Source organism: Vigna unguiculata, chromosome 9, assembly GCF_037176805.1.
Source record: "Vigna unguiculata cultivar grain cowpea cultivar isolate G323 ecotype 2 chromosome 9, ASM3717680v1, whole genome shotgun sequence".
Lineage (NCBI taxonomy): Eukaryota > Viridiplantae > Streptophyta > Magnoliopsida > Fabales > Fabaceae > Vigna > Vigna unguiculata.
This window is the reverse complement of record NC_140800.1, coordinates 25,227,251-25,299,339: the sequence shown is the minus strand read 5'-3', so window position 1 is coordinate 25,299,339 and position 72,089 is coordinate 25,227,251. Positions and strand designations below refer to the sequence as shown.

General features: G+C 38.5%; 2 long non-coding RNA genes across 2 annotated transcripts; one reads left to right on the top strand and one right to left on the bottom strand.

Moving 5' to 3' along the window:
• Nucleotides 1–53,346: 53,346 nt before the first annotated feature.
• LOC146883810 (uncharacterized) lies at nucleotides 53,347–61,340 on the top strand. Its single transcript, XR_014984372.1, has 3 exons — nucleotides 53,347–53,743; nucleotides 60,362–60,806; nucleotides 60,917–61,340. It is a non-coding gene; the product is annotated as an uncharacterized LOC146883810 (long non-coding RNA).
• On the bottom strand, nucleotides 53,525–55,015 carry LOC114162288 (uncharacterized). Its single transcript, XR_003599181.2, has 3 exons — nucleotides 54,520–55,015; nucleotides 54,291–54,368; nucleotides 53,525–54,200 (listed from the first exon to the last, which is right to left on the bottom strand). It is a non-coding gene; the product is annotated as an uncharacterized LOC114162288 (long non-coding RNA).
• Nucleotides 61,341–72,089: the final 10,749 nt, after the last annotated feature.

The following is a 72,089-nucleotide window of genomic DNA, read 5'->3' as shown; positions in this document are numbered from 1 at the left end:
TGAGGATGCTGCTTGGAATAACTTTATGTTCCACCATAGTCAGGGAGGTTGATCAGAATAGCTTTATGTTCCACCATAGCCAATCAGGCTACTCGGAAGAGCATTCGGGGAGGTTGCTCATAAGGTCGTTATGTTCTACCATAGTCGTGGAGAATGCTTGAAAGAGAGTTATGTTCCACCATAGCTAAGGAGGTTGCTTTGAAGAGTGTTCTATTCCACCATAGTTGGGGAGACTGCTTGGAAGAGCGAGATTTTGTGCAATATTTATTCTATGTATTTGATTTACTATCTTTGTTTTTATAAGTTCTAATAGTTTGGATTTTTTTTTTAAGAATCGTTGTGAGTTTTTGAAACAAGTTTCATTTTCTTAGTTAAAAATAAGATGTGTGAAAGTGATATGGGAAAAGCTCTTCCTAGGAAAGACAAGGTTTTTAAGTCTATCTATTGTTCGAACCTCTCTTTCCTAGGAGTCTGCTTGGTGAACTCTCATATGTTTTATCTTTAACAAGGAGAAGGATTCTTGGAAAAAAGGCTATATTTGCAATTGTTTTGAGATTTTAAACAACTTGTGAATTTATTTTCAAGATTGAGGTTTATCATTGTTTTGTTAGCTTACCCTTACATTGGTGGTTTCCCCCTGTTATAATCATATTTTACACGGGATCATATGATCATATAGGCTTTGATGAAGGTGTACAACAATAAAGAGCAAGAATTGGGCAAGACTAGTTTATGGTTGGGGCAGACTTAGAGTTTTATTCCATTGTTATTTTATTTTCTTCAATTTTGTCAAGTGAATAAAAGTACATTGATGTAAGACATGGATTGCTTTCCATTTTATTTGAGATTTAAATAAAGTGTTAACAATTTTATTTTGATAATGATTTGATATAGGATAATTTTTTAGTTATGAAACTTAGGCACATAAAATATTTGGGTGTTACAACTCCTCTTTGGTGCTTTAGCCTTGAATCTTTCTCCATATCCTACTATTTACCTTAACCATGTTACAAGGTTGATTGAAGTCCTATTGATATTGAGTTATATTAATGATGAGTAGTGGATGTTAAAGGCTCTTCAACACTATGCTAGAGGTAGTTTCTTGATGTGATTTGTTGAGAGAAAAACACTAACTTGATACACATGAGAGGATGAGTGATACACTAACTTGAGAGGCTATTTTTTGCTAATTTATGAACTAATGTTTGAATGAATATTGCTTTTCTCAATTTGTTTGGCTTGTTTTTAGTTTGACTGGAGTTTTGAAGCTTTGTTTAGTACTTTCTTTTGTGCATAACAATAGCAAATGAGTTGTGAGATGAGGATTCAATCCAAATCTGTAAATTGCTTTTTAGCTTTTGTTTTCTTTTATGTTTGCCCAAGAGTGCAAAGGTTTGTGGGGCTTTGTTATGCCCCTATTTTGTTATGTTTTCATTATTAAAATAACTTATTTTAGGTGTTCCTTGGTTTTAATTCCTCGATTTGAATTCAGTCTTTCTTGTAAAAATTTTATTTTTTCAAAAATGTGCTAACGTTGTTTTTTAAGTAGTTTTCGTTTAGTTTAGCCTTTCGATTGTAATTTTCTAAGTTGCATAGTTAAATCTTGGCTTAAATACTAATCTGGAACCTATTTTCATTGAGTTTGTTAAGTTTAGTCCTAATATTTTTTTATTCAATTTAGTCACAATTTTTGTCAATTTTATCTAATTTAGTCCTTTTTGCTAACATCATTTAAATAATTACCGGACAATGAATAGTGTATGCCACTTATTAGTTTGATGTTTTTTTGTTGTTGTTTTTTTAATTTTTTTAATTTATTTTTTAATTTTTCTTAATTTAAAAAAAATGTCCACGTCTCAAGCTAGGATCGTGTCATGTGGTAGTAGTAGTAGTATCATGTATTAATGTAACTTTGATTTTATTTCTCTATGTGTAGTGTGGATTTTGCAACTTTAGTTTTGGTGCTGTAATTTGATTTTTACTTTGGTACATTTAACTTGAGATCCTTGCTTTAGGTGTTATGAAGGAAAAGTGAAGACAAGTGAAGGCAACATAGTGACCACTTGTGGCAGTCAAGAGAAGTCAATTAACAAGTTGAAAAGGCTGATTGTAAGCGGTGAAACCAAGCTACTGACTACTATAAGAGGTTGCTCTTGAAGGATTGAAACTCTAGTTAGAAAGATTTGAACTTGACAATGGAAGTTGAAAAATTGGACAAGAAATGTCTAATGTGTGGGACATTAAGGCAACCTATGACACTTAGTTGGAAGTTCACTAGACATATACTACACAACATGTTGACGTATATTGGCCAGTACATTTGTAAAGAGGCTGAAATAGTTTACCTACTACTTAGTTTCCTAGAACTAGAGTTAGGTAGTTAATTAATTCTTTACCTGTTGTGACAGTTAAGTTACCTGCATTTGGAAAATTTTCCAGTTTCTAAGATTAAGCTATAGAAATGCCTATATAAGGCTACATGTGAACTTCATTGGACAAAGAAGATAGACAACACTTTAGATTTTACTTTTCTCAAAATACTCTAATTTTCTGGGTAGGTCAACCGCCATTCTCTTACTTAGCAATTTGCATTTTTGGTGTTTTTCAATTCTCCCTTAGTTGGGCAGTGTTGTACTTTCTGTAATTTAGGTTTCCTTAATTGTTTTTTACATTCAAGTCTTGTTTAATTTTGATTCTTCTACTCTAGTTTTATTCTTCTTTCGTGATTTTCGTTTACAATGCATTGCTCTTAATCTTTTAGTTCATTTCCTATGAATTCATTTCACTTTGCAATTGGTTTGAAAAACTTTGATCTACATTCTTGAATCAATACTAATGATGATATCATGTCTTAAGCCTCTTATTCTGCCATTCCAATGCATGTCCGTAGTATTTTCTTGTTGATTTTTACATTACTTAGCTTTAATTTTCATTGATCTCGTGTTTTTGTCTTAGGTTCATGATAGTTGCTTTGAATGTCGTGATTTCCATAGACGTTGTGCCTAATTTGTGTTTTGTTCAATGTTGAAGCATCTACTTCAGTTGTTGTTTTGTTTTTCAATGTTTAGTTTCTATAATTGTATATGATTTTGAGTGCTATTAGTTCATTAGCATTCCTCTTCAGTGTCAATTTTCATTGTTCCTATTTTATTCGTGCCTAAATTTTTTTTACTGCCCGTGTTTCAATTCTGTTGGGTTTTTGTGTTTGTCTTTCAATTTATGTGCATCTATTTTCTGGTTGCATTTTTTGTTGTCTGCATTGTCTATTTGTTGGCCAAGGATTGCTCCCGATCTCAACACATAATGAGTATTTCATCCACTGAGTTCTGATTTGTATCAAAATATATGTGTGGACACTTATGCTTTGGTTTGTGAATGCATAGGCTGTTTCAGCACCTTGCTCTTGTGCAATCTGTTTTGTTGAATCATTTCTGGCCATATTTGCCTCCTAACTCAACATTAGTGTCTGGTGATGTGCTAATTTTTTTTGCCATATCTGTGTTCTAGTTCAGCCTCTGTGTAATTACATCAATACTTGTTTTCAAGTTCTTCTTCAGCATTGGTTCTCTGTCGCTATTTTGGCCATAACAATTTCCTTAAAACAACATTTTTTCTTTTTTATTTGCTCCTAATGCTTGTTGTTTTCACTATTTTGGCTTAGTGTGTCTGTGAGATTATAATCACATATGTTTGCATTGTATCCATCGATTTCTGATAATGCAGAGCTCTTATGTTGTCTATGTGCATATGTGCTTGTTGGAGGCAATCTATTGTTGAAAGTGGATTCATTCTTGTGTCGATTTGAATCATTCTTTCTATGACATTTGATGTAGATTTCTGTTATTTTGTTGCACTAGTTGATGTCTCTACTGCATCACATTTTGTTGACTTGTGATTAGCCTAGATCGTGCATGTTGTCATATATCTGGAACTTCATTCTTGCCTTGATTGTGTTGGCAAATTTCTTGGTTTGGTTCACATATGTGTACACTACCGTGGGCTTACTTGTGAGTTTTGCAGATTGATTTTCTTTTCTGCAGTAGCCACTCTGTTGTGAACTGATTCTTGTGGTTTATGACTAATTTGGCTAGCATCAATGTTTCAAAATCTTATGCATCTTTTTGTGTTATTACATTGTTGAATTTTTAGTGTAGTTGTGTCATCTATTTGAATCACCAATTTAGTTTTGATTGTGTGAATCTATTTTGTTGTTTGATTCCTGCACTGTCACAATCTGTTTCTTTATATACCTTCTGAATTGTTTTTTTGAGTTGAATCATTTGTCCTCTATCATATGCGTTTGATTATTGAATTGGAAGTAGCACATTAAAACTCTTGTGAGTTGTTCTTCAAGTCTGAGAGCTGAAAAGAAAAAGAGAAAGAAATCAATGAAAAAAAAGATTATGATGAGAAAGATAAACAAATTTGGCAAACGAGAATGCAAAAGTATTGTTTGAATCATTAGAGTAAAAAGAAAAAAGAGTAGAACAGTTTACAATTTTACTACTTTCCTCTTCAATTTCAATTTGCATAAACTTGTTTTTGAGTCTTGCTTGATTTTGGTTTTGTTTGATCATATTCTAGACCTATTCCTTAGGTTGAATCATTTTTCCTCTGTCATATGTGTTTGATTAATGAATTGGAAGTAGCACATTGAAACTGTTGTGCGTTGTTCTTCAAGTCTGAGACCTGAAAAGAAAAAGAGAAAGAAATTAATGAAAAAAAAAGACTATGATGAGAAAGATAAACAAATCTGGCAAACGAGAATGCAAAAGTATTGTTTGAATCATTGGAGTAAAAAGAAAAGAGAGTAGCACAATTTACAGTTTTACTACTTTCCTCTTCAATTTCAATTTGCATATGCTCATGATTCAACTTGTTTTTTAGTCTTGTTTGATTTTGGTTTTGTTTGATCATATTCTAGACCTATTCCTTAGGTTCCTTTTGTGTGCCAACTTTATTTCTTAGCTTATTTCTTGCTTGTCTTCTTTGATTACTCTTTGAGTTTGTCATTTTAATCCATCATTTGATGTAGTCTTGTTTTTAATTTGTACTTTTCTTGCGTTTCTGATTTTTACTCTTAAGTGGAAACTTACTTGTTTTCTCTGGTTTCAATTGTCTTTGCATCTCACTGTTTTGGCAGCCCTTGTAGGTGGACCCTCCTCTTGAAGGTGGAGTGTGGAGTTGTGAGTGAATACTTGAGAAGACTTGTGGAGTGAGCTGGGCTACAATTTAAACACTGGAACAAGAGGGAAACAGAGAGACCATGTGGCTAGACAGAGAGGGCTGATACAACAATGAGACATCTAGCCAGTCACTTTCTTTTATTTTCCTTTTTGTGTTGTTCTGTTTTGTATCACGGATTTTGTGTTTTATTTTTTCAGTTTTTCTCTTTCATTTGGCTTAGGTGGGAAAATGCTTTAGAGCAGTCCCATCCTTAGCTTGGTTTATAATAGTTTTTAACGTCTAGTGTGGAGAATTGAGGGGTTCCAACGGCCACTTAATCTTTCCACTTAGGATCAGTTTTCTGTCTTTATGTTTTTCATGTCCAGGTTTTACTTGTGCTTGTGATATGCATGTTGAATTTATGTTTTAAATCTCCGTGATATATAGGTGTAAAATTTTTCAACACTTCATTTTACCTTTCTTTGGTCATAGGAGTCTACACACTTTGAAAAATTGTTTTTCACATTTAAGCTCATTTTTTTTTAGAATTTTCAAATAGAAATTTTGTTAAAGTTGTTTAAAGATCTCTGGCTAGGAAAGGTTTGGTTTCTAAGCCTATCCAAGAGACTCACATCCCTTTCCTGGGAGTATTTCTAGATCACTTTCACTCCATTTTCTCTTTAGAAATTCTTTAAATTTCTTTTGTGAAAAAATTGTTTTGATAAAAGTGTTTCCCAAAACATTTGAAAATGAGTTGTTCTTTGTATGTTAGTTCTTCTAGGTTGCATTTAGGTAGGCATAGTAGTAATGAGTTGCATCCTACCATTCAAAGTGACATTCCATTCTTTACGGAAGATATAGGACCAATATCATTTAGAGATTGGATGTGGGATACAGAGAAATAGGTGCAACCATTATTTCGTACATATAGTCAATTTGACATTCTTAAGCATGTTACTTCTAGGTTTATAGGGCGTGCATATGAATGGTGTTAAAGGAGACAATCTAGATTGAAAAAGGGGGGAGAATCATGCATTAACACATTTTATGAATTGAAAGCATGCATGTGGATACATTTCATTCCCCATCATTTAGGATAACTCGAGAGCAACAATCTAGGATAGAAAACTTTATTGACATTGGTGATGCATTCATTCAAAATCTTGCCAAGTTTTCTATACAAGAAAAATATTTTAAAAACAATCTTGACTTGCTCTTGAGTAAGCAAAGAGAGAGAGCACAACATAAGAGAGCACAACATAAGAGGGAGAAAGAAAGGCTTGAAAAGATTAGAGCTTTTGAAAAAGATATAAGGAGAGTAAGAGAAAAGCTTGAGAAGCTTCATGCTGAGGAAAAGAAAAGAGCACAAGAGGAATATGAGAAAAATGAAAAGAAGAAAAGAGATGAAGAAGAAAAGGCAAAAGAAGAGAGTCTTAGAAAAACCAAAGAAGAGAATGAGAGAAAAGAATTAGAAAAAAGAGAGAAAATAAGACAAGAGAGGGAGCTTGAAATAAAATCACAAGTGATGTTCAAATCCTTCACCAAGGGAACTCATTGTTAGGGATTTGGTGTTCAATCCTTCACCAATTCCTTCCATGAATACCCAATTTCCAAAGGGAGTTCTTCCATCTTTACACTCTTCTCACTTTTTCATTAAATCTTTTGTGTTGTTTCCCTCTCAAACTTTTTATTCTCCATCTCATTCACTTATTGAATCCTCCTCAACATATTGTGCCACAACACACTTTGACTTTAAAACTCTTTTAAAAAATCATCTAAGTCAAAGTGCAAGACACTTTGAAGTGGGCTGGATATCACCTTTTTAAATCTTTAAAAGCTCATTTTCACACATTGCCCAATCAATTATATTGCATGGTCATTATGATTTTAATGCCATTTTGTTTAATGACTATTGTAGATTTATTTTTAATCTTGGTGGAACTTACAATTTGGTTGTTGTGAGCCTTTAACAACCCTCTTGATCTGAGGACAACTCCTCTTCAAGGGTGAGGGGATGATGTGATCCCACTAAGGCTCATAGCTTGGGCCATTGACTAGGCCTATTTCTTTTAATTCTTTTATTAAATAAATTTTTGTCTAAATTAGGTTATTTTTAATGCAGCCCATTTTTCAACTCTCTTCCATGAGCATACATATGGATCATTAAATCCTACGTATCTTGGACCTTGTTGCAGCCCAATCTCAACAGCACATGCATTTCATTGTCACGTGTGGAGGCTTCATTTTGGGTTTCAGAATCTACAAGGGAGGGCCTAGTTCTTCTCGTGCACATGTGCATCATCAGCATACATGAGTGGCACGAGAATACGCGTCTCTTTTGGGTTTGCAATCAGTGAAGACAAACGCAGTCCATCACGTGTGAATCACTCTGATCAGCATCCACCAAGTCCAACTCTTCAAACACTCTGCTAGGGTTTCCTCCCTTTGTCACGCATACTACACGCCAATGTTAGTGTGTCGTTGTTAGGGTTTCAGCAACAACCCTCCCTTTTTACCTCACGCATTTCTGATTCATGCCTAGTTTCCAATCCACGGCCTCCTTCCATAGTCGTTAGGGTTCTCTATTTAGGCATCTAAACCATTCAAGTCGTTAGTTTATTGTTAGACAACGTCCCTTTCTTCTTTTTTAATTTTCGACTACCTTCACCTATATAAAGGCATGCCAACCTCATGTGACTCAGCTTAGATGAATAATATTGAGGTTTAATCCCTTTATTCGTCAACTCTCATTCCTAGTAGAGGTTCTACTTCCAAGGGTTTCCAAAACCATGAGAAACGAGAGTTCCCCACTGGAACGAGAGAAATCTGAACCCAATCGAGTCTTCCGCTGCATATTCGGTCGATTTCACCGAACAAATCGACAATAGGAAGCCTTTTCGATGGATCCCCATCTAATGGAGCAAGTTCTCGCCAATTAACGGCACCACCAGCCTCATCATCTTTCATCTTAAACTCCTCAGATATTCATACATCATAGTTTCATTCATCCCCATCTTCACCTCCAAATACCTTCTTCATAATTTTTTTTTCATCCTCCATTTTTCAATCTCAGAGATTTTCCACCAACTTTTATAAGCTCCATCATCATCTTCATTATTCTCTCCTTCATACACATCTTCAAACTAAACAACAACAAACACTCGAGTAAGGGGACCAACCATCAACAACCTTCACAAAAATTCATCTCCACCTTCGTATTTCCTCTACTCTCCTTTGTCAACTTTACACCTTCACCTTCCATTCGATACCAAAATTCATCATCAAACCTTCTATACACCTCATCTTCTTCCTCTCCATTAACAACAATATCAACCTTCATCTCCATCATCCTTTGCCAACACTGGCTTCTGTGAGAAAAGAAGTCCACATCGATGGAAACTTACTTAGGGACTTACTTTTAATGTTATAAAAGGAGTCCAGTGTTTCCTTAGGAAATCATCCCAAAGTCTCTCCCTTTCTATTCCTTTTGCTTTATTGGCTTGAGAGAAGAATTAAAAGAGAATATTAGTTTCTCCTCTAAGAGAGAAGGTTAGTTTCTCCTTTAAAGTTCTCCTTGTATTAGTTTTTTCCTATCTTCAAGAGAGGGGTTGTCATTGTTTTCTTCTTAAAATTAGAAAGAATAGTATGTAATTTTGCTTTTCCTTGAATAAATTATATTCATTATCTATTATCTATTTTTGTTCTTTTATTTTCATATTTTATTTTAGTTGTGAGTGCTTATGGTGGTACTCTGATACCCAACAACTTCATCTACTACGGCATCTTTTTCAGGACCCATTTTCATCTCCATCTTTCAGCACAACCAACACCCACCACCCCGCATGCACAAGACTCACATTCCACACCCCTTCACTTTCCCATACTCCATCCACCAACATTTCTTTTCCTTGAATAAATTATATTCATTATCTATTATCTATTTTTGTTCTTTTATTTTCATATTTTATTTTAGTTGTGAGTGCTTATGGTGGTACTCTGATACCCAACAACTTCATCTACTACGGCATCTTTTTCAGGACCCATTTTCATCTCCATCTTTCAGCACAACCAACACCCACCACCCCGCATGCACAAGACTCACATTCCACACCCCTTCACTTTCCCATACTCCATCCACCAACATTTCTTTTCCTTGAATAAATTATATTCATTATCTATTATCTATTTTTGTTCTTTTATTTTCATATTTTATTTTAGTTGTGAGTGCTTATGGTGGTACTCTGATACCCAACAACTTCATCTACTACGACATCTTTTTCAGGACCCATTTTCATCTCCATCTTTCAGCACAACCAACACCCACCATCCCGCATGCACAAGACTCACATTCCACACCCCTTCACTTTCCCATACTCCATCCACCAACATTGAAAGCCATTCTCATAAAAAAAGAAAAAAAAAATCACACAGAACAAATCAAAATCAGAGACACATTTCCCAAGGAGCAAGAAGAGAATCAGAGAATGAAGTGGCGAAGATGAATGGGAAAGATTAGGAGGATTAAAAGGCAGTGAAGGGGAAGCCAATGCCAAAACACGTGACTGAATGGTGATGTGGGAGCGAGAGCCTCCTATCTCTGAATGGTGTTTGGAAGCTGGGGCGACAGCGTTTCCGGTGGCGCTCCCTATCAGAAGAAGCGGCGACACGATGCACCACTGATGAGGTGGACTCCAATTTGGATTAGTGATGCGATTTGTAGATTTGAGGAAAAAGTGAAAACAAACACGAGGTTTGAAAGGATGGGAAGCGACGCCGGCGTCAATGTCGGTGGCCCTGACTGAACAAGGAAGAGCTGCGCGGTAGCTAGCTCTGTTGGTGCTTTTGTGGTAAGCTACTTTGAAGAATGAAAGTAAGAATGGAAATGTTGCCGGCAGGGGGAGCGTCGCAGGCAGCGATACAGGCGGCGACAAAAAGTGATGGTGGTGCTCGGAGATTCACCGGAGATGCCTGAACTGTTGAATTTTGATCTCACACACGAAGAAGAGGAAAAATTAGGCTGGACTGGTGTTTCTTCTTGCACCTGCCATTTCTATTTGTTGCACCTCCCTATTTTTTGTTGTTGTCTGGGCCTGTCCACTTACTTCGCGCAGCCCATAGTTACTAACTCTCACCCCTATGCTGTTTTGTTTTATTGTTGGACTTTTTAATTTTCGCTGCCTACACCTACGCATACATATTACACACACCGCCTTCTTTTATTCAATATTGGGCTGGATGGTTTACTATTTCTTTTTGTGCTTCATATTTTATATTTGCTACCATATTTTTCTTGTTTTTAGGTTTGAGCTTATATTTGCTTTTTACAAACTATACATACTTCCACACTTTTAATTAGTTAGCATCCATATATTCAAATATACAACATGATACATTTTTCACTTTTTTTTCTCTATGCTCATATGGCTTCCCGCATCATCTGATATCCCAAAATTAAAGTATAAATACTTGTGTGACGGTACGCGTTGTCCTAGTATTAGTTACTTTTTTTTCAAAGAAATTCAAATATCTGTTATTCACTTCTCTCTTTTGGATGCTTGTATGCATGTCCACGTGATTTGGTATCCCCAGAATAAAGATTTGACTACTTGTGTAATCGTCTGCAATATCCTAGTATTAGGTACCTTTTGCAAAAATACCAAAAAATATAAATTCAGAATTAAAAGTATCATTATTTTTGTAACATTCCATTTAATTTATAATCATGATTAAAGGAAGTGTCACACAGGATAATACAGAAATACAGTCTTGGAGTTTAAACATTACTCCATACAATAATCAACTCCAACTCCAGATATAATGTTTATCAGTAATCAAAATAAGAAATTAAAAGACAGACTAGTACATGGGTCATAGCTCCAAAAAGAAAGTCCAAAGTAGTAGAATCCAACTCAGATGGCTAAGAAGCGGAATCGTCACCTCCCTGTTGACCATGGGTGTTTCTCGCATCTACTCACATCAATAAATTGATGATCATCGCAAAAGAAGAAAAACCACATACAAGACAATCAAACAAGCAAACAGGGTAAGCTAGAGTAGAAACAGTTTATCAAGCAGTCACATGCTATTACACAATTCAAAACAGTATTCATCAACCAATCATGTTATGACTTCTCAAGCAATACACTAGACTCAGACTCGACTCATCCGGATTACATATAATCAGGTCGGATTCAGTGGATGTTTGCACTTGTGGTGGATTACCTTGCTCACCCCGAGCTGCTCATCCCCGAGCTAAGTGTTACAAGTGTTACAATGTTTCAATCCCCCACACACAAGGTTAGCCCTTAATGAGTTTCAGGCCTCCTGCTACTCTCACCACAAGAGTCAGTCCGCTCTAAGTGAGACTAACTGACTCCTTAGAGTGTTAGGATGCAACCTTACCTTGAATCCTTACCAAATTATATAGATGGGGCACCACCATGGACTCCCACTAATAGGGGCCATAGAATTACGTCCCGACCACTGAAGCACCACCAGGAAGTCTCGCCTAGAGACTCGTGGATTTACGTATTGACAATATACTAATCACATTCCAAACAAAAAAATAATATTGATCATGCATTTAACACCTCACGCCATCCTTTGTAACTCATCCTCATTCATATTTCATGTTGATTTCATACCATCCCATTCTTCCCAATTCGGGGATATAGAACTTCACCTCATACCAATACCATGTCATCAATGTAACATTATTGCTCATACCGAATTCATGACCACATATATAACCAACCATTTCATTGAAATCGCATGCCAAGATTTATCCAAGTTCATCATTCACAATCCATGAATCACATCACTCATGCAAATTCATTCATCTCATACTTTATAAATGAATACCAAGACATACATATATCACAAAATAGTATTCATCCCAAATAAATGAGTGCCAACATTTAAGTACCTGCAATTCAATAAAATCAAGCACAACACACAACCATAATTCTTACACCAAAATTTCTAAGAAAATTTATTATCACAAAACCAAAATCACTACAGTAATGCGTGACACATTTCTCGAGCTACAGACATCTAATCGACGATCCAACCGATCAAACCACAAAATAGCATGTTGTGAACCAAATGTCCAAATTTGAGCTCAATCCAACGGTTAATGAGTTGGGAAAGTCAATTTTACTAAAACTGCGCATATCCGAAAAATACACAGTCGCCCAACGACCATGTTAACTCGCCCAGCGACTGCGCAACACATCCAGAATAGGAGAAATAACGTCAAATATCACAGTTTCATGAATATTTGAACCCCTAACTCAGAAATATACCAAAAACTAACATTTTTCCCAAACTTTTCTCATATTTCACAAAACATTAATCGCATAAAATAGAAATAACGTGAAACCCTAGCTTCCCTTACATGGTAAAAGCTAGCAAAATATCCTGACACTCAAGCAAGTGAGTACTACCGACCACGGAGCATATTCACGATATGGTTTGAAGAATGGGGTTGAGTTAACGCAAAGAATGGTAATACCCAAACCCTAACAGAGCTTCTGTGGAGAGAAAAAGGAAGAGCGAGAGCACTAATTTTGGCAAGTGAGTGCAGAATGAGGGACCTTGGCTGCTATAGGGCCTTTGTCACCCTATGGGCCAGCCTTTAGGCCCAACTGATTAGGGGCAACCCTTAAAAATAAGAGCAGAAAATAATTGAGTCTTACAATTTTTACTTAAACAATTGTATAAGAATTATGTAATCCCTAATTTTCGATTGTAAATGTGAATACAAAAAAGTGAGGTCAGCTTTTAGCGAGTTTTGATGAATGATTGAGTTGGTTCATTTTATATTTTTGAATATGGTGATGAGTTGTTTAAGAAAACCTAGTGAAGATTCTCATTCGACATTAAGATAACAAGTTATCTAGATAATGAAGGTGCATTTCAAAAAGCTTAAAGAGAAGGAGAGTAATGGACTGATTCAAGAAACAAAACAAAATGGACAAGATATCATTAAAGCCGAATTGAAATAAGAGAAATAAGCTAGAGAATGGATAGGACAAGAGATGAAGGTGTGAGTGAAGCATGCCACTTCAAGGAAGGCCAAAGGCCAAAAATCCTTGGAGATAAGTGGTGTTGTGCCGCCACTTGTGTCAAACTCAAGATAAGGCTTAGAAGTTTCACTCCCAAGGGAGTATACTCTTATAAGGTTGAACAAAATATGTATAATAAATTTCAATTGATCAACCCCTTTACAAGTCTAAGAGCACCCCTTATATAGAAGAGTTTAAAGGTCTCTAAGCAATAACCAAAATTGTATAAGGGTATGTCTACAAATACCTAATCCCTAAACCCTAAAACAAGAGGATGGATGTACCAAAGGATTGGAAGGCTCTAGATACCAATTGATGGACGTCCTTGGTGGAGAAGTGGAAGGAAATCCATGGAGAATGCTTAGGTTGAGTGAAAATGCAGCGAAAATGGAGAAGGAGTTGAAGCTTGCTCTCAGAAATGGAGGATTTGTGAACATGAAGAGTAGAATTGGTGTTATGGTATGGAAGGTGGCTAGAGGAGATGAAGGAGAAGGATAGCCAAGTGTGCTATGAAATTAAAGTAGAAGAAGTGGAGTGCTCTCAACAACTATGCCTCTACTTTGCAATTCAAGAGTAACCCTTACATGTGCATAGGAAGCTATCATTTATAGTAGATTAGCTTCCTTAATGCAATTCAAATTAAGCACAAATGTAATAGAGATGTAGCTTGAATAACAAGCTTGATTGGAGGTCGTGTAATGTAGAAGATTAGGTATGATGGTGCCAAGTGGCATGCTTTGGTCATGCCATTGTCACACTCTTCTTGCTTTGGCCATGCTTTGCTTGCTTATCTCCACATTTAGCACATTGCCAAGGATTCTTGGCCAAGAAGGAAATTGGGCTCGGCCCAATTTTATACACCATGTAATCACAAATGTTCTAGCTTATTTATTGAAAGAAAAGCCTAAATAGTGGCCCAATTTAAATCTAAACTACGACCTTCCATGCATCAAATCATATTTTGTAGATTTCTTTGGCCCATGTGAATAAAGTGAAAGGCCCATGATTAACTTGATCATCTTATGCGAGGCCCATTTGTATCTTCTTCATCATGCTTCTAGTGATTGGGCCTCGAGGTGGGTTTGGGCTTGTTGATGCATTTGGGCTTAGGCTTGTTGGATCACATCAATACGTCTTCATGCCTTGTTGCCAGATTTAACATTTTGGAGGTTACTCGCAGTAAGGACTCCGATGATTAACTCAGCGAGAGCTCTCAAAAGTCAAACCACAGTTTTAGGAATAAATGAATTGCGTACCTTTATGATGAAGGCGTGACCAACCATACCACCTCCTTAGAAGCTCCTTCAAGAAGTATCACTAGAAGCACGTCTAGAGGGGAGTCTTCTATTCCATCACCTTTATCTTTGTTTTGCGTCACTTTAGTTTGAATTCTCTAAGTTGGTTTCTAGTTGACTTATTTTGGTTGACTTGTTTACTTTGACCCAAAGTTGACCTTTGACCAAGATTAGATTAACTTAAATCAACATGTTAATCCTTGTTTGTCTTGTTATGTAGGTAATTAAGAGAAAGTAGAGCATGGCTAGGTGGCACATGGTGATTGGAGCACATGGATGATGTGGAAGAGAGAGGAAAGCAAAAAGCATAAAGTAAACGCAAAAGTAGACATGTACCTTGTCTCCTTTTGCCTTTTTGCTTTATTCCTTAGAAGGCTACTTGGTCTCCTTCCTCTTTTGGCCTAGAATCCTCATGGGAATGCATCCACCAATCACCTCCCTTCACTTGGCCAAGAATCACTCTAGCATTAGGATTTTAGGGTTTGCTTGTTAGTCCTTTTCATGTTTTTGTATTTGCTAAAGGACCCTTATGAACCCCTATTTAAAGGGTGCTCCTTGTCTTGTAAAAAGGTTGACCATTTTGTTATAAACTTTGTGCTTTCAACCACCAATTTCTATGAGCTCTCCTTCCTAGAAGTGAACTCACCTTTTCCTTATCTTACTTGCAAGTGGCGACACCATCATTCATCTCTAGGGTTTGGTTGGCTTAGATCCCCCCTATGAGTGGCGTGCTTCTTTTATTGTTCATCTTCTATGCTTTCCATTTTTATTGTTTCTTCTTTCATTTTGCTCTTTAAGTGTTGCTATTGTCGTGTGTGTTTTAAGCTTGAACCCAACTCTCTTCTTCCCTTCATGAGCTTGAGAAATGAACCTTCACATATAGATAGCTTGCTATCTTAATGTCCAGTGGTAATTTACAAAAAGTCTTTTAAACAACTTCACCATATTCATAACTCTAATAGAAAACAAGATAATCCTTCATCATTTGGTATCTAGAGCCTAGGTTATCTTGAATATGGTGTTTTTCTTATGCTAACATTTGTTTTGGTGGCTTGTTTGGCTTGGAGACCTCTCGGCCTTGTGGTGTTCAAGATGGTGTGCACATAATTTTTCCACTTCACTTGAGGTTAAAGTATCCAAAAACTCGATCTCTTGATATATGTTGCTTGGTGAAGTGAAAACATGAAATTTTGGTGCTTATTTTTCCTTTGGCCGAGAGCTTACTAAGTTGTTACCATGCCAAAATTTTTCTTCACATGTTGAAAGTTTCCTTAAAATGTTCCTAGCTACTTTTGAGTCTCTTTTCATATGCTTCTTTGAGTTTTCTTGTTCTTTTTTTCTAAGTATTTGAGCTATTGCATGAGATCTATGCCTTGTGTTGTTGTATGCTCCTTGAAATTGATTTTGACCTAATTTTTAAGGAACTAAGTGATCAAGACACCCTAAAATATCTTTCTCATCATCTTAAGTACCTAGTTTTGAAAAGAAAAATTATTTTCATGACAAAAAATAGTTTGGCCGAGAGCTAAAGTGTTGCTTGGTGAATCCATTTGGCCATTTTTAATAAATGTTATGCTACCAAATTTTATACTTGGATTTTAGGTGATATTGGCAAATTAGTTCCATGCTTTAACTTGGTTATGATCTTTCTCGGTGTATGCATAATTTGAGGTATAATCTTGGCTTGTTCAAATGCTTTCTATAGAGTCTTTAAAAGTGTTTTTCATTGCTTTAGTCTTGTTCAAGTTTTGTCTTTAAAACAAATTTCCTTAGAAGTTAAACTTTCTTGTTTTTTAGCTTTGTTTGCTTGTCTTTAGGTAATCTTTGTTTTATCTTAGTTGTTTTCATTTCCTTGTTTTCCTAGAGTGTTGTGGCCGAGCCACTTGTTTTGCTTTTGAAAGGTTTTCATCACTTTTAAGGTGTTTTCACTTGTTTGGAAGGATTTTGAGTGCTAGCCTTGCTTGTGTGCTTTGGGAGTGTGATAAAAAATACTTGGGTGCTTGTGAAGACCACACTTGGTCTTGGGTTTGGCTTGTTTTATTGTCAACATCTTTCTTGTCTTAGTTTTTGGTGAGTTTTGGTGTAGGAACATGAATATGGATCCAATCTTGGAGGTAGAAGAGGAGGAGGAATCGACTTCACCTTATTCCCCTCCCATGGTGACTCCTATGGCCCAAGAAAGTGAACAAATCAACCTTACCAACATCTTACGTGGGATGGAAGTGAGTAGAAGGGAAAATTTTGATCAATTGAGGGCGGATAGGAGACAAAGTGAGATCTTCCTACAAGAGCACATCCAAAGACTTGAGCTTAGGGAAGATGAGAGGAGAAGGAGGAGGTCTTCTTTCGAGGACTCTAGCCATGGTAGAAGAAGAAGAAGGCACGACCATGATGGTGGTGCAAGGTGAAATCAACTCTCATAAAGACAACCTCCATCAATCAAGATTCCAAAGTTCAAGGGGGAGAATGATCCAAACCTCTACATTGAATGGGAGCAAAAAGTGGACCAAATCTTTAATATTAATTTAGTTAGTGACCAAGAACAAGTAGACTTAGTAGTTTAAGAATTTGAGGATTATGCCATGACATGGTAGCATCAATTGTGTATGGGCAATATTAACCAAGAGCCACCCGCGACCTCTTGGATGGACATTAAAACTTTGATGCGCGCTAGATTTGTTCCTTCCTACTATAGGAGGGAGACTCTTTTGAAGCTCCAAAGGCTTCAACAAGGGTCCATGTATGTGAATGAGTATTTTAAAATGATGAAGTCCATGCTTCTCAAAGTAGGACTCCAATTTGAAAGTGAAGAAGAAAAGGTAGCTAGATTTGTGAGTGGTCTTAGAAGAGAAGTTCAAGATGTAGTTGAGTTGTATGAGTACTCTACTCTTGACAAAATTTTACACTTGGCCTTAAAAGTTGAAAGTCAATTGAAAAAGAAACAAGAGGCCAAGAGGAGTACTCCTTACAATGACTACTACTCTAGGACTTGGAAAAGAAAAGAAAGAAAAGATGAGAAACCTCCTTCCAAGGACCACCCACCTAGGACCAATTCGTCTAGAAACTCCCATGAAAGTGCAAACTCTTCCCAAGGTTCAAGAACTAGTTCCATAAAATGTTTTAAGTGTTTGCCTAACAAAAAAGGAACATGATCTTGAACCCTAAAGAAAAGGTTGAAAGTGAACATTCTTCTCCCCCCTCCCCAAAAAGTTCTTCCTCCCAAACTTCTTCCCAATCTTCAAGTGAGGATGAAATCAAACCTAATGAAGGAGGTTTGTTGGTGGTTAGGTGCATGCTAGGCCAAATGCCTAAAGAATTTGAAAACTAAAGAGAGAATATTTTTCACTCAAGGTGCCAAATCAACAACAAAACTTGCTCCCTCATAATTGATAGTGGAAGTTGTGTCAATATGGCTAGCACAAGGGTTGTGGACAAGCTTGGCTTGAAAACCATCCATCATGCCAAGCCCTATAAGCTTTCTTGGCTTAGTGAGGAAGGTGAGATCAAAGTGGACAAACAAGTCCTTATTAACTTTTCCATTAAACTACAATGATGAGGTGTTATGTGACTTAGTGCATATGGAAGCAACATACATTTTACTAGAAAGGCCATGGCAATTTGATAGAAAAGCTTTTCATGATGGCCATGCCAACAAGTTTTCCTTTAGCTGCCAAGGCAAAAAGATTACATTACTACCTCTTTCACCAAGAGAAGTCAATGAGGACCAAATTCAAATGTTAAAGAAAAGAAAAGAAGAGAAGGCGCAAGGGCATAGCAATGAGTCCAAGAAGAGCATGATCACCCTCAAAGGGGTGAAAAAGGTAATGCTTGCCCAAAAACCTATCTTCTTAGCTTATCCTAGTGAATCTTCCCCCTCCTTCCAAAACCCTCACTTTAGATGTCTCCTAGACTTGTCATTAGTCTTAGATGAGTTCAAAGATGTTTTTCAAGAACCTCCAAAGGGTCTTCCACTCCTAAGAGGTATAGAACACCAAATTGATTTCATACAAGGCTTATCTTTGCCTAATAGGCCAGGCTATAGGACTAGTCCCTAGGAGGCTAAGGAAATCCAAAAACAAGTGAATGAGTTGTTAGAAAAGGGGTGGGTGCAACATAGCATGAGTCCTTGTGCAATGCCCGGGATTCTTGTCCCCTAAAAGGATGGAATATGAAGAATGTGCATAGATTGTAGGGCTATCAACAACATAACCATCAAGTATAGGCATCCCATTCCTAGGTTAGATGATTTGATTGATGAGTTACATGGTGCAACCATATTTTTCAAAATAGACTTGAAGAGTGGGTACAATCAAATTAGAATCAAAGAAGGTGATGAATGGAAAACTTCTTTCAAGACTAAGTTTGGATTATATGAGTGGTTAGTCATGCCTTTTGGCTTGACCAATGCACCTAGTACATTCATGAGACTCATACACCATGTTCTTAGAGAGTTCTTAGGGAAGTTTGTTGTGGTGTACTTTGATGACATTCTCATTTATAGTGTGTCTCAAGATGACCACTTGCATCATTTAAGGAGTGTGTTAGAGACCTTAAGGAAGGCATCCTTGTATGCTAACATGGAGAAATGTGTGTTTAGGATGGATCATGTGATCTTCCTAGGTTTCAAAATAAATCAACATGGGGTCCATGTGGACCAAGAAAAGGTGATGGCCATAAAGGATTGGCCTCCCCTAAAGAATGTGAGTGAGCTTAGGTCCTTCCATGGGTTGGCTAGTTTTTATAGAAGATTTGTGCCAAAATTTAGCACCATAGCCGCCCCTCTCAATGAATTGGTCAAGAAAGGTGTGGTCTATAAGTGGGGCAAAGGTCAAGAAAAGGATTTTGAATCTTTGAAACAAGAATTGATCAATGCACCACTCTTAGCCCTCCCTAACTTCTCCAATACTTTTGAAATTGAGTGTGATGCATCCAATGTAGGCATTGAGGCCATGCTTCTCCAAGAAGGACACCCCATAGCCTATTTTAGTGAGAAACTCAAGGGAAGTCACATTAACTACTCCACCTATGACAAAGAGCTTTATGCTCTTGTGAGGACTTTGCAAACTTGGCAACATTATCTTCTTTCAAAGGAGTTTGTGATACATAGTGACCATGAGTCACTCAAATTTTTGAAAAGCCAAGCCAAGTTAAACAAGAGACATGCTAGGTGGGTAGAGTTCTTAGAGCAATTTCCATATGTGATCAAACATAAGCAAGAAAAGGCTAATATTGTGGCGGATGCACTCTCAAGAAGGCATTCCCTCCTTTCCATTCTTGAAACTAAATTTCTTAGTTTTGATCATATTAAAGAATTGTATTCAAAGGATGTTGATTTCTCCCCCATTCTTAGTGAATGCCACCAAGGGGCTTACAAAGACTTTTACCTTCTCAATCAATATCTTTTCAAAGGGAAGAGACTTTACATTTCCCAAGGTTTTTTAAGAGCATTACTCATTAGAGAGGCACATGAGGGAGGTTTAATGGGGCATTTTGGGCCAAACAAGACTTTGGAAGTCTTAAAGGAACACATCTATTGGCCTCACATGAGGAAGCATGTAGATAGGCATTGCAAGAGTTGCATAGCATGCATGAAAGCCAAGTCTAGAGTCCAACCCCATGGTCATTATACCCCCTTGCCCATCCCTTCCAAGCCTTGGGTTGACATTTCTATGGATTTTGTTTTAGGCCTCCCAAGGACAAAAAAAGGTAGGGATTCCATTTTTGTAGTGGTGGATAGGTTCTCTAAGATGGCCCATTTCATTCCTTACCATAAGATTGATGATGCAAGTTATATTGCAAATCTCTTCTTCAAGGAAGTGGTGAGACTACATGGCCTACCTAGGTCCATTTTGAGTGATAGGGACTCCAAGTTCCTAAGCCATTTTTGGAGAACTTTGTGGGGTAATGATGAAGGATTATCTTGTTCCTTTTTAAGATTATTGAATATGGTGTGGGTTGATTAAGAAATCTAAGTAAAATCCCCACTGGACATTAAGATAGCAAGTTATCTAGATGTGAAGGTTCCTTTCACAAAGCTCAAGAGAAGAAGATGATGGATTGATTCAAAACAAAAAGGAAATGGAAGGCACATAAACCATAGAAAACCAAGAACAATTAAAGGAAGAAGAAAACATAAAATGGAAAGGAAAGAAATGGAAAAAATGTGAGAAGCACGCCACTAGGCTAAGCTAGAAGCCATGACAACCTTGAAGATGAGTGGATGTGTGCCGCCACTTGCTATGCAAGATAAGGCTTAAAAGTATTCACTCCCAAGGGAGGAAACTCTCACAAATGGTTGAGACACAAGAGTGTTTTTACTTCAAAATGTTCAACCCTTTTACATGTCTAAGAGCACCCCTTATATAGAAGAGTTTAAGGGCCTCTAAGCAAATAAAAGATACTTAAGGAGGTCTCTACAAAAACCTAACCCTAGCTTCTAGAAACTAGGTCAAATAAGATTACAAAAATGAGAGACAAAAGACCTAACTATGGTGTGTGCAATGCTAATTTCGTTCTAGCACAAAAGGAGACAAAGAATGTGCCTCATATGTCTTCAAAAAGTGGCCAAAATGTGCTAAAACCAAAGGAGACCAAAGGTACATAGGTACACTTACTTCATGCCTTTTACTTTATGCTTTAGGCCTTTGCTTTACTCTCTCCTCCACATCATTTATGCTCCCCAATCACCATGCGCCACCTAGCATTGCTTTCTTACTCCTAATTAACCTACAAAGCAAATAAACATAGATTAGCATGTTGGCTTAAGTCAAGTCAACTATAGTCAACAAGTCAAACCTAGTCAAAAGTCAACAAGTCAACTAAAGTTGATTCAACTAAGTCAACTTTGGGAATCAAAAATAACAAACACAAATGAAAGGAATGAAGGATTAGTGAACTTTCTTTCTAGACATACTTAGTCTTCTTAAGCATCTGCCTCCATCCTTGGTTGTGGTCAATCCTTCATCAGGTAAACTTGGCACCAAGCTTCTTTTCTTCACCACTTGCCACCCCTAAAGTGATGGCAAAACCGAGGTGGTTAATAGAACCCTAGGGCAAATGTTGAGGTGTATGATAGTGCAAAACATTAGAGAGTGGGAAAAACTTCTTCCCCACATAGAGTTTGCCTACAATAGGGTTGTGCATTCCACTACTTCTTTTTCCCCTTTTGAGGTTATGTATGGGTTCAATCCCCTACCTCCTTTAGACTTCCTTCCCCAACCCACTCATGAGGCATGGACTTGCCAAGATGGTAAGGCCAAAGCCAAGTACATCCAAGACTTGCATTCGCAAGTCAAGGAAACCATTAAGAGGAGAGTTAAGAAACAACAAGAGGATGGTAATAAGGGAAGAAAGGAATACATCTTCCAAGAGGGAGATTGGGTATGGCTTCACTTGAGAAAGGAGAGATTCCCTACTCAGAGGAAGTCTAAACTTCTCCCTAGAAGGGATGGCCCCTTTCAAGTCATTAGGAGGATTAACAATAATGCTTATGAGTTAGACTTACCCCCAAGCTATAACATAAGTAACTCATTCAATGTTTGTGACCTTTCTCCTTTTGATGTAGGATTTAAGAATTCGTGGTCAAATTCACTCTAAGAAGGGGAGGATGATGAAGGCGTGACCAACCATACCACCTCCTTAGAAGCTCCCTCAAGAAGGATCACTAGAAGCATGTCTAGAGCGGAGTCTTCTATTCCATCACCTTTATCTTTGTTTTGCATCACTTTAGTTTGAATTCCCTAAGTTGGTTTCTAGTTGTCTTATTTTGGTTGACTTGTTGACTTTGACCCAAAGTTGACCTTCGACCAAGATTAGATTAACTTAAATCAACATGCTAATCCTTGTTTGTCTTGTTTTGTAGGTAATTAAGAGAAAGTAGAGCATGGCTAGGTGGAACATGGTGATTGGAGCACATGGATGATGTGGAAGAGAGAGGAAAGCAAAAAGCATAAAGTAAAAGCAAAAGTAGACATGTACCTTGTCTCCTTTTGCCTTTTTGGTTTATTCCTTAGAAGGCTACTTGGTCTCCTTCCTCTTTTGGCCTAGAATCCTCATGGGAATGCATCCACCAATCACCTCTCTTCACTTGTCCGAGAATCACTCTAGCATTAGGTTTTTAGGGTTTGCTTGTTAGTCCTTTTCATGTTTTTATATTTGCTAAAGGACCCCTATGAACTCCTATTTAAAGGGTGCTCCTTGTCTTGTAAAAGGGTTGATTATTTTGTTATAAACTTTGTGCTTTCAACCACCAATTTTCGTGAGCTCTCCTTCCTAGAAGTGAACTCACCTTTGCCTTATCTTGCTTGCAAGTGGCGGCACCATCACTCATATCTAGGGTTTGGTTGGCTTAGATCCCCCTCTTTGAGTGGCGTGCTTCTTCCATTGTTCATATTCTATGCTTTCCATTTTTATTGTTTCTTGTTTCATTTTGCTCTTTAAGTGTTCTTATTGTCGTGTATGTTTTAAGCTTGAATCCAACTCTCTTCTTCCTTTCATGAGCTTGAGAAATGAACTTTCACATCTAGATAGCTTGCTATCTTAATGTCTAGTGGGAGTTTTCAAAAAGCTTTCTTAAACAACTTCACCATATTCATAACTCTAATAGAAAACAAGATAATTATTCATCACTTTAATTGTTGGGGTCCACATGTATTTATAGAATATTAGCCATAAATTGCTTGTTCAGGTGGGCTTGTTGGGTCTCTTTTGGGCTTGTGTGGTCCTATTCAGGGCCTAAATACCAAGGTTAAGGGTCGGTTTTGCATGTTTGGCTATTATTTTATTTGTCCAGAGTAGGCGGTCTATGCTGATACGTAGATCTAGCCGTCATGTATGTTTTAGTTTTGTATGCGATGTAATTAAGCAAAGCTATAAGTTGGCGGCTAGGGCTGGGTACCTATTGTTCTCGGCTCTATCCGCGTAGTATAATGCAAATTGAAAACAAAAAGAAGGGCAAAAAAGATTTACTCATCCAACAACTACTATAGTCACTCATGGGAAGGAAAGGATAAAAAGAAACATGATAAATCTCCTTCTAAGTTTCTCCAAGAACCATCATGTAAAAGTAAGTCAGACTTACCATTCCACTTCTCCAAGATCAAGTTCCATTAAATATTTTAAATGTTTAGGGTAACATTGCTTTGAATCGCCTAACCAAGGGACCATGATCTTAAAGAAGTGTTGATGAGAGCCTAACCAACATAAGGGTGGCGCCCAACGAGAGCGACACATCTTGAAAGCTTCACATATGTTATTTTTGTGTTTTCTTTAATTAAAGGTTGTAAGTAAGAGTTAAGTCATGTTTAGTTTGACCTAATTTTAGGGCAACTTACTCTCATACTTTAAATAGAGTGTGGTTTCCTTTTATTATAAGACAAAAATTTGACAAATTTGATGAATTGAGAGTTTCTTTACATTTTTTAGTGTGTCAATCTCAGGGTCTTATCTTGGGTGTTCCATCCAAGTGGCGGCCATTGTCTTATCTTGAGTTCCTACTCAAGTGAGGATCTTCCTTCACTTATCTTGGCATTATTCCCAAATGACGTCACCTGTAACACCCCAATTTTGGGATGTTACGGAACGTTAGAAAATGAACGCATTTAACAGAAAAGGATTAACGTTGAAAATGTACTAATAAAAAAACTTTTAACTTGATTTAAATTACATAGTTCAAAACGACACTTGGTCAAAAAGATTCAAATGATAATTGCGAACAAAAGAAAATTACATATACTTTAGTATCTGATTTAAAGCAACCAAATAATTATAAAAACTCCCGAGTTCACCCCAGCCTCTCGTCAATCTACTCCATGCCAAAAACATTTGCATTATCATCTGCTCTCATATAACACACACATTATACGATCATCGCACACACAACAAACACACAAACAAAGAGGGGTAACTAGGGGTGGGCATGGATTGGATATTTAATGATCCAATCCACATCCATTTTAGATCCAAATAATTGGATTAGATTTTTGACCCAAATCCATTTTTTTAGCAAAAGTAGTTTGGATTTTTTTAAAATCCAGATCCAAATATTTGGATCAAGATTTAAATCCAATCCAAATATTTGGATCAAGTTTAAAATCCAGAATCCATTTTTAATAAAGAAATTTAAATTGAATTTCTTAAAACTTGTGTCATTAAGGCCCGAATGACTCGGATGAGATCGATGACCCGGACGGACCCAACGACCCGGAGGACCCAGACGGGCCCGATGACCCGAACGGGCTCGACAACCCGAACGGGCCGGACAACCTGAACGGGCCCGAAAACACAAACAGGCTCGACGACGCGAATGAACCGGACAACCCGAATGGGCCCAACGACCCGAACGGGCCAGACGACCCAGACGGATCGGTCCAAATAGTCGGGCCCAATCAGGTAGTCGGGCACGTTCGAATCGTGGGACCCGTCTGGGTCGTCAGGTACGTCTAGGTCATCGGGCCCATCCGGGTCGTAGGGCCCGTCCGGGACGTCGAGTCCGTCTGGGTCGTAGGGCCCGTCCGGGATGTCGAGCCCGTCTGGGTCGTAGGGCCCGTCCGGGTCGTAGGGCTCGTTCGTGTCATCGTGCCATCCAGGTCGTAAGGCCCGTGTAGGTCGTCAGGCTCGTCCGGGTCAGGCCCGTCAGGGTCGTCCAAGTCGTCAGGTCCGTCTGGATCGTCGGGCCCATTCGGGTCGTCCGGCCCGTTCGTGTCGTCGTGCCCATCCGGGTCGTAAGGCCCGTGTAGGTCGTCGAGCCCGTACGGGTCGTCGGGCCCGTCCGGGTCGTCAGGCCCGTCCGGGTCGTTAGGCTCGTTCGGGTCTTCGAGCCCGTTTGGCCCGTTTGGGTCTTCGGGCCCACTTGGCTCATCAGGTCATTGGGCCTGATCGACTCGCTCGGTTTGTCGGGCTCGCCTATCTCGTTCATATCTTTAGGCCCGCCCAACCTCTTATGATTGTCGGGCCTGTCTGATCCGTATAGGTCGTCGAGCAAGGCCCATCCAAGTCTGAATTTAGCATAGTTCATCTCAACCTTTAGTCTAACCCAACTAAAAATTTAAATTGAAAATTTGGATTGGATTTTTTGGATTATCCTTATTTAAATATCTTGATTTATAAAATGGATATCCAATCCATAAGATATATAAAATGTAAATTAGATTGGAATCCATATCCATTAAATGGATTTTAAATAGATTAGATTTTTAATAAAATGGATTATAAATGGAGTGGATTGGAGCAAAAGTGGATTGGATCAAGAAAATTAAATTTTTTGCCCACCCCTAGGGGTAACCTAACCATAAACAATGATATATAAAATAATTTCGTAAAGAAAACACGACAAATAATACTCAACATCTCATTCAAGTAACACTTAAGGGTTTAAGATCACAATAAAACTTTAGTTTGAACACACAACCCCAAACATCCAAACAATTATATCAAACCAACAGGTTATCACATTCATCTCAAACTCTTAAACATAGTAAACATAATCCAGCTTTGGTTTTCTGCGGCCACTCACCCCACAACAACATCTAGTTTCCTATAAGAGATGGTTTGTTATGTCCCACTAATCGTAGCCAGACTGTCTCCCTTATTCCTCAAGGAATTATGAGTAAAGTGTCGATGCATCGCACATCGGGCATTATACTCGCAACGAGCCGAAATAAGGTGAAACATCTTTCCCCTCCCCATTGCTTCACACAAGCGAGAGAGTACAACACTCGAACCAATCCTCTACCACTGCTTCACACAGGCGAAGAGGACCCTTTCCACTGCTTCACACAGGCGAAAGAGTCTTCACTGGGTTCCTAGGTACGAAAAATCTCACACAACATTTAATTCCACTTCAAGCAAGGCAGACACTTCCAACATATAACTCATGAGAATTACCGATTGCCAACAACACACCACCACATCATGCACAACAATAGTTCCATAACAAATACACACCACCACATCATGCTTGAAAATATAAAGTTCCATAACATAAACCCGTCAACTTATCAAGAATAACCAACTTAATTGAATAACTACAGAGAAAATTATGCATCAAACAAGCAACAAAGGTCAATGCTGTCAACAACCAAACTACAAGGACTTTGCGATAACAACTGCTCTCACTACAGAGCTCCGATTCAAGATCCGACCAGTTAGAGTCAAGAACTATGTGTTAAGGATCAACTACTAAAATTTTAGCTCGATCCAACGGTAAACGAAGTATGAACCTTCATTTTAGGAAAATGGGTTGCGCCACACCATATGCTTCTTTGTTGTCAGATTTTGACTTGTTCCATTGCACAATTTGGTATCTTACACTTTTATCTTCTAAAAATCATTTCAAAGTGGTTTATAGATGATACCAAACTGAACAATTGTAACAATCAATATCTCTCATTCCAATTGCATTTTAAACTACCGAAAATTCTCTAACCCATAGATACCCAAACATGAAATTCATCCCCATTCAATGCAATCATCTATCAAACATACTCAGCACATTCTAGAACGAAAATAAGTACACTCTATTTAAAAAAAAAGGAGTTCTAGCTTCCCTTACACATGCATGCTTTTCATGTTTCATCCATCAAACAAACAACAAGAAAAACAAGAGAAGAAAGCAAGGTTGGCTTCCCCTACTTGGACTTGGTTCTTCACTACGCGTTCCTCTCGGAGCCTCCTCTTTCACTCTCCATGTTTCTCCAACTCTCATTCTCTCCCTCTCATCCACCTCCTCTCCCACATTTTAGAAACCCTAAAGTGTTTTATCCCCTCTCCTAAAATCCTATCTTTTATTTTCATCCCTAATATTTTTCTATTAATATTCTAGAAGATAAATATAATATTCTTGGCAATTTATTTTATGGCAGCAAAGATTTTTAAAAGATAAAAACGAATTTTGTAATAGAGAGATTAAAAAAAACAATCATATATATCTACTATATCCAAAATGGAGAGAGTAGCCATTCACGTAAATGAGGAAAGAGAAGCAAATTGGAAAAGTTTTGTGGGCCCCACAACTTAAATGAGAAAGAAAAAGAAACAAAATTTAACCATTTTAATGCTACCTAGAATCAAACCCTGGTACTTTTGAACAACAACACGCACATCAACCACCAAGCTAATTGCTTTCTTGTATCATAATACGCACCAATTGATTATATTCACTTATATTCCATATTTAATATTTCCATAAAATAATTAAAATAAATAAACAACACTTAACTTAAATCAATCAATTAATTATTTCATATTTCATAATTTAATAACCTAATTAAATTAAATAAATCAATAATCTTAATCAAGCCATTAATTTTTTCCATGTGTTTCCCTTTAGTCTAATTTTTCCCAGGTCTTACATCACCCTATTCCATCCTACTCTCATTTCAGTGTTTTTTTGTGTTTCCCTCTTTTCATTCATTTTGTCTTTGTAAATGTTTATGATTCCAACCGTACCTCCTCTTTTCGGTTTGCTTCCATTCACGTTCAAATTCGCAAGTAATTTTTTCGTTTGCATCCAATCACGAACCCTAGCAAGCATTTTTCCCTAATTTTGAATTTTGTCCTCAATCATTTGGTATTTAGAGCTTGGGTTTTGGTTAGGGATGTGATGAATATCACCCTAAGGCCTCATGGCTTGGGCCATTGGCTAGGGCCATTTCTTTTAATTTCTTTTATTTTTTAATTAAATAAAATTTGTTCTAATTGGATTTGTTTTGCTAAATGCAGCCCACTTTTCCAAGATGTCAATTATTGAAGTATTTGGCATTGGATCTGCGGCCCAATTACCACACCAATGCTTTCCACCAAGGTACATCATCATGTGGGCCAATAACCTAGCTGCACCTGCGGCCCAATTCCAGTTGCACGTGGATTGTTAATTTTTTTCCAACACATCACACGGATCCAGCCTGCTGCGCAGCGTTGGCTGCTTTCTTTCTTTCGCATCAATCTAATTGGGCTCGAGCCCAATTAGACCAAACCTCAGCCCGCCTCAATGCAACCAGCAGCCCAATTATTCAAACACACTACTAGGGTTCTTTCACGCCACTGGATTCACTCAAACCCCTCTTTGTTTCCTTCACGCGTGGACTCCTCTTGTCACGCAAACCTTCACAGCCGCAAGGGTCTGGACAGTGTGCTTCTCTTGTGTTTCGCGTGGACCAACCAACATCCATCTAGGGCATTCAAAGTTCAGCCTCGCGTCCCAGCATCTGCTATGGTTCACCATGAGAAAAAGCTTTCTCTTCTTCTCCTCCCCCTGAAACGCGTTTTGCATTAGGGTTTCCGCTCATGTTTTTTTCCTTTTTCTTTGTACACGGTTTTGGCCATTAGTCCATTTCCTTTCCTTCTGTTAGGGACAGTTAGCCAAAACCATTTCTCTCTTTCACCGTTAGGTTGTTAGACGGTGTTTACCACTCACGTTTTGTGTCCGAGCCTTCACATATAAAAGGCAAGTTGAACCATTGTATCGACAACTTTGAAAATATATGAGAGTGATTAGCATTGTTGCTTTATCCTTTCACCTTCAGAGTTCAATCGAACCAGAGTCAGGGTTTTTCCCTAACCTTGCTTCACCATAGACATAAAGCTCCATTGACGGAGCTCGAGTGGAAACCTCATTGATTTCTATCTTCTTTCACCATTTTCGCTGCGGGAACGAGGGTTTGATAACGATCTATCGAAACGACATCCATCAAGATGTCAAAATGGGTTTCAACCCATGAGCCAACCCGGCTCACTACAGGTTTGAGTCGGGTTAGGTTGAGAAAAGTTTAATTTTTTCAAAAGTGGGTTGAACTTAACCCGGCTCACTTAATCCACGGGTTAAACAGGTTCAAGCCGGGTTGAAGGTGAGTTGGCCCACAACCTACCAAAAAAATTTTACAACTTTTTTTTTTATTTTTTTAATAATTATTTACTACTCCTAATTATATACTTTTTTTAAACCGGGTACCTATTTGACACACTAGCTCCAAATTAGGTACTATACGAGTAATTATACCTTTAGAAATTTTTTTTTATAAAATGGTTGCTTGAATAATTTAGTATAAAGATTATAGTTAAAGATTAAAATATCAAACATATATAACTTGGCAATCAAATTAATTAAACATTCAAAATATATATATATATATATATATATATATATATATATATATTCAAACTAGAATGTTGTTCAATAATATTTTGAATATTTTGAATGTTTAATTAATTTGATTGCCAAGTTATATATGTTTGATATTTTAATCTTTAACTATAATCTTTATACTAAATTATTCAAGCAACCATTTTATAAAAAAAAATTTCTAAAGGTATAATTACTCGTATAGTACCTAATTTGGAGCTAGTGTGTCAAATAGGTACCCGGTTTAAAAAAAGTGTCAATTGCATCCCAACTTTTGCAGACGGAGTTGACGAACGCTATTAACGACGTACCACGTTTCAGTATGTGGTTTTTTTTTATATATATTTTTTAATTTTTTTAATTTTTTTAAATTTTTTTTAAATTTTTTGAAAAAAAAATGCCATGTGTCAGGTCTCTATGTGTGACATGTGGCATTGTTAGTGCCACGTGGCATTGCAATGCCACGTGTCAGTATCACTATCAGATGCCATTGTATTGATTTCGATTTAGTCCCCATATATGTTTTTTTTGTTTCAATTTAATACCTACTTATGTGTATCTGATTCAATTTTGACCTAATTTTTTTAATAATTAAAATCCATTTTTTATAAAATTAAAAGTAAATAAGTATAAATTTTTTACAAAAATTAAGTATTTGATATTTATATTAAAATTTAGTGGTAAAAGTCATTTTATTAAGTCATTTTTAATAAAAAAAATAGTATAATGTACCACACCTAGTCGGCCTAGCCGAATAATAACAATTACCATATACATGCTAAGATACTCGGACTAAACCACTAAGAAGCGACATTGATAAAACAAACCAAAACAACAATAGCGGCCTAAGCCGTTAAAGGGTAACCGGCCTAGGCTGATAACTCCACGAAAATAACCAAGGACTTGGCAAAAAAAGAATGTTTCAATAAGATTCACCAGGCCCACTATAATCGAATTAAGGGCCTGGGCTAGGGCCCATGCCCACCTACAGCCCAAACAAGGGTCCAGTCCATGACGTGGCAAGACATAATTAATAATCTATAAATATGCATGGACCCCACAAATTAAAGGTACGCATTCATTACTTCCCTAATCACCAGATTTGACTTTTTGAGAGATTTCGCTGACTTGAGCTTCGGAGTCCCTTCTGCAGGTAACCCCTCCTGGTCCAAGCCGACCACTCCGACATACCCATAAGTAATATATATCAACCGGGAAGAAGCCTACTGAGGAGATGGCGGACCAGTGTAAGGTAATACTTGTGTCTGACATATCTTGTTTGTTTTCTGCAGGAACAATTGGCGCCCACCGTGGGGCACGAGATAGTACTTTACCACCCGCTTTCTCCGAAAATGGTTTCTACCTACAATAGACATAGAGCTCCATTGACGGAGCTCGAGTGGAAACCTCGTTGATTTCTATCTTCTTTCACCATTTTCGTTGCGGGAACGAGGGTTTGATAACGATCTATCGAAACGACTTCCATTAGGATGTCAAAATGGGTTTCAACCCATGAGCCAACCTAGCTCACTACAGGTTCGAGTCGGGTTAGGTTGAGAAAAGTTTAATTTTTTCAAAAGTGGGTTGAACTTAACCCGGCTCACTTAATCCACGGGTTAAACGGGTTCAAGCCGGGTTGAAGGTGAGTTGGCCCACAACCCACCAAAAAATGGTTACAAACTTTCATTTCAATATCGACCCTCTGCTAGGCAATGGTCGAGTTCAAATTTTCCTTTGATATATCGGCCCTCTGCGAGGCAATGGTTGAGCCCAAGTTTTTTATTGGTATATCGGCCCTCTACGAGGCAATGGTCGACGTCAGGTTTTCTTTTGTTATATCGGCCCTCTGCGAGGCACTGGTCGAGTTCAGATTTTCTAGTGGTATCTCGGCCCTCTATGAGGCAATGGTTGAGTGTAGGTTTTCTTTTGTTCTATCGGCCCTCTGCGAGACAATGGTCGAGTCTAGGTTTTCTTTTGATATATCGGCTCTCTGCAAGGCAATGGTCGAGTTCAAGTTTTCTTTTGGCATATCGGTCCTTTGCGAGGCAATGATCGAGTTGAAGTTTTCTTTTGGTATATCGGCCCTCTACGAGGCAATGGTCGAGTTTAGGTTTTCTTTTGTTATATTGGCCCTCTGCGAGGCAATGGTCAAGTTCAGGTTTTCTTTTGGTATCTCAACCCTCTGCGAGGCAATGGTCGAGTTCAGGTTTTCTTTTGGTATCTCGACCCTCTGCGAGGTAATGGTCGAGTTCTCTTTTTTCTTCTATATTTCATTTTTGAAACCCGAACGAAACTAGTGTTTTTATCTTTACTTATCTTTTACTATGATAATATGAAATTTTCACTTTCATATTATCTAGTCAAATCAAAGTAAAGAGGGGCAGCTATCAACACCCAATTTCATCCGGGTAAATGCATTTGTTTTGTTAAAAAAATAATAATAAAATAATAATATATAAAATAATAATAATAATAATAAATAATAAAAAGAAATAAAAAATCTGTTTTGATTGATGGTAGGTTTTTTAAATTTAATTCTACCATGGAAAAAAAGAAAAAGAAAAGAAGAAAAAACCAAGATAAGGGAGAATCTAATTTATTTTTAATTATCACACGCTTTTCATGAGCCAAATGTTTTATACATATTTTCACCCCTACCGATATAACAAAAGAAAACCTGACCTCGACCATTGCCTCGTAGAGGGCCGATATACCAATAAAAAACTTGGGCTCAACCATTGCCTCGCAAAGGGCTGATATATCAAAGGAAAATTTGAACTCGACCATTGCCTAGCAGAGGGTCGATATTGAAATAAAAGTTTGTAACCATTTTGTGAAGAGAGTTCTAATATGAAAATCAACATGTGAAAGTTAAATTGAATTTTGTGAATGCAAAGAAAGAGACTCATATTTGTTCTTGACAAATCATGTGATAAGTGTATAATATGAAATCCAAAAAGTTGCCCAGGTTATATACATGAAGAAAAATAGATGACTTAGATGAATTGGTGTGGGAACCTTGTTTAACGTAAAATATAATGTGTAAAAAAACGATGGCAATGTGTGAAAACTTTGACTAGCACAAAAACAAGGTAAGGCTAGACTTGAGGGCTAGACAAAGCTAGGCTTGAGAGCTATACAAAATTGAGTTTGATGGTTAGTTAAACTAGGCTTGGGCCAGACAAAGCTGGGCTCGAGGGCTATAAAAAACTAAGCTTGGTGGCCAGATAAACTAGGCTTGGGCTAGACAAAGTTGGGCTTGAGGGCTAGATGTTCCTACAGAGAACAAACAAGAAAAGTTAGGCACAAGTGTCACCTTACCTATGCAGTCCGCTATCTTCTCAGTTGGCCTCTTTCTGGTTGGTACATGTCTGCTTGGACCAAGGAGGGGTTACCTGTAGAAGGGACTTCGAAGCTCAAGTCAGCCAAAGCTCTCAAAAAGTCAAATCAGGTGATTAATGGAGTAATGAATGCGTACCTTTAATTATTGGGGTCCACACGTATTTATAGAGTATTAATTATGTTTGGCTAGGTTGTGGGCTGGGCCCTAGTTTGGGCTGTAGGGGGGCCTGGGCCCTAGCCTAGGCCCTTGGTTCGATTATTGTGGGCTCATGGAATATCATGGGGCTCTTAATTCGCTAAGTCTTTTGGAATGGTCTGATCCGGTTACTTCCCTAGTTGGCTTATGTTGTCCCTGTCCGTGTACTGTCCTAGGTTGGCCGTTCCCTTTAGCGACCTTTGTTATAAGTTTTGGCCGGTTTAGGTCTATGTCGGCCCGAGCCGTGTACCTTAGTTGTTTCCGGCATATATGTGGGGATTGTCTTTGGTTACTTATATGGTTAAGTTGGCCAGGTACGGTACACTAGACAAAGTTAGGCTTGGGGTGGCCAGATGAAAGTTGGCTTGAGGGGCTAGTGGGAAACTGGCTTGGGCCAAACTAAACTAGGCTTGAGGTGGCCAGATGAAATTAGGTTTAAGGGGCCAGTTCGAAATTGGGCTTGAGGGTCAATGCGAAACTAGGCTTAGGGGCTAGACAAATCTAGGCTTGAGGTGGCTAGATAAAATTCGGTTTGAGGGGTCAATGCGAAACTGGGCTTGAGGGGCTAGGTAGAACTAGGCGTAGGGTGGCAAGATAAACTAGGCTTGGAGGCTGGACAAAGCTAAGCTTGAGGGTTAGACAAACCTAGGCTTGGGGTGGTCAGATAAACCTGAGCTTGTGGGCTAGACAAAGCTAGGCTTTGGGGCTAAAAAAAGCTAGGCTTGGGGTGACTAGATGAAACAGGGCTTAAAGGGCCAGTGCGAAACTGGGCTTAGGGGCTAGAATAATCTAGGCTCGAGGTGGCCAAATGAAATCGGGCTTAAGCGGCCAGTGCGAAACTGGGCTTAGGGGATAGACAAGCTATGCTTGAGATGGCCATATAAAAGTTGGCTTAAGGTGCTAGTGCGAAACTAGGCTTAGGGGTTAGATAAAACTAGGCTTAGGGTGGCCAAATAAACTAGGCTTGGAGGCTAGAAAAAGCTGGACTTGAGGGCTAGACAAAGCTAGGATTGGGGTGACCAGATAAAACTTGGCTTGTGGGCTAGACAAAGCTAGGCTTAGGGGCTAGACAAAGCTAGGCTTGAGGTGGCCAGATAAAACTAGGCTTAAGGTGCTAGTGCGAAAATGAGCTTATGTGCTAGATAAAACTGGGCTTAGGGTGGCCAGATAAACTAGGCTTGGAGGCTAGACAAAGCTAGGATTGAGGGCTAGACAAAGCTAGGCTTGGGGTGGCTAGATAAAATTGAGCTTGTGGGCTAAACAAAGCTAGGCTTAAGGGCTAGACAAAGCTAGGCTTGGGGTGGCCACATGAAACTGGCTTAAGGGCTAGACAAAGTTAGGCTTGAAGCAGCCAGATAAAACTGGGCTTGAGGGTACAATGCGAAATTGGGCTTGGCTAGACAAAGCTAGGCTTGAGGTGGCCAGATAAAACTAGGCTTGGGGGACCAGTGCGAAACTGGGCTTGAGGGCTAGACAAAGCTAGGCTTGAGGTGGCCAAATAGTACTGGGCTTGTGGGGGCCTGTGCAAAATTGGGCTTGAGGGGCCAGTGCAAAACTGGGCTTGGGCCAGACTAAACTAGGTTGAGGGGCCAGATAAAACTGGGCTTAGGGGCTAGACAAAGCTAGGCTTGAGGTGGCCAGATAAAACTGAGCTTTAGGGGCCAGTGCAAAACTGGGCCTGAGGGGCCAGTGCAAAACCGGGCTTGGGCCAGACTAAACTGGGCTTGTGGTGGCCAGATGAACTGGGCTTAAGGGCTAGACAAAGCTAGCTTTAGGTGGCTAGATAAAAATGGGCTTGAGGGGCCAGTGCGAAACTGGGCTTGAGGATATGTAGGTCATTCATATGAATGAAGAAGACCATCAATCCGAGAAATATTAAAGAAGTAAAATTTGTATCTTTCTCATTTTCTTCATTTTGAAACAGAAGGATTTGACAACCGTTCATGTGAATGAAGAGGGTTTCAGTCCCAAAAGTGACAAGAATTTTTTTTTCATTTCATGAAAAAGAACTATGATGCATGCTCATGATGCATGATGATTAAAACATGTAATGAATTTTTCTTTTTTAAGCATTTAAATGATTTATGCATGCATGAATATGCTAACATAGTTTGATATGTGCATGAATATGCTAAAATAATATGATATGTGCATGAATATGTTGGCATGTATGTGTCTCTCTTTGTTTCTTTTTGAATAAAACCTAATTTTGCTAACACATGTTTGGATATTTTTTGTTTGATAATTGATGTCATGTGTATGAATGCATGCAGATGCTAACACCTGGTATGAATTTTCTTTTTATGAATGCATGAGTATGTTGATGCTTATTATGACTTTTTTTAACATTTACATTATATGTGCATAAAATTTTTGACACATGTTATCTATTTATGATGTGTGATAATGATGTTATGTTTATTTCGAGCATGCATGGTGAATGATAATGTTCGCATGACTTGTGGATTTTCTTTTTGAACACTAACAATATTAGTTTATGATGCACATGTTATGATGTTTTTTTTACATGAACAAAGTTTGAAACTTTGATGTATGAATGCATGATGAAAGTTCCTTTGTTTGTTATATTTTTTTTTCACAAAAGTGAATCATGTATGTATGATTATATAAGAATCTATGCATGAGGCATGCCCTCATGTATTCTTTCACCTTTTACATTGTATGAAGCTTATTTCAATTGATCCCCAATTTGTTGTAATACTTTAAGATTTATGGAATCCTTCTGTTTTGATTTTTTTCTTTGAAAAATATTCTTTGGTCTGATTAGTTTATTGAGAAACTCTTTTCTGTTTCATTGCTTTTTGAACACCATTTGAGTGACATACATGAAATTGCCAAAGGTTTTGGAAGTGATTAGATGAGGTAATTGACTAAGGAGTTGCCCCAATTTGATAGTTAAGAGTTAACTTCAAGACATGAGGTATGTTTGGGCTTGTCCCAGTTATTGATAAAAAAAGATGGAGACTTCAAAATTTGCCCCAATTGGAGGGTATAGATTTGTCTCAGGGTGCAAAATGTGTTTGAGCTTGCCCTAGTTGTTGATAGCATGAGAATGTTGAAAATAATTGGAGACTTCATACTAGTTGCCCCAACATAAGCTTAGCAATCAAAGTCAATAATTGTCCAAATTCAAGATATTTGACTATAATGTATGAATAACAAGTAAAACGTCTCCCCAATTTATTTCAAGGTGAAAATAATGAGTAATGGTAGGAGAAAGGTAGATCAAAGTTTAGGCTCAAAGCAGAAAATATGATAGGAAACAAATGAAGAATGAGAGGGCATGACCTTGATTTAACTTGACCACTCGTGCTAATTTTGATCTCTATGGAAACATGTCAACAAAAAATAAACTGCCCCAATGTTTGAAAGCAAATTTTTGAACACTTTTTCATTTTTTTTGGCAAACCTCTTAACATGACAAAATATTTTCCTCTAAATTAAAGTTTTCAAAAAACAACCAATCATTGATTTGTGTGGACTTTATTAGGCTTGTATTATGGCTAAGGCTAAGGGATATAAAAAAATGGATGGTGAAGGCTCAAAATAAATGGTATAAAGGTTATTTAAAACAAGGGTCTTTATCTAAGGTTGCACCTAAAATTCATTTGACTACCTTTGTTCACCACTTTTTTTTTTAACTTTCCAACTCTTGTTTCTCTTTTTTCTTTTTTTGCATAACCAATTTTTTTGGTCTTTCCAAACCTTTTTATTTTTTTATTGGTGAATTACAAGTCAAATGAAATAGATGCAAACGTTGTGTTAACTTCAGTTGGAAGGTGACCCTTGTTCAGGGTAATTAGAAAGAAATTTTGATTTTTTATAGGCTTAAAATGGGTAAGAAAGGAAGATCTTTTTTTTCTTGATAAAGAAATATGGCCACACATCATTTCAACTCATGATTGCTTTAATTTCAAAAGCTTTAATCCAAAAGGAAAAAAAATTCAATCACATTGGAGGTTGCCCCTACTTTTTTTTGTATTATTTTCTTTTTTTGTCTTAATTTTTGCCTAGACCGCCCTCTTAGGTTTTCAGTCTAGCAGACTTTTCTTCATTTTTTTCTTTTTTTTTTCTGTGTTCAAAGACTTACTTCAATTTAAATTCATTCTAGGGCACATGCCCCCTTTATGATGATCTCCATGGAATACAAAAGAAAGATTTATGAGGGTAAGTTGATGGGAAATGGGATGGGAAAGGAAATGAATTTGAGCCATTCCATGTACACATATTAGAGCAATGTTTCAAAAGCATGCTACTTTTCATAAAAAAATCTATTTATTCAACTAACTGATTTGACCAAAGAATAATTTATTTTCTCCTCTTGTTTTTTTTCACCTTTCGCAAGATTCCATGAATTTATTAACAAAAAATGGGAAACAATTAATTTTGAATTTATTATAGTGAAACTTTTTTCAAGAGGTGGTGTTGATGCATGTTATGTGTTATTCAAAGTGACATGAAATGCAAGATGCTACAAATTTGGAAACTACCTATACATATTCATGTGAGTGTATGTATGGTATGTACTATGCAAGGTGGCATGAAAAACAATGGGATGAATATTATGCATTATACATTGTGACATGAATCCAAAGTGGATCCATGATACGTGTCAAGTGAATGTAAAAATATTATTTACCTTAAAACTATGTGCATGGTACCATGAAGGAAGACAAGATGTGGATGTAATGCATGTATGCGCCTTGAGAGGCCCTTATTTATATGTTGATGCAAATGTGACACAGTTGAAAATTAACCACTTAATTTTATAAAAAATAGAGAATATTAAAAAAAGAAATAATGCACGCTCCCTTTGTGTCCTAATAGGTGTAGAGAAAATCTATTTCCTGGTCTATGGGCTTTTACATTCCAAGGATAGTTCTAATATTCTCACAGGTCTCTAGAGCTGAAGTCAACCTCAGGACATAATCCACAACAATAGGCGACCTAATAGTTATGGCTTGTCAAGAGGAAGTAAACTCTAGATGAAGTCTTTCTAAAAGTCAAGTAGATATGAGATCTAGCATAGCAATCGTTGGGCCTCCACTCCTTATAGCTAACTCAGTTCCGGGTATAGGACCTCAATATTATAATGAATGCACTAGTCTACAAAAAGCACAAAGGAGAAGGAAACTTAAAAGAATCAAAAGAAGATCATGAAACACAATGAAACACAATGGAAATTGACTCTAAGACATTGCTAAGATCTAAATAGCAATCTAAACTCAAAACAGAAATGAAAAAGCACCAAAGCACAATTAATTGAAAGGAAATTTAGTGTGATTTATGGTGATGTTAAGCAAGCACAAGGAAAATTCCCACTGGACATTAAGATAACTAAGGTTATCTAGATGTGAAGGTTCATTTCCAAGGCTCAAAGAGAGAAGAGAGTGTTAACTTTTTAAGGATTAAAACTGCACTCAAATCTGAAACAGAATTCAGCAGCACATCACCAACAAATTCAAAGAAAATTAAAAGCTAAACAAGGAATTAATGACATATATGGACTAAACATGACTCTAAACAAAACATATGGATCTTAAAATCAAAATAAACTCAAGAACAAGAGAATGAACTGAACAAAAAACAACAAATAATCAATTAAAATGAAAAGTAAACGGTAGAAACCAAATAGAACACCTAAAGCACACAAGGATGGTTCAAGATGAAGCAAATGAAGATGAACCAAAGTAAAAAAACATTAATACTCAAAATAAAATGAACAAAAACAGCAAGACAAGTAGAAGAAGTGATGAACAACACGAAATTGAAAAAAAAATGGAGAAGAAGCACTTAACTCACTAAAACCAAGGCTCATGATACCACATGATGGCTTCTTCTTGTCTCCATTGAAGCTTGCATGAAGAATGGAGGCTCCATGGATGGTGTTGGATGCGGAAGCATGAAGGAAAGAAGCTTAAGGTGTTTGGTTTGGTGTAGGTGAAAGGATTCTTAAGAGAGGTGAGGCCAAATCCCAAGGAAGAAGACTAGAGTAAACTAGAGAAGAGTTTACTCTAAGGTGAGCTCAAAAGAGATTTGTGCACAAATTTGGGCAGCAATTCATTACTCAATTTCAAGCTGAAAAATACATCTCCTAACCCTTCTATTTATAGGCTAAAATGAGACCAAGGAGTCTCCAAAAAGTGGAGGGAAAAAGGAGTTTAGAAAGTTGAATTTTTGAGCCAAAAAGGAGCATGTGGGAGGTGTGACTTGCCACCTAAGCAAGTCACACTTGTCTTGCCATGGGAAGCTAACTGTCATCCTTGGAGAGCAAGTTTGAGAAGGTTCTAGGCTTTTCTAGAGTAGACACACTACTCTTGGCCCATTTGGCCCAATTCCCCTTTTTGGTCCAAAATTACTTCTAAAGCCCAATTTTCTCTAAGGCCCAATACATGGCCCAAAGAAAACCCTATTCTACTGGGCCCAAAATACAAAGCCCAAAATAAAATCCTAATCTAGTATTTACAAGCAAAGTGTCCTAGGCTAGGTCTTCACATCTTCCTTGGCCCATGTGAAGTTCATCTTGGGCCTTGCATGCGCATTTAAGGCCCATTCCTCTTGTATTCTCCTAGCCATGGCTCTTGTTGTAGGTCCCTTGGCTCGAGGCATCTCATCATCCCCTCCCTCTTGAGAAGGATTTGTCCTCAAATCTGTAGTCTCTGCCTCATCATCTGTACCACCTGCAAAAGGTATTAAGTCAGCAACATTAAAGGTGGCATGCACATCATAGCCTTCAGGCAACTCTAGCTTATACGCATTATCATTTACTCTTTTCAGCACTTTAAAGGGACCATCACCTCGAGGACTAAGTTTAGACTTCCTTTGCTTAAGAAATCTATCTTTTCTAAGGTGTAGCCACACCCAATCCCCTTCTTCAAAAATCATTTCCCTTTTCCCCTTATTGTTGTACTTAGCATACCTCTCTGTTTGTTGCTGGATTTGGCTTTTAATCTTTTCATGTATCTTTTTAACAAAATCAGATTTTGCCACCCCTTCTTTATGAATAAAATCAAAAGATGTAGGAAGTGGTAGCAAGTCCATGGGAGTGAGAGGATTAAAGCCATAAACAGCTTCAAATGGAGAGATTTTAGTAGTCCTATGAACTACTCTATTGTAGGTAAACTCAATATGGGGAAGGCATTCATCCCAAGATTTGTGGTTCCCTTTCAAAATTGCCTTTAACATAGTAGACAGAGACCTATTAACAACTTCAGTTTACCCATCAGTTTGTGGGTGACATGAAGTAGAGAAATTAAGCTTAGTTCCTAACCTTGACCAAAGTGTTTTCCAAAAGTGGCTAAGGAACTTGGTGTCTCTATCAGAAACTATGGTGAGGGGTATACCATGAAGCTTGACCACATCTCTAAAGAAAAGCCTAGCAATGTTGCTAGCATCATCCACTTTGTGGCAGGGTATAAAGTGTGTCATTTTGCTAAAACGATCTACCACCACAAAAATGGAATCAAAACCCCTTTGTGTTCTTGGGAGTCCTAAGACAAAATCCATACTTATCTCTTCCCAAGGAGCTGAAGCAACAAGCAAGGGAGTGTATAATCCATGAGGCATTGTTTTAGACTTGTATTGTAAGCATGAAATACATCTATTACAATGCCTTTGGACATCCTTCCTCATATGGGGCCAAAAGAATTTCTCTTTTAAAAGACCTAGGGTTTTTTCTACCCCAAAATGACCCATTAATCCCCCTTCATGTGTTTCTTGAATAAGGAGTTTTCTTTGTGAACCTTGGGGAATACAAATTTTTCCTTCTTTAAACAAATACCCCTCATTCACATAGAAACCTCCTTGAGGTCTTTCCATACATTCAGCATAAGTAGAGGAAAACTCAGAATCTTGATTATACATTTCTGGAATGTGATCAAATCCAAGAATTTGGGCTCCCAATTTTGAAAACAAGGTGTGCCTTCTAGACAAGGCATCAGCCACCACATTACTTTTGCCCTTCTTGTACTTTATCACATAAGGAAATTGTTCCAAGAATTCCATCCACTTAGCATGTCTTTTATTCAGCTTATATTGGCCCTTCAAATATTTTAGCGACTCATGGTCACTATGAATGACAAACTCTTTGGACACAAGGTAGTGTTCCCAAGTTTGAAGGGCCCTAACTAAGGCATACAATTTCTTATCATAGGTGGGATAGTTGAGGGAGGCACCATGAAGTTTTTCACTGAAATAAGCAATTGGGTGCCCTCCTTGCAACAACACAGCACCTATTCCTACATCGGATGCATCACACTCTAGCTCAAAGGTTTTTGAAAAGTTTGGTAAAGCTAGAATGGGTGCATTGGTGAGATTTTCCTTGAGTTGTTGAAAAGCAGACTCTTGTTTTTCACCCCAATTAAAAGATACATCTTTCTTGACAAGTTCATTGAGGGGTGAAGCCAAAGTAGAGAAGTTAGGGACAAACGTCCTATAAAAGCTTGCCAAACCATGGAAGCTCCTAACCTCTCCAACATTTTTAGGAGTAGGCCATTCTTGGATGGCCTTTATTTTTGTAGGGTCAACATGGACCCCATTTTTGTTCATAACAAAACCTAAGAAAACTACACTATCTACACAGAAAGTGCATTTCTCTTTATTAGCAAACAAACTATTTACCCTAAGGATGGTAAGGACAGACCTCAGATGGTCTATGTGCTCATGCAAGCTTTTGCTATAAATCAAGATATCATCAAAATAGACAACCACAAACTTTCCTATGCACTCTCTAAGGACATGGTTCATTAGCCTCATGAATGTGCTAGGTGCATTAGTAAGCCCAAAGGGCATCACCAACCACTCATATAGTCCAAATTTGGTCTTAAAAGCGGTTTTCCACTCATCACCTTCTTATTTGGTGATAACCACTCTTTAGATCAATTTTAGAAAACATGAGGGACCCATGCAACTCATCAAGCATGTCATCAAGCCTAGGGATTGGATGCCTATATTTCATGGTGATGTTATTTATGGCTCTACAATCACAACACATTCTCCATTTCCCATCCTTTTTAGGTACAAACAAAACAGGCACAGCACAAAGGGCTAAGGCTCTTTTGAACCCAACCCTTCTCCAACAACTCTTGGACTTGAGACTCTATCTCTTTTGTTTCTTGAGGATTTGTCCTATAGGCTGGTCTATTTGGTAGACTAGCCCCAGGCACTAAATCTATTTGATGTTCAATTCCTCTAAAGGGAGGAAGCCCAATAGGCCCTTCCTTAGGGAATATATCCTCAAAATCTTTCAAAAGATTTTCAATTTTAGGAGGTAAATTCTTAAGTTCAAGAGCTGTGGCAGTACATGTGAGTGTTCCTTTACACAACAAGAGGCATGAAGGTTGTTCATCATTGAGAACTTGGTTCAAAGATTTTATAGTCAAAATGTTCTCATGTTGAATGACCTTGGGAAAAGGAACACCAATCTCTCCCACCTCAGATTCATCTTTAGTTACTTTTTTGGGAGAGAGGGAGGACTTTTTTTTATCCTCTTTTCTCTCCTTTTCCAACTTCTTTCTCATTTGGATTTGATCCTCTACCACTTGGGATGGTGATAAAGGATGCAAGACAAATTTTCTATCCTTGTGAGTGAAGGTGATTTCATTCGTAAGACCATTATGCATGGTTTTCTTGTCAAATTGCAAAGGTCTTCCCAATAAAACATGGCAAGCTTCCATAGGTACTACATCACATAGCACACTATCTTCATATTTCCCTATGGATAACTTGACCTTCACTTGATGTTGGACTGTCAAATCCCCACTTTCATTAAGCCAATGCAATTTGTAAGGTTTTGGATGGGGAATGATAGTCAAAGCCAACTTATCAACCAACCTTGTACTACAACAATTGCAACATGAACCACTATCAACAATGAGAGAACAAGTATTTTCTAAAATTTTACATCTTGTATGAAAGATGTTCTCTCTTTGTGTTGGCTCTTTTGGAATGGGTTGGTTGCTAAGAAGTCTTCTAATCATTAGAAGGTCTCCTTCACGAGGATAGACAATTTCCTTAGCCTCATCATTAGACTCCTTACTAGAAGTCTCACTCTCACTTTCTTGCTCATCTTGGCTACTATAGTGGTCAACACCCCTTAAGATCATGGTCTTTTTGGTGGGGCATTGAGATGCAACATGATCTCTACCAAGACACTTGAAACATTTGATTTCACTAGTGCGAGTGTGTGAAGATGTGCCTTCCCTTGGTTTTTCCTTTTCCTTGAAACTTTTGGAGGGTTCCTCTTTGACTTGCTTACCCTCCCTTTTGAATTCTTTCTTGGTATAAGAGTTAGAGTAGTCATTTCGAAAATTTTTCCTTAGAATTTGTTGCTCTACCTTTATGCAAAGTTGAACCAAGTCATTTAAGTCTTGGTAGGGCAACAATTCTACTCTATCTCTTATCTCTACATGGCCCAAAGAAAACCCTATTCTACTGGGCCCAAAATACAAAGCCCAAAATAAAATCCTAATCTAGTATTTACAAGCAAAGTGTCCTAGGCTAGGTCTTCACATCTTCCTTGGCCCATGTGAAGTTCATCTTGGGCCTTGCATGCGCATTTAAGGCCCATTCCTCTTGTATTCTCCTAGCCATGGCTCTTGTTGTAGGTCCCTTGGCTCGAGGCATCTCATCATCACCGCTTGGCGGCACAAGGATATCCACCAGGCGACACATCAGGGTAAGCAAATGTATCAATTTTGCTTTGAGTTGGGTTCTAGGAGTAGTTACTTGAGATTGTGGGGTTTGATATAAGGTAATTGAGTATAATACATAGAAAGGAATTGTAATGTAACATATCTAATTTAAGGTGTCAAAAATTATAAGTATGGACTGTGTGCATGTAAGATCGATGTTATGTTGTTTCCTGTGATAAGGCTTATTGTCTGATATTTGCTGCTATAAGAAGCCTTTATGAATATTGGCTTTGGAATGATTAAAGTATGTTTTACTTGTTATGGTAATAATCTGGTGGAAATTACATATTACATAGGAGACAAGCATATGGTCTTGTGATTCCAGTATATGTGTAACATTGGTCAATTTGTGATGGCATGAGGATACATAAATATTGAATTGTATGATTATATGATTTAGAACCTGTTGACTGAAGTATGGCCTATAAATTGGTAAACGAAGGAGAGTAGGAGGGCATGAAAAAAATTTTTGATCTATTGGTATGATCAATTGTGTGCATTGTCATCTAGTGATAAAACTATGTCTGAAAAACCATATTGGTGCTATAAATTTTGTGTGTTGTATGATGGAGGTTCCTTTGGACCTGTTCTAATTGCCAAAAACCAGTAGAAATGGCGCTACTGGTGCGGTGCCTGGCGGCGAGGGTGAGTCGCCAGGCGATAACTACCTAAAATAGTGGCAGTGGTCCCTATACGTGCGAGGCGCCTGACGGTAGTGTTGGTTCCACCAGGCGGAAGAGGTGCAGTAGAAGCCTTAATGGTGCGTGGCGCTTGGCGACAAGGTGTGTTCCTCTAGGCGGTGACGGAGAGACAGGGTTCCTGTATGGCGCTTGGCACCTGACGGTGTGAGATGCCTGCCAAGCGGTCTGGAACCAGATTCCACCTAGCGGTGTGAGATGCACGCCAAGCAGTTTTGGTGCAGAGTTGGTGTGCGAGGAAGGGTTTCTACACAACTCTAGGTGATGGTTATGATGCGATGCTTTGGCTGGGGGTCCAGTTATGAGTGTATCTTGTATTGGGGTAACACGTGGCCACTCTAGGTTGTAGCCTGGTGGTTTAGGAAGTCCAGTAGAATGTGTGAGTTGTGGCTCGTACGACAAGGTTTTGGATGATTTCCCTCTTCAGTGCATCTGATAGAGTTTTGGTAGTCTGGGAAAAACTACGAACTTATATTTGTTTTGGGGAACACCACTTGGTGTCGCAGTAAGATGCTGTGGCAAAGTTATTCCCACGTGTGGACTATCAGGTGGTGGCCTGTAGTCGGAGGGCCGAGTAGAGACTCATGTAGCAAAGATTGATCATTGATCTCACCTAAAGGGTATAGAAATGATAGACGTCTAATGCAAGTGTTGTAAGAGAGGATTTAAGAAAAAGGGGAATGCTAACACATGTTATAATTTTGGGAGATGTTATATTTATTGTCATATTTTGGTTGGTTTATTTAAAGGAGCTCACCCTATCTGTGTTTGTTTTGCGATGATCATGTAACTTGTTACATGGGAGCAGATGTTGATGCAGGTGAGCATGCAGATACATAGAGACAGAGTGGGGATCACTATGGGATTGTTTACTAAGTTTTATTTTTCTTTTGTAACACTTTTATGGATGGTTTGATTTTGTAAAAACTAAACATTGCCATTATTTCTTAATGAAGCGATGTTTTGAAGTTTAAATTTTCCCGCATTTTGGGAAAGCTGTTGAGAATAAATGCAGGTATTAATCATTTTATTTTGTTTTATTTTTATTTTTTAATAAGTAATTTTCGGCTAGGACGTTACAACTTGAGGCTGACTATGAAGAACTTAAGGAGAAAAACGGTGGACTGGAGTTGGAGCTGGAGGACCTTAAAGGTTGTATTATTCAAGAACATATAAATAGCTTTCAGAAGTGTTTGCGGCAAGCGGCCTTCTTTTACAAGGCCATTGACGCGTTTGATGCTAGATTCGACGTTAATAAAGATGTTATTGATGGTGAACTTGTAAGTGAGGCGGGAAGCAGTCCTGAAGAAGAGGCGAATAAGATGGCGGAGGGGCTGGATGCAAATATCGATGATGTCGTGGTCATGGAGGATGCTGATGAAGGAACAACTTAGGACTTAGTGTTTTATGTTTCTAATTTAATTTTAAGCCTAAGTCTGTAATAATTCGTACATTGTCTTACTTTCTTATTCATATATTTATAATTCGTACACTATTTTACTTGATATCGATAGTCTATATTGTAGGAATGCGTTTACTTGAATGATGATGGTATGAATATGATGCAATGTACATGTTATTTGTTGTTTAGATCGCTTAATTCGATAAATGGCATTGGCGTTTGTGAAAAATAAGTTGAGTTTGCACATGATTCGTTATAATAGTTGTAGTATTTGTAAGAACAAAGAAAAATTAAATAGTTAATTAAATAATTATTTAATAAATGCGGGTAACAAAAGCCTTTAAGGCATTTAATGCAGATTACTATGACATGGAAAACTACTAGCTCAAGTGGTTGAGAGTACTTAGTTGTGTGAGAGGACTTGGGTTCAAGTCTTATGTATGCCAATTGTGTGTTTCTCTTTTTTATAATCTGTGCATTATTTTGTTAATGTATTTGAATGTGAGACGTGATAATATAATCCTAGAATTATAGGAATTATCACAAAATATGAATTGGTTGTGCATTTGATTTGTGATTGAGTGGTTGTGGGTTCAACCCTTACTGAGAACGAATTGAACATTCTTTTGCCAATTTTTCTTTTGGTATGGATGAGAAGGGTCAGAAAACCCTAACCGTCAACAAGCGAAATCAGAAGGGTTAAGAAACCACCATGTTAATGAGAATTGATGCTCATTAACTCCCATTATTGATAAATTTGTTTTTTATTTAAATCCATGAAATTAAGCTGGAAGAAGTTTGGTTAGAAGGATTATGGAATTATCATTGAGAAGAAGGTATTGAGAGTGAGTGACGGAGTGTTCTTGAACGTGAAAAGAAAGAGGGGAAAGCTGAAATTCGTGGAGCAAGGAAGGAAGGCTTTTGGACATCATCAAGAAAGGGCTAGAATACCAATTGGAGCACGAATTTCCAAGTAAGGGGTGTTGTTTTCATGTGTTTCTATTGTAAATAATGTACACTGCATTGTATGACCCTTATTATATGAAAATTCTCCTTGGTTGTGCCATTTTTCGTATGTTTTTGGGTTTTTGCCCAGAAACCGCCTGGCGGGTATGTATATACCACCAGGCGACGCATCAGTCTTAACCCAGTTTTGGGTTTTGTGGCATGAGCCGCCTGGCAACGAGACTGAACCGCCAGGTGATGCGCAGCATGGATGCTGTTTCATTGTGTTATGTGAGAATTATGATATGTGGAACTTCCAATTGGATTCCTATGCGTCTATGATTGCATAACACTGTGATATTTTCTATGGTCTGGGGTGTTGTGCAAATTATAATTTGATTGGGGACATAGGGGATTCATATTAGAGTCAAAGAATAGCATAAATCATGGATTGGGGGTATGATTAAGATGTGATTGGAAGAACTCAGATAAGCAAGGAACGATGCTATAGAGCGAAGGTCTAACAAATCGTGATTGAGGTAATTAGATTGTTTGAAATTGGAGACTAGATCAAATTTTGGGGGTTTTGAGGTTCTTCGGAGATACGAAAATTGGGTTTTTCTGCCCTAGCACTGATGTGCTGCTTGGCGGCAAGCGATTTTGTGCAATTAAATGATGATGAGAGCAGAGGAAAAAAATTTGTCATTGGGACTGGCTAGTAAATTGTGTCGAAAGGAAATTCAATGAGGCAAAGAGTGTAAGAGAAGTGAATGGGGGCCATGATAAACCAGGGAATGCAGGGAAATAAGTAAGGTGCAAGGGGCAAAGTGAATTTGACTTGGTAATGAAATTGGAGTGATGGTTTAAAAAGGTAAAATTGGACAATGAGGAAAGGACGAATACTAAGTTGGAAATGTGGGTTTTTGGCTAGAAGGAGTAAATTGGGCATGGCATTTGAATAATGAAAGGTTGTGAAAATATTGGTTAAACATAGAATCGCTAATTAGCTAAATTGGTTATGAGGGTTGAATAAGAGATTGATTCTGCTATAACTTGATTGAGTCACGTTGCAACTATATAGTGGTGGTTAAATCACTTAGTTTGAGATGGTTGAATGTGGAGCATGAGCTATAGGTTTGGAACCTCGGAAGATTTAATATGGCAGTTTAAGGAATTCACAATGATTGAATAATTTAATTGGAAGGGGATTGAGGGAAAAGTGTTAATATCAATGTAGAGTAGTAGTAATAAACTGTCTAATTATAAGGCATTGGATTGGTGGTTTTATAGGTCTGATTGGGATATTATGTAAGGTTAAAGTACTTGGTAAAAGCCTAGGTCTTGATTGGAGGACTTAATAATCAAGAACAATAGACTCTTGAACTATACGAGTGCATATTTCCAGAGTTTAACCTTAATTGACGTGTGAAAATTATGGACTTTTGGAATTGCTTTGGGTTGTGAGCCAAACTGTGTTGAGTGCCAAAAACCAGTAGGGATGTTCGCTATTGGTATAGCGCCTGGCGGCACAGGTATGTCCGCCAGGCGATAGGCCATCAAGGAGGTGCTCTAGAACGAGTGCCGCCTGGTGGCAAGGCGTGTTCTGCCAGGCAGTAGCTCTACAATAGTGGGTCTGGAATTGACTGGCGCCTGGCGACAGAGAGGTCCCACCAGGCGGTCTGCATTGGTTTCGCCTGGCGGCGCTTAGGCCACGCCAGGCGATGACGCTGCAGACTATGGCTTTTGTGTGTGTTACATTCATGCAATGCTGCTACACTTGGATTAGGGGATGTTGTGCCATGAGCGGGTAGGTTCATGGATAGTGGTGAACATGTAATGATATGAGCGGGGAGGTTCATATCCAGTTACTCTCGTGTAGGATACGAGCGAGGTAGGTTCGTATGTTCCGTGCTCACACTTGAGAGATGTTGCGTGCGAGGAGGTACGTAGTTGGTGGATCACATGTGTTGGACTACTGGCGGGTAGGTTCGTAGAGCAGGACTACGAGCGGGGAGGTTCGTAGAGTAGGACTACGAGCGGGGAGGTTTGTAGAGGCAGGACCACGAGCGGGCAGGTTCGTGTGAACATCATAAATCCTGAGTCCAAGGCTAACTACTTGTGCGTTATGAAGGCTGAAAAGCTTTGGGGGTTTGAGGTCTTAGCCAAGAACTAATTAGGATAAATAAGATGGGTGTATTGCTTATATTTTGCGATTATATATGTTAATTTTATTTTTATCAGCTCACCCTTTATGTTTGTGATTGGCGATGATCGTGTGATTCGTTACATAGGAGCAGATGATGATACATGTGATGTTGTGGATGCGCAGATGACAAAGTGAGGGCTAGCTTGGGATTAGAGCTAGGGATTTTCTTACTATGCTTTCATTATGTTTTTGAAATTTTGAATTTTGTAAGGATATTAATATTTAATTTCATTTAAATATTGGCGCTTTGAACATATTTTTATATTTCCCGCATTTGGGAATAATAATATTGAGACGTTTGAACTTCATTTTCTATATTTATTTATTTAATTAAGTAATATTTCCTAGGGATGTTACAGTATTCATTCTAGGCCGCTTACTTGTGGTAAGGGTAGGGAACTTAAACAATTAAAATCAGATAAAGGGTGTTCGACCCAGGCCGCTTACTTGTGGTAAGGGTGGGGAACTTAAACAATTAAAATTAGATAAAGGATGTTCGATGGGCCGCTTACTTGTGGTAAGGGCGGGGAACTTAAAACAATTAAAATTAGATAAAGCGTTTTCGACCCAGGCCGCTTCCTTGTGGTAAGGGTGGGGAACTTAAACAATTGAAATAAGATAAAAGGTGTTCGACCCAGGCCGCTTACTTGTGGTAAGGGTGGGGAACTTAAACAATTAAAATCAGATAAATGGGGAGTATATGGTAAAGAACCCTCTATTTTATTCATGAATTTTTGTATCCCTCGTTAAAAACTCCCTGGCCAAAACCCTCCTTAGGGAAAAATGTCAGGTGAGGAAAAAGAGTACACCAAGGATTACAAGTGTTCGGTACAACAATTTAACTAAAATAGAATATGAGATACATTCCACGTGTTCGGTATCTCTTCTCCAGAAAGTTGTTCAAGCTTATAGGCGCCTCCTCCAGACTAGATCTCCTTTTGCAAATGATCGTGGGCATAAGTTTGCGTTGTATCTCCTAGCCGCCCTTTGATCAATCGCCATGTTACGAATTTGTGCTTTATCTCTTAATTCAGGCAATAGATCGAGGTGGGTACACAAATTCTGCTGGTTGTGGTCCGAATCGTATACTGGGCGGCGTAGAGAAGGTTCGCCAATTTAAACCAGTATCATTGCTTCTACGTCGTATACTAAACTAAAGGGGGATTCAATTTTAGTGGACTAGGGGGTGCATCTGTAGGCCCAAAGTAATTCCAACAAATCTTCCAACCATTGGCCTTTGGCGCCGTCCAATCGTTTTCGTAAATCTACTAGTATGACTTTGTTGGTACCTTTAGCTTAGCCATTGGTTTGTGAATGCTCTACAGAGCTGGTGATGTGTTTGATTCTGAGGCCGGTGTAAAATTTAGCGACCTCCTTCTCTATGAATTGTTAGCCATTGTCGATTATGATGGTGTGCGACACGCCATAGCGACATATAATATCTTTCCAAACGAATTACTAGACCTGTTGAGTTGTGATAGTGGCTAATGGTTCAGCTTCTATCCATTTGATAAAGTAGTCGATGCCTACTTTGAGGAATTTTACTTGTCCTTTTCCCGGGGTGACGGGGTCAAGGATGTCCATTTCCCATTTCGCAAAGGGCCATGGGGAGAGTATGGAATGGAGTTGTTATTGCTTTTGATGGATGAGGTTACCATGTTTCTGACATGGTATGCCTATTTTAACAAATGTGTGGCAGTCTTCCTCCATGGTTGGCCAAAAGTAGCCGGCTTTGAGTATTTTGTTGGTCATGGTTCGTGCGCTAGAATTGTATCCGCATATTCCTTCATGGAGTTCCCTCATTACGTATTGAGCTTGTTCTGTTGTAAGACATTTGAGTAGTGCTTGGTCGTACCCTCGCTTGTATAGTTTGTCACCTATCATCGTATACCTTGCGGCTTTAGCCAGCCAGCCTTTGTCAGTATTGGGTGGGGGGTTGCCAGTTTTGAGGTATAGGATGTATGGCGTTGTCTAGTTTTTAGTGTGGTCTAGGTTGAGGTAGATGTTTGTTATAGATGGTGCAAATAATGTCTATTGTAGTAGGGATCTATGCCTGCTCTTTAGCTTAGTGCTTGCTAGTTTAGATAGGATATCGGCTCTAACATTTTCACTTCTCGGGATATGCTGGACGCATACACGGTTAAAGGCAGATTGTATGATGTTCTGGACCAGGTGATAGTATTGCAGGAGAGTAGCATCTTTGATTTGGAATTCATCGTTGAGATGGCCTACAGTGAGCTTGGAATCAGTCTTGCATATAAGTGTTTTGATGTCGACTTCGCGTGCGAGAGATAGGCCAACGAGGATGACTTCGTATTCGGCTTGATTATTGGAAAATTTGAAGGTGAATGGAGGGATTTTTTAATGAGGATATCGTTGGGTCCTTCCAAGACGATGTCAGTGCCTGCGCCCTTTGGATTTGAGGAACCGTCTACATAAAGTGTCCATTGGTCCTCTTCAAGGGTATGTTGAAGGTCGTTGACGAAGTCGAACAGGCATTGGCTTTGATGGGGTCGTGTGGTTCATAACGGATGTTGAATTCAGAGAGCTCCATAGCCTAGGATGACATTCGACCAGCAAAGTCAGGGTTTTGGAGGATTTTTTGGATGGGGTAGTCGGTCTTGACAATGATGTTGTGGTTTAGGAAGTAAGGGCGTCCTGCTGCGTGCACCAGGGAGAGTGCTTGCTTTTCACCATTTGGTATCTGGATCTTGCAAAGTTCGACTGACAAAGTATACTGGGTGTTGGACTCCAACAATTTCTTAGACAAGGGCGGCGCTAACTATGTGATGTGTTGCGATGATGTCTACTAAGAGTGGTTGGTGGATATCCAGTTTATGGAGGATAGGTGAAGATGTGAGGGTGGTTTTGAGGTTTTGGAAAACTTTTTCGCATTAGTCGTTCCAAGAGAACTTCACGGATTTTTTGAGTAGTTGGACGATGGGTTGAGTTTGTTCGGCAATTTTCGGGAGGGATCTGAATATGGCGGTTAGGCGGGCTATCAGGCGCTGGACCTCTTTAATATTGTTGGGGCTTCGTATTTCGATGATAGTAGTGCACTTTTCAGGGTTTGCTTCAATGTTGTGCTGTGTGAGCATGAAGCCTAAGAATTTACCATGGTCGACGTTGTAGACGCACTTTTCAGGGTTAAGTTTAAGGTTGTATTGTCGTAGCGCAAAAAATACTATGGACAAGTCTTGTGCATGTTGCTGATAGCTTGGTGATTTGACAACCATGTCGTCGACATACACTTCGACACACGTGCTTATCAGGTGGCTGAATACTTTGTCCATTAATCTTTGGTAGGTTGCACCTGTGTTTTTTAGGCTGAAAGGCATGACCTTGTAAAAATAATTACCGTCGTCAGTGATGAACGCAGTTTTTTTCATGTTGGTTATGGCCATTGGAATCTGGTTGTACCCGAAATATGCATCTAAAAAGTTGAGTACTTTGTTGTCGATTGCACCGTCAACTAGCCGGTCGATGTTGGGTAAGGGATATGCATCTCTGGGGCAGGCTTTATTAAGGTCCGTATACTTGACGCACATTCGCCATTTTCCATTTGCTTTTTTAACCAGAACCACGTTAGATAGCCAGGTGGTGTAGTGGGCTTCCTCGTTGAAGCCAACGTTAAGTAAATTTTCGGGTTCTACTTTCGCTACCAACCGACGTTCTTCTCCCATCTTTTGCTTCTTTTGTGAGATGTATCTGGCTTATTTGTAGATGGACAACTTGTGAACTGCGATTTGAGGGTCGACACCGGGTAAGTCTACGGCTGACCAGGCGAAGAGGTCGGTGTTGGCGATAAGGGTAGGTGCCAAGATATCGTGTTGTTCCTGTTGGAGGCCGGTACCCAAGTTGAGAGTGTGGCCATTAGAGAGCTCTAAGCTTATAGTGTTGTCAACTGGCTCGATTCGTGTGTCACATCCTACTTTGGGGTCTAGGTCTTCGCCAAATAAAACTATGCTAGAGCCGGGAGGTGTTCAATGTTGTTGGTTTGTAAGATTGGTAGTTGAGGGTGTCAACACCCAATTTTGTCCGGATTATAATATATATATATATATATATATATATATATATATATATATATATATATATATATATATATATATTCCTTTTATTATTATTGTTTTTACTTAGTTATTTATTTATTATTATTATTATTATTATTATTTTCTTTTTTATCTTATTTTACTTTGATTTTATTATGTCTCTTATCTTCTTCTTTTTTTCTTTTTTCTTTGTTTTCAATTTTATTTATATTTAGTTTATTTTATTTTTACTTTTATTTTTTGTCTTTTTACTATTTATTATTAAAAAACGGATTAAAAAAAAGGTGAAAAGAAAAACATATTTGAAAAAAAGAAAAGAGCAAAGAAAAACTAAAAAAAAGAGTAGAACAGATATTTGGAAAAAAAAAGTACACAAAGATGTGAAGCATTTAATTTTCTGGTGCTCTAGATTGCCTAGCTCTTTCCTTATTTTGGTACCCTGGACCGTGCATCGCTTGGTACCCTGGAGAACACCAGGAGGAGAGAGCGAAAAAGGTGGTCAGCCAAAGTAGGAAGGGTGATATCGGGATAAGCAACTGCAAGAGGTAAGCACCCCAATCTTGAATGAATGAGCGTTTGTGTTAGCATGATGTGTTCGTGTCTTGGGCTTGTAATTGGTATGCTGGTGTTTCGTCCTCAATACCATTTGTGAATATGCATGATGTGAGTACGTTGGGTTTCATTTCTGAGTCAAATATATTGTGCTCCCTGTTGTTGTTGTTTGAATCTAGAAAACAAAATATGGTCCATCAAAACTTCTACTATGACCGTGCGCTATCACCACTCTCGTACAATCATCTTGGCTATCATAATCATCTTCATCATCCATTCATCCAACCTGCACAAAATAATTAAAACTAGAGAAACACCATTCACAACAATCCTTAACCCCACATTGATTAACCTCCGATCCCAACCATCAGTTTCCATCATCGCCAACCTTCATCTTCAGCCCTGCATTTTCCATCTGCGTTTCTGTTCACCCACATCTTCATCATTCACCTGCATAGAAGCCAAAGGAAAACAGAGACCAAACTCAGTACACACAAATCAAGTTTTATCCCACAAGTCTTCATCCCAATTTGGCACCACCTGAGATCCTTCGTGCACTTTCACCCTCACGGTCGCAACATTCCCACTCCCATCTCAACATCATAGCTCTATTTCAACCTGCAAACAGAACACAACAAGCAAATCACACACACTCTTCATCATCAATAGAAACCACTCATCTTTCCTCTTACAACCCCATCCCTGCAATCTCCGTTCACACCGAACCGAAACCCCATTCCATTCCAGCACCAAAAACTCAAGCCTATACCTTAATCATCCATATCCAATCATAGCGGAGAGATGAGCAAAGGAGTAGAACGGGATGTTGTACAGAGGAAGACGCACTAATGGAAGCGACCTTGGGTGTTGTACAGAGGCAGTTAAGAACGGGATGTCACTGGTGATGTCTCCGACGGTAGGGACGCGGTGCAGTGGCCACGGGTGCGGCGGTTCTTAAGGAGACGCATGACGGCGGTTCCTAGCGTGAGCGTCAATCTCGTGAGAGAGAAGGAGAGAAGGGGTGGCTTCCGGCGTCGACGGTGACGGCTCCGGTGGCTAGAGCGGCGTGGTGAGCGACGACAGGGCTCCAAAGATGTGGCCTACCTCGCGCGCATTGGAGAAAAAGGAAAAAAGAGGTGTGTCGCCGGTGAGTGGTGATCGGCGTCGTCACCGGCGTCCCTGGCCCGCCGGAATGGGTGTAGCATGGATGGGTGTGGTGTTGTTCATGCGTGAGGTGAAGGAGAAGGGGATCTGGTGATTTGGGATCTGATTTGCTAATCAATAAGAGATTAGGGTTAGATTAATTAGGGTTTCTCATCTCGTTTATTTGGGCCGAGGCTTGGTTTCAGATCCATCTTTCCTCACGCACCCCCCTCAGTTTATTTCCACCCCAATTTTGTGTGACTTGTAAAACTGTTTGTGTTTTCCTTGTCTGCGCTTATTACACCTCCCTGTTTAGGTTTACACCCTTCAGCCTTTGTTGGTTACACATGTTTTTCTCAGTTCACACCTTCCTTTTATATTCAATTCATTTTCAGATTTTTACTCGCTGCACCCCATCTTTTAATACACACACCTCATTTACTTCGTGCACCTCCCACATGTGATACTTCTACACCCCCATATCTTCGTCTATTATTTTTGGGCATGTTGTTGTATCTATTTTGTGCACCCACACTAACCTCTCATGTACCCCTATATTTTATTTTCCACTTTTATCCTTCTTAAATAATTTCATCCTTTTATTTATTTTTTTTTATTTTTGAAAAAAAACAAAATCTTTGAAAATTATAAAAAATTGCAAAAAATAGAAAAATCCAAAAAATAAAAATGTTCTCTTTTACTTCATTGTGTTTGTGCGGTCGCTCGCACTGTGTGACACTTATTTTCTAAAAAAACACCAAAAATAGTTTTCTTTCTCTTTTAGTGTCTGTCCGACCGCTCACGTCTGTGACACATATTTTCAAGTAATTCAAAAATACAAAAAAAATATAAAATTTCAAAATATAAAAACATCAACATTTTTAAACAAAGTCTCTTCTAAGAACTACGTGATCCTTGATTCTCCACCGTGAGATACGTAAGAGCAAGGCCAGTCCTTGTCAGGTTCACCTCCCAAAAAATCAAATCTTTTTCTCAACTAAGATTTCCAAATATCTTTTAAAGAACTATGTAACCCTGATTTCTCATCTAGAATAAGAATACGTAGGACCAAGGTCAACCCTTGTCGGGCCCAAAAAAATTAAAAAAATATTTTTGTTTCTTTTTAATATTATTGCTTCATTATTTTTGGGGAAAATTAACATCTTGAAAACCACATCAGCTTTGCATTTTTAATTAAAGATATTGCCCTCGGGCGGGCGCTGTAGGGTACTAACACCTTCCTTACACGTAACCGACTCCCGGATCTAAAATCTGGTTTTTTTCGCAGACTTGTTTTATTTTTATGGTTTTCCATGGTTTTCCAGAATAACTATGGTGGCGACTCCAAATCTCATTTTGAAACCTGTTTTCTTTTTTGGTTCGTTGTCCAGTCGCGATTCCGGTTGCGACAAAGGGCTTATGCTTGCCATATACCACTATCGTGCGAGCCGTTGGGCGCCATGAATGGTAAGGATGTCACCTAATGGGGAGGGGAATTTCATGGCTAGGTGGGGTATAAAGACGACGGTGCCTAAAGTGTTGAAGGATGGTCGGCCAAGGAGGATATTGTATGAGGTGGGGGCATGATAGAGGTCGTACCCCACCAAATTAAAACACTTAAAATGCAGTATGTGACAGTCGAACCAAGTCGTCTCCCAACGACCAATATTTTCATCCAAAGCCTCAATTTCTAGATTCACACACAACACAATAACACAGGGGGGTTTGGCAGGCAGATTCACAACAAACTTAAATTCGCAATGTAGATAAATTTAACAGTTATATGAAAACGCAATGATTCCTTGATTCAATTGAAAGTTCACTAATCACATATTACCAAATTAATTGTTCTATTCAAATTTGGTCGCATGAATCCTAAGTAATCAACTAAGTGAAAATTACCATGGATTCATTGTCATTAAGCACAACAAATTTCAGGCAGTTAACACCCACAAATTGAAGCAAGTTGTGACAGAACTCATAAACATTAAGCATGCATACGAGCCATTAATGTGCACACACAAATTTTAGATTAAGCATGCATCAAAAACGTATTTATCATCAAAACCCAACCTGAAATAGATGCAATTCCGAATACAACCCAAAAACGACCAACAATCTCATGGTTTCATTTCAATTTTGTCAAGGGATCATTGCAAAAAGCTTAGCTAGACATCAAAATGGAACAATCAAGCACTTCAAATCTGAAACAGAACATTAAAAATCAAAAACCTTAACTTATGAATTCTCCCAATGCGATTTCAATATCAAAAGATGAATATTAGAGCTGCAATTGAATGAAAAATGTTGCCATGGTATAAAAACAGAAAACCCCTATCAATGGGTGTTGTTCGAAGTCAATACATTCCATGAAATGAGATGCCCTGACATAAAACCCTCATTGGGAGCTGTCAAATGTGCATAGAAATGGCAAAAACTAATGCAAAAACATCAAAAACGAGTGAAGCAACTTCGTGGACACCCACCAAAGCTTAGAGAACGAAAATGGAGGTTGGAGAAGAGTGGAGAACAAGAGTGTGCAGTTGTTGCATGGGTCAAGACCTAAATCTCGTGGTCAAATCACCCTTGCCACTAGTAGTTACAAAAATGTCACTCTACCACTTAAAATTACAAAATTGCCACTATTGGGCCTCAAATTTGACCCATTCACTTCGATGACGTGGAATGACATGGAAATGATGTGGAAATGGTGTGGCAACTCTCTTCAAGTGAATATTAATGTCCAAGCTCCAAAATTGCTTCACCCAAATACCTAAAAATAATTAAAAACGAAAATTAGGCCAAATAATGTGAAATTAACCCAAATTCGAAATAGTGGCCTAATAAAGCCCAACAGATGAAAACACACTAAAGATAAACAATTAAGCATTAAACAACTATCAAATGGATACACAAAGGCTAGTGTACAGGAGGAAAACAATGAGTCATCAAAATCGACCACACTTACCTTTTGAACTCTTGGGCAAAATTAAAAGGTAAAGCAAAGCAAGGACATCACAGACACAATAAAAGAGACAGAAGGAGACACAAGACAAATAGACAAGTCGAAACACATTCAACACAGAAGGATTCAAAGCTGCAAGGTATCCATGAACATCATCCAAGCAGTTCAAAACATGTCAAGTACTCAGTTAAGCTCAAAGAGAGAATTGAAAGCAACATAACCTCACAAAATATGCACTATATCACTCAATTCTCTAGGCTATTGTTTACTCTCAAAGCACCCCTGAAATAAAAACATCAAACAGACTTGGCAAGCCTCTAGAACCAATAACCAAACCAAAACACATGCAGGTCAGGATCAGAAGGGCTTTTCAAGGTTGTAATGGGGGTTGAGGACAAGGTGTGGAAAATATGGATAAGTAGCTAAGCAACAAAGGAAATAGAGGAGCAATGGGGAATAAGTCTCAATCAAGCTTGAAAGTAATCCCAAACACCAACTTTGGTTCTCACACAATGCTCAAATCCAAACTCCTTTTATTTCTTTTCTTTTCTTTTCTTTTCTTTTAGTTTTCTCTCTATTCTTCTTTTTTTTTCTATACAAAGAACATGCAGAGAAACAACAATTTTGAAATCCCACCTGGGTATACAAATGAGTAATTCCAAGAACCAATAACAAGTGCGCGCACAACCACACTTGTTGTGCGTCACCACACTTAATTGAGCACCCATTCCTAAAACAATTCCAAAGCTCCAAAACTTCCTAAGGTAGGAATAATCATGGTTTTTCAGGCTAAGGGCTTGTAATGAGCTGTAGAACAATGAAAGGGTATGCAGGCTCAAAAAGGGCTATCAATGGAAACAATTCAAGGTAGGCTCATCTGGCTGTAGGCTCACAGAACAAAATTGCCTAAATCATATCCCAACATGCATGTGAATCAGAAAAGCATCAGAAAGAGTCAAGCCAAGGCCACTATGCAAGCATTCAAGAAGCATATATCACACAACAAAGAATAGAGAGTGCCTCAAATTCTCACACAGGGTAAAACAATTCCAAAAGCAACTTGACATGCAAAGAGAAAGCAAGGATATCAGTCCACAGAATAACCAACAACTCATCCTCCAAAAGTGAAGTGAGTGTCCCAAACAGAAAACAAAAACATAACACAAATTAACACAAATTAACAAAAAGGGAACAAACAAAAGGAAACAGCAACAGATAGACCTGAACAAGTGCAATAAAAGTAAGGAAGGAGAAAGAAAACTCCTTGAATCATGGTGAAATAGAAGTGGGGTCAAGCAGGGAAGTCTCCTCTACAATAGTATCCACCAAGGAAAGATTGCTGAGGAATGGCTTCAGATGATGCTCATTCACTTTGAAGCTCTTATCAATGGACTGGCTCTTGATCTCAACTACACCATAAGGATAAGCATTAGTCACCACAAAAGGACCAATCCACTTTGACCGCAACTTACCCCCCATGATTCTATGTTTGGAGTTATACAATAACACGTGCTGACCAACAACAAACTCCTTTCTAGCTATGGAGCTATCATGGAATCTCTTGGTCTTCTCTTTGTAGAACATAGAGTTTTGATATGCCTTCAGATGGATCTCATCCAACTCGTTCAACTACAGCTTCCTTTCCTCCCCAACTTGATCAAGTGAGAAGTTGCATGACTTGACAACCAAGTAGGCTCAGTGCTCTATCTCCACTAGAAGTTGGCATGGCTTACCAAAGACAACCCGATAAGGAGACATCCCTATACTTTCGAAGCAAAGGCCCCATGGACCTATTGCAGAAATGGGTGCTCTGGTCACTAACGATAGCTCTAGGAATTCCAAACATGCAGAATATGTGAGACCTGACAAAGTCTATAACAACTCGAGCATTGTTAGTCCTGATGGCTTTAGCTTCCACCCATTTTGAAACAGAATCAACAATAAGCAAGATGTAAGTAAAACCAAAAGAGACAGGGAAAAAGCCCATGAAATCTATACCTAGACATCGAAGACCTCACAAAATAACATCGGTTGCTGAGGCATCTGTTGTCTCCAAGAAATGGCTCCTCTTGCTCGTTGGCATTGCTCACACGAGCTACAAATCCTCCACGGATCCTTGAAGATGGTGAGCCAATAAAATCCGCAATCTAGCACCTTGCGAGCTGTCCTTTGTGTGCCAAGATGACCACCAGGTGCAGATGAATGACATGATTGAAGGACCGAGTCAATCTCGTGGTCCGGAATGCATCTTTGATGAAGGCGTGACCACCACCACCACCTTAGAAGCTCCCTCAAGAAGGATCACTAGAAGCATATCTAGAGGGGAGTCTTCTATTCCATCATTTTTATCTTTGTTTTGCATCACTTTAGTTTGAATTCCCTAACTTGGTTCCTAGTTGACTTATTTTGGTTGACTTATTGACTTTGACCCCAAAGTTGACCTTTGACCAAGATTAGATTAACTTAAACCAACATGCTAATCCTTTCTTGTCTTGTTTTGTAGGTAATTAAGAAGAAGTAGAGCATGGCTAGGTGGAAAATGGTGATTGGAGCACTTGGATGATGTGGAAGAGAGAGGAAAGTAAAAAGCATAAAGCAAAAGCAAAAGTAGACATGTACCTTGTCTCCTTTTGCCTTTTTGGTTTATTCCTTTGAAAGGCTACTTGTGTTGGTAGGGGGAGCTACTTCACCTATAAATGAAGAATGGTTTTGATGATGTCTACTGGATTAGAATAGATTTGGTCTAGTTAGGTTGTGCATTAGGCTAGTAGTTTATCTTTTCATATGTAAATCAAGCTTGCACCAGGTTGTAAATTAGGCATGCATTGTCTTGTAATGAATCATCACACTCTTGCTTGTGCAAACATGAATGGTTAGCTGTTTAACTAATGGATTAACTGTTAGCACTGCACTAAAGCAGTGAAAACACACTCACAATAATCGATTAGGTAAACTCCTAATCCATTAATGATAGCAGAGATCTTAGTATAAAATCTGTTTTTTGAATGTTGTTTAGAGGGTAAGAGAAAATTGACAGATCACAGAGATTCCTTTGCAGAGACAGCCTTCTGAGAGACATAGAGCTATTGAGCATTATGAAAGATCATTCAAGTGCAGATCCAAGAAGATTGATAGTTGATTCTACCATGAAGGGTCTTGCTTGAATCAAGGAGCATATTGTCAAATCTACACAACATAGGTGTATTTGTTTCTTGATTCTGTTTATTGTATTCCTGATTATAGTTGCTTCATTGTGTGAAGTGTAGGCCTAGGTGCAATTGCGTGGATGCATTGCTCCTAGGGGGAGTTCTTGATTTGTAGATCAAGTTCTTGTGTTTTTAGGGTCTAGAATTATATAGGTGTTCTTGTAATTCTTGGATCCTATCTGTGTTAGTGGAATCCTCCTAAGTGGGTTACTTAGGAGAAGACTGGATGTAGATTCATCTTGAATTGAACCAATATAAATTGTGTGTCTTGCTTCTTTCTCCTCTTTCACAACCTTTCTTGATTGATTTAAACAGTCCATTAACCCAGAACTGCAAAATTGATTAATTGAATTTTAAAACTTAAAGACTCTTTCAAGATTCACCTTAAACAAGTGAAAGACTCATTAATCAATTCAGATCCCTTTTTGGGTTGAGCTATTAGACAGATCTGTTTTTTAACAATTAGCTTTAGGTTTCTAGGGTTTGCTTGTTAGTCCATTCCATGTTTGTGTATTTGCTAAAGGACCCCTATGAACTCCTATTTAAAGGGTGCTCCTTGTCTTGTAAAAGGGTTGATCATTTTGTTTCTAAACTATTGCGTTTCAACCATTAATTTTCCGTGAGCTCTCCTTCGTAGAAGTGAACTCACCTTTGCCTTATCTTGCTTGCAAGTTGCGACACCATCACTCATCTTTAGGGCTTGGTTGGCTTAGATCCCCCCTATGAGTGGCGTGCTTCTTCCATGCTTCATCTTCTAAGCTTTCCATTTTTAATGTTTCTTCTTCCATTTTGTTCTTTTAGTATTGTTAATGCCGTGTGAGTTTTAAGCTTGAATCCAACTCTCTTCTTCCTTTCATGAGCTTGAGAAATGAACCTTCACATCTAGATAGCTTGCTATCTTAATGTGCAGTGGGAATTTTCAAAAAGCTTTCTTAAACAACTTCACCATATTCATAACTCTAAAAGAAAACAAGATAATTCTTCATCAATCTCCTAGTGACCTGATCACTGCACATTTTCCACAAATAGGGGTCATCCCAAATATAATACCTAGCATCGCTCTTGAGTTTATCACATTGAGCTCTGGATGCTAAGGGAGGAAAAACAGAAGCAATAAGATAATTCACAATGTTAGCAAACCAAGGTAAGGGAAAAGACGCAAAGAGTGTCAACAAACTTTCATCGGGAATGTCATCTCAGATCGGTGAAGCATCATCAGCAGACCTCTCAATCCTGCTCAGATGGTTTGCAACCAAGTTTTGTGCTCCACTCCTATCACGGATCTCCAAATCAAATTCTTGGAGCTAGAGCATCCATCTAATCAGCCGAGGCTTGGATTCTACCTTCTTCAACAAGTACTTAAGACCTGCATGGTTAGTAAACACAACAACAGGAGAACCAAGCAGATAAGACCTAAACTTTTCAAGCGCAAAAACAACCGCAAGAAGCTTCTTCTCTTTTGTGGTGTAGTTTGCTTAGGTAGCTGATATCGCTGTCGTTAGGCGATCAAATTACCACTACTTTAGCAACTTCAGTATTGCCAGTTTGTAGTGAAGAAAATAGTTAGGGTTAAGATAACCCTGAGTCGTCTCACAACGAATACGGAATTGATCTCAAATATTTGATTCTTAAAAATGTAATTAAAACTAGCAATTATAAAAATAGGGGGTTTTGATATGCAAATAAAATGACACGGAAGATTGTAAACACAATAATAGTAAATAGGTCAATTCCACTGCTTTTTCTAAATAAGATTCTTCATTGGTTATCTAGAGATTATTGTTAAATTAATTATTGTTGTTGATTTACAAATTAATCAATGTAAAGACTCAATTAATTTGTTGGCGTTCTCACTTTTAACCAAAGTACAGTCTCAATTAAAAGTGAGAACTTTTAGATTATCCATAGTAAATTCAATCAAAGTACAGTCTCAATTAATTTTACTATGCCTAATCATGTCTATTCCTTTGTTTCTTTACCAAATAGAAAACTTAATTAATCAAAGTAAAGTCTTGACTAATTTTAGTTAAAGTAATTACCTCTAATCAAATTAAAGTCTCAATTATTGGCAAAAACTTATTTAATCAAATGAAAGTTTCTAAACAAAATCAAAGTAAAGTCTCAATTTAATTTAAAAACCTTTTAACTCATATGATTAGCATGTATGTAGATTTAAAATCATTATTTTCTATTCGATTAAGAAGCAAAGGACATAGATAAACAAAAACCACAACAATAATCAAAATAACAAAACATATAAATTCATCTAACCTCAGAATCCATTTAAGAAATTACAGTGGAATCAACCCTTAAAGCTTAGCCCTCCATGGCTTTGATGGAATACATGATGATATGAAAGAAAGAAAATAAAAGAAAGAATGAGAGATGTGGTGGAGACGGTATCTGCCAAAACCAGAGAGTTCTAAGTGTCTAAGCTGTAAAAATGTCAGTCCCCTCTTCTGCTCCCTTAAGTCTCTTTATATAAGCTTCCACTGGACTTTGGGCTTTATCTGTCAGTTGCTAAAATCTTTTATTTTTATTTAATTAATTAGCAACTTAATTCCTGTCCAATTTCCAATTCTGCCCCTCTCATTTAGCCATATTTGCAGTCTTGACCAGAGTTGACTGCATACTTTGACCAGTTGACCAGAGTTGACCAGTTTGACTGTCTTATCAGATGCTGACACGTGGCAGTGCAGATTCTCTCTCCAGATTTAGGGTTTCTACAGATGCAATGGAGATGGAGATGGCAATGACGGCTGACGGCGCGGTGGTTCATGGTGGTCCGACGGTGCGGCGCGTTTCCGGCGAGTTGCTTGCGCAGAATAGTTCATGATTCCTGTAGGTGCAGGTGCTGGTGGCTCGCGGGAAGAAGATGGTGGCGCGCAGACGTCTCCATGGTTGTGCGCGAGGAAGAAGAACTCGCGGTGGCCGTGGTGGTGGATCGTGTGCGCTGCGCAGGTTCGCGCGACGGAGCTGTGGTGGTGTTGCGCGTGAAGTGGCTGAACGACGTAGCTCTTCCGCTGCTGCAGCGGTGCAGATGGCGCGAGAAGATGAAGAATTCGCGGTGGCCGTGAATGGAGGAAGATGGTGGTGGTTGTGGTAGCTGCGCCGTGGTGTTCTGCGCGAGAAGATGGTCGCGATGGCTGCTGTAATGGTGGCCGACGAGGTGAGTTGCGGGAGAGATGGAGGTGGCTGGTGGCTGCCATGGCTGCTGGTGCGTCGCGGTGGCCGGAAGAGGTGAGGGGGTGCGGCGGCGGCTGCCATGGTGGTGGAAGGAGAGAAGAAAATTAGGGTTAGGGTTTCATGAGTGAGATGGAGGAGATGATGACGTGGCAGAATCTGATTGATTAATTTGGTGAGGTGGGGATTATGACACGTGGCGGCTTATGGTTGGCTAATCTTAAAAGGTGGGGATTGCCACATGGCATGATCTGGTTGAGTGGAGTTTAAGTGGTAGGAGGGGTGTAACTTAGTGAAAACTGGGGGTGCAGAACAGGTTTTTGTGGTCCACTTAAAAAGGGGTGTGCAAATAAAATCTGGGGGTGCATTTAGCTCCTGATTTATTCTTTTTCAGAATTTCTTGATTGTGGACTTATTTTGTAACTTTGAATATTTCAAAATCACATTATTAATTGACCAAAAATAAATTCCAGCTGCATTAACAAACGTTAGAATATCCAATAATATTTTATGCAACTAAAATCAATTTTTACGCCACTTTTACCAAACTTACTCAATAAATCCAATAATCACAAATCCTAATTAAATCAATCTTTTAGCACAGAAAATTCAATTAAATCCCCAAATTTAAATATTAAATGAGGGCAAAAATTTGAACTCATCACACACCCACACTTATCCTTTTGCACTCCTGGGCAAAATTGAACAATTTCAAAACTTTTTTCTGAGGTCTTTTATTCCATATTTTCAGTGGATTAAAGAAATGAATACAAATGGAAACAGATCAATCTTCTAGAAATCATGTTGTCATGCACAAACAAATGGATAAAATTCTGTTTTTCACACATGAGTTAATCTTTTGAGTTTACAAGATAATCAAATATGAAAGAGAAACACTCAAGTTAAATATATATTTTCTCACCAAGATTCGCTCAAGTGTTTTGGCTTGTGTTTTCACTCAAAATACCCATGCAAGTAACACTCTCAATGCTTAGCAAGACTCTAATATTCACAGCTTTCAGAAAATATGCATTCAAAAATCATGAGGACTTTTCACAGGTTATAATGAGGCCAAGGCAAAGGTAGGAAAAACTTTAGGATTTGTGTGTTTTTGAAATAGTAAGGAAGAAAGAGTTATGGAGCATAGTTTCGAAAACAATCCCTTTTTTTCTTTGTTTTTTTTTTTTTATCCTTTGTTGCTCTTTTTTTAGACAGCAATCATTTTTCATTTCAACACTCTGTCATCAACTATTATTTTCCTTTTGCCATTTTTACAACTTTGTGGGGGAAATACTCACCCCCACACTTTATTCCTCAACCAATCTCAACATAATCCACTAGCTCCTTCTTTCTCCCTAAGGTAAGGAAAAACATGGTCTTTTTCTTTTTAAGGTTTAGTAATATGCTCAAAACAAGAAAAAGAGGATTAAGCTCAAGGGGCTACCAATGGATCAATGTTATGGTTAGCTTATTTGGCCAAGTAGCTAAAAACAAGAAATGCCTCAGTCATATCAAATCATGCATGTTCACTTAAGATGCAAAACAACAGAATCAAGCTAAACATTTGAGTATCAACAAGACATGAGCAAATCACACAAGAAAAATAGGCATGACACATGGTAGTTCATCCTTACAATAAAGCTCAAAACTCACAAGGTCAAAAACTCTTTCACAAAAGATTTATTCCAGAAACTCTCAAATCAACTCAATCAAGTAAATCACAGAATCAATCCATTCATAGCACATGACTCTTATTTTCCCAGAATTATGACCGTTCCAATTAGTAAATCAAATCCAAAAATCCAATGTCAATATGTTTTATTGAAAACAGAAACTTTTTTTTTTTAAATAAAAACAAGCAGAAAAGAAAATTAAAAAAGAAAAAACAAAACAAATAGAAAACGAAAACAGAAAAGGGGGAAATCTCCCCACACCCCCACACTTTATCCATGCATTGTCCTCAATGTATTCAATATGTATAAAATGCAAAGAAAAAGTATGAAGTGTACTTACCTCCTCAAGGTGGAAGGTATGAGGGAGAAGTCAAGTTCATCCCATCCATCGTCTTATTCAGCATATCTTGATTTTCATTGAATATCCGAAGACGATGCCCATTAACTTTAAAAGTTCTTGCTGAAGATTCTTCCTTGATCTCCACTGCTCCATAAGGAAAGACTTCTGTAACAATGTATGGTCCTTCCCAAGTAGAACGCAACTTACCACTCATGTGACCAAGCTTGGATTTGTATAGTAACACCTTCTGGCCTATCTTGAAATCCTTTCTAGCCACAAGCTTTTGGTCATGGAACTTCTTGGTTTTCTCTTTGTAGAACTTTGAATTTTCATAGGCTACAAGCCTAATCTCCTCTAGTTCTTGCAACTGAAGTTTTCGCTCATTTCCTGCTTCTTCCAAATCCAAGTTGCATGCTTTCACGGCCCAATAGGCTCAATGTTCAATCTCCACAGGTAGATGACAAGCCTTTCCAAAAACCACCCTGAAAGGTGACATACCTATAGGTGTTTTGTAGGCTGTCCTGTGTGCCCAAAGTGCTTCATCCAATCTTGTGGCCCAATCCTTTCGACTAGGCTTCACTACTTTCTCTAGTATCTTTTTAATCTCTCTGTTAGAGATCTCTGCTTGCCCATTGGTTTGGGGGTGATATGGTGTAGCAATGCGATGTGTCACCCCATACTTCTTCAACATGTTCTCAAGTAGCCTATTACAGAAATGAGTCCCCTGGTCACTGATGATGGCTCGTGGTATCCCAAATCTGCAGAAAATGTTAGACCTGACAAAACTCATAACAACTCGAGAATCATTAGTCCTTGTAGCTATGGCTTCCACCCATTTGGAGACATAGTCTACAGCAAGCAAAATATAAGAAAACCCAAAAGAAGGAGGAAAAGGACCCATAAAATCAATACCCCAAATATCAAATACCTCACAATAAAGCATGGGTTGTTGAGGCATTTCATCCCTTCTTGTAATGGATCTGGCTGCCCTTTGGCACTGCTCACAATTTTCATATACCCTCTGTGCATCTTTAAAAATGGTAGGCCAATATAATCCACAATCCAACACCTTCCTACCTGTTCTTTGTGTGCCATAATGTCCACCAAAAGGAGATGAATGACAGAACTCAAGCACATGAGGTATCTCGATATCTGGAACACACCTCCTTATGACTTGGTCACTACCAATGCGCCATAAGATTGGGTCTTCCCAGATGTAGTACTTTGCCTCACTTTTTAGCTTGATTCTTTCATATTTGGAGAAGGAAGGAGGAATAGCAGAAACAACCAAATAATTAACAATGTCAGCAAACCAAGGTTCAGGAAACATACCTTTCACAGCAGTCAATGCTAGGAGGACTTCATCAGGAAAGTCATCCTTAATAGGAATGTTATCTTTTCCATTTTCAATCCTGCTAAGATGATCGGCTACCAAGTTATGTGCTCCACTTCTGTCTAGAATCTCAATGTCAAACTCTTGGAGCAGTAGCATCCATCTGATCAACCTTGGTTTCGAATCTGCTTTCTTCAGAAGGAATTTTAATGCTGCATGATCAGTATAAACAATTACCTTGGAACCAAGTATATACGGTCTGAATTTGTCCAAGGCAAACACAACAGCCAATAATTCCTTCTCAGTCGTGGTGTAGTTAGCCTGCGCTGTGTCCAACGTTCTGGAAGCATAATATATCACATGTGATAGCTTCCCATCTTTTTGTGCAAGCACCGCTCCTACTGCAAAGTTTGATGCATCACACATCAACTCGAACGGTAATGTCCAGTCAGGTGGCTGGATGATAGGAGTGGTGGTAAGCGCCTTTTTCAATGTATCAAACGCATCTTTGCACCTCTCTCCAAAGTCAAATACTATATCCTTTTGCAACAAGTTGGAGAGAGGGTTGGCTATCTTGCTGAAGTCCTTGATAAATCTCCTGTAAAATCCTGCATGTCCAAGAAAAGATCGAACCTCTTTCACAGAAGAGGGGTAAGGCAATTGTGAAATAATATCAACTTTAGTAGGATCTACAGATATACCATTCTTGGAAACAACGTGACCTAAAACTATACCTTGTTCCACCATAAAATGACATTTTTCAAAATTTAGAACAAGGTTAGTTTCTTCACATCTCTCCAAGACTCTAGCAAGATTAGACAAGCAATGATCAAAAGATGAACCATATACACTAAAATCATCCATAAAAACCTCAATACAATGCTCCAACAAATCTGTAAAAATACTCATCATACATCGCTGAAATGTTCCAGGAGCATTGCAAAGGCCAAATGGCATTTTCCTATAAGCATATGTACCGAATGGACAAGTAAAAGTAGTCTTATGTTGATCCTCTGGGGCAATACAAATCTGAAAATACCCAGAGAATCTATCAAGAAAACAGTAATGAGACTTACCTGCCAATCGATCTAACATCTGGTCCATGAATGGTAAAGGAAAGTGGTCCTTCCTGGTGGCCTGGTTTAGTCTTCTATAATCAATACAGACCCTCCAGCTATTCTGAATACGAGTAGGAATCAACTCGTTCTTCTCATTCTTGACCACGGTGATCCCAGATTTCTTGGGGACCACATGTACAGGACTCACCCAAGTGCTGTCAGAAATGGGATATATAATACCTGCTTGTAGCAACTTGGTGACTTCTTTCTTCACAACCTCCATCAGCTGAGGATTCAGTCTCCTCTGAGGTTGCCTCACTGGCTTAGCATCCTCCTCCAAGAGTATTCTGTGCATGCAGAAAGAAGGACTAATACCAGGAATATCTGCCAAAGTCCAGCCTATTGCTCGCTTGTGATCTTTGATAACCTGCAATAGCTTTTGTTCCTGCTCATCAGTAAGCAAGGCAGATATAATAACAGGGAGTTTCCCATCCCTCTCAAGATAAACATATTTCAAATGAGATGGTAAAGGTTTCAACTCCAAAGTGGGTGGCTGTTCCACAGATGGCAACATTTTATTGCCTAAGGTAATTTCAGCCACCTCAACATCACACTTGGACGCCACAGAGGTATCAAATAGTGACACCGCGTCCTCAACATCACCTGTTTTATAATTTTCTCTTTCGTCTAAAATTGAGCCCGAAACATTCGAAAAAGAAAAATCCAAAGAAGAAGAAAAACCAGATAAAGTGTCCAAAAGTCCAAAAGCATAATTGTTTACTACATTACTCAATAAATCAATACAAAACAAAGAATGGTCTTCAATTGGGTGCTTCATGGCTTCTAGCACGTTGAATTGCACCTTCTCATCTCCTATCTCCATAGTCAAGGATCCTGCATGCACGTCTATCTTGGTACGTGCTGTCATCATGAATGGTCTTCCCAAGATGATTGTGGTTGAACTCATTCCTTCATCATCCTTCATATCCAAGATGTAGAAATCTGCAGGAAAAATTAACTTGTCCACACGGACAAGAACATCTTCTAGCACACCTGCAGGGTTAACTGTGCTACGGTTGGCCAACTGAATGACCACACCAGTAGACTTAAGAGGTCCAAGATGAAGTGAAGTAAAAACAGATAAAGGCATTACATTAATAGAAGCTCCTAAATCTAACATAGCATTGTCAAACTTAGTACTACCTATAATGCAGGGAATAGAAAACATACCTGGATCCTTACACTTTTGCGGCATTCTGATTGCAGGCTTCTTAATTAAGCTAGAGACGTTTCTTCCCATGTTCACTACCTCTTTGTCCATAATACGCCTTTTATGTGTACATAATTCTTTGAGAAACTTGGCGTATTTAGGAATTTGTCTCATAGCATCCAACAAAGGAATGTTTATCTCCACTTTCTTGAAGGTATTCAGGATTTCTTTGTCTAACTCCTCCATCTTTTTAGTTTTTGGTTTCAAACGGTTTGGATAGGGAGGAGGAGGAGAATAAGGAGAAGGATTTTCAGAGGAAGTATTAGGGGATACCAACCTGGAGTTATCACTGGGTGCAGGCATTTCAGATGTTGCTTGTGTTGCTTCATCTGATCTTCCTCTTTCATCATTAGGTACAACTTCATTGTCCTTATCTTCATCTTCTTGGGCATCCCCAAGACCTTGTATTTGCTTACCCGATCTTAAAGTAATAGCACTTACATTTCTTGGGTTGATTACAGTTTGTGCAGGCAAATTGCTTGAGCCTTGTTGAGACTTCATCTGATTTAACTCATTTGCCATTTGTCCAATCTGGTTCTGCAAGTTCTGATTGGTTGCTTCCATTGTCTGTTTCAACTCATTGATTTGTCCCTTCATCATGTCAGCCATCATTTTCATCATTGCCTCCATGTTTGAATCACCAGAGGTTGCAGCTGGTTGTGGTTGTTGCCTCTGTTGAGGTGGAACATAGACTTGAGGCTGTTGATTTCCCCATTTCTGGCTGGGATATTCCTTCCAATCTGGGTTGTACTTGTTGGAGGACAAATCATGGTTGTATTGCTGCCGAGGTGGTCTATTATTGCCATAGATGTTTGCAGCATATGCTTGAGGTTGTTCATTGTCTAACGTCCCTGTCTCTTTTAACATAGAACAAGCCTCTGTAGGATGATTAGTAGAAGCACAAATTCCACATAAAGTAGAAGGGATAGGCTTTTTCTGTAAGTCTGTCAAGGTCCTTACCATGGCCGCTAAGTCGTCCAACTTCCCTTCTAATTTCTTGTGATCTGCAAGATATGAAGCTTCTACTCCATGGGTTCCCTTCAATAGAGTTATAGAATTACTCCTTGTGGAAAATTGTTGATGGTTCGACGCCATAGTTTCAATCAATTGTCTTGCATTTGTTGGCGTTTTGTCCACCAATGACCCTCCACTTGCAGCATCTATCATTTGTCTATCCATGATACTCAATCCCTCATAAAAGTATTGAATGAGGAGATGCTCGTTTATTTGGTGATGAGGACAGGAAGCACACAACTTTTTGAATCTTTCCCAATACTCGTGAAGACTTTCCCAATAACCCAGACTTAAGCTCACATTCTCCATCTGGATATTGGATGCACATGTTTTGTGTAATTGCTGCATCCGGTGAAGCCAACTCTCTTATTGTTCTTTCTTCCATTCTATCTTCTTGAATTTCTGGTTCAGGTGATGGATCAGAAGATATGTTAATCACCGGAGGTGATTCTAGTGGTACACTTTCAGTGGTGGGTTCAGATGATGATGGTGCTCCTTCAGTAGAACACCTGAGTTCAAGTCTCCTACGTGATTTACGCAAGTTCCTTTCAAGTTCTGAATCAAGTTGATAAAATTGACCCGGATTGGCCCGAGTCATGCACTATGCAAGTCCACCTGAAAGTGTTTCCCTGTGTGTTTTTTTTTCTTCCTATTCTTGTTTTGGAGAAAGATTTCAAGAAAGAAATGAGTTAAGATGTCGTTGGGTCTACTCCCAGGAAAGAGAGGTGCGTCACAGTGGACAACTTAAATACCAAGTCTTTCCTAGATAGAGTTTTCCAAACTAGTCTCAAAAAATTTCTTAAAAGAAATTCTTAATCAAAACAAAAATAGAAATTTGCTTGGAATATATTAAAAGAAAACTAGAGACTACAAAATAACAAACTATATTAAACGTATATGCGTAAAATAAATAAAAATAAAAATAAAAATAAAAATGAAATAAAAATAAAAATAAAATAAAATAAAATAAATAAATAAAAACAGAATCAAAATAAAAGAAATACTAACTGTATTCCCCGGCAACGGCGCCAAATTTGATATCGCTGTCGTTAGGCGATCAAATTACCACTACTTTAGCAACTTCAGTATTGCCAGTTTGTAGTGAAGAAAATAGTTAGGGTTAAGATAACCCTGAGTCGTCTCACAACGAATAC